This window comes from Trichosurus vulpecula, chromosome 7, assembly GCF_011100635.1.
Source record: "Trichosurus vulpecula isolate mTriVul1 chromosome 7, mTriVul1.pri, whole genome shotgun sequence".
Lineage (NCBI taxonomy): Eukaryota > Metazoa > Chordata > Mammalia > Diprotodontia > Phalangeridae > Trichosurus > Trichosurus vulpecula.
This window is the reverse complement of record NC_050579.1, coordinates 274876362-274948450: the sequence shown is the minus strand read 5'-3', so window position 1 is coordinate 274948450 and position 72089 is coordinate 274876362. Positions and strand designations below refer to the sequence as shown.

Sequence of the window (72089 nt, the reverse complement as noted above, 5' to 3'; positions counted from 1 at the left end):
CAAAATATAGTCTTTCACAACATGAGTATTGTGGAAGGGTTATACATAATGATACACATGTGGCCCATGTTGAATTGCTTGACTTCTTAGGGAGGGTGGGTGGGAAGGGAAGAGGGGAGAGAATCTGGAACTCAAAGTTTTAAAAACAGATGTTCAAAAACAAAAAAAAAAAGTTTTTGCATGCAACTAGGAAATAAGATACATAGGCAATGGGGTGTAGAAATTTATCTTGCCCTACAAGAAAGGAAGGGAAAAGGGGATGGGAGGGGAGTGGGGTGACAGAAGGGAGGACCAAATGGGGAACAGGGCAAAAAAAAAAAAAAAAAGAAAAAGAAAAATCAATTCCACCTACTTCCCTGAAAGGAGAAAGGAGGAAAGTGCTTCTGAGACAAACTGCCCTCTGGAATGACATTTAATGAGCAGCAATATATTAGCAAGTCGTAAGCAGAGTTCTGCCAGACAATTAACTATGTATCTTTATTATCTGCACACGTATCTTTTGTCTTAGTAAAGACAGCTAGGTGGTGCGCTGGATCTAGAACCTGGAAGTTGTTGTTCAGTCGTGCCTGACTCTTCCTGACCCCATTTGGGATTTTCTTGGCAAAGATACTGGAGCGTTTTGCCATTTCCTTCTCCAGCTCATTTTACAGATGAGAAATCTGGGGCAAACAGGGTGAAGTGACTTGCCCAAGGTCACATAGCTCGTAAGTGTCTGAGGCCAGATTCAGACTCCAGAAGATGGGTCTTCCTGACTCCAGACCCAGCACTCTATCCACCAAGCCAGTTAGAATCAGGAAGACTTACGTGCAAATACGGACTCAGACATTTACTAGCTGTTTGACCCTGGGCAACTCATTTTGCCTCAGTCTCCTCGACTGTGAAATGGAGATAATAAATAGCACCTGCCTCCTAAGATTAAATGAGATAATAACTGAAAGGCACTTAGGGCAGTAACTGCTGTTTCCTTCTTTCCTATAATACCTCCTTTTCGTGACGTGCCCTTCTCTCTCTTTCTACTTCATTATAAGTTCCTTGAAGATAAGGTTTCTTTCTTATCTAAACTACATCTCTCCCAGATCTAGCGCAATGATTTGGATATTTCAGACCTTTTTCAATCGTGTCTAACTTTTCATGACCCCATTTGGGATTTTCTTGGCAAAGATACTGGAGTGATTAGCCATTTTCTTCTCCAGCTCACTTTACAGAAGAGAAACCTGAGGCAAACAGGGTCAAGTGACTTGCCCAGGGTCACACAGCTAGTAAGTATCTGAAGTCAGATTTGCACTCATCTTCCTGACTCTAGGCCTGGCATTCTCCACACTGTACCACCTAGCTGCCCTGATTTGGACATAGTAGGGACTTACAGTTTGTTGACTTTAACTGGCATAGGTTACCTATCCTGGGTTTGAAATATATTATAAACTTCCTTACTAGATTGCAGATTCCTTGAGGGTAGGGACGGTGCCTTACTTCTCCTTGTATTTGCTTATTAAATGATGGTTGAATAAATGTATCCTAAGGCTAAGTAATCTCAAAGGACAGCCGGGAAATGTTTGAATTGTGTTGGGTTTTGTTTTGTTTTGTTTTTTGAGCTAACAGTAGTGGGTCCTGACTTCTCAGATCTCTGTGAAACGTTGCCACACCCACACATCCTGACCAGAAATTTACTGCAGTAAGTTTGTACTCTCTCCTTTTTGTAAGATTTCCCAGTGGAGCCGTTACGATAAGTGACAGCTGCTCAGGGTTGGCCTTACGTGTGGATGAAAAAAATAGCTTCCGACTTGATATGACCTGAGAGATGCCAAGATGGCCTGTGTTCCCCAGATCTTACTTTCAAACTATGTTACTTGAAAAATTACACTTGAGATATTTCTTTTTAAAAGATAAATTTTGATTAATCTTTTTTATATAACCTAAATTTCTTAATGCCTCTCTCTTTAGGCAGCAAGGTGGCACAATGGATGGAGCGCTGGGCCTAGAATTAGGAAGATTCATCTTCCTGAGTTCAAAATCTTGTCTCAGACAGTGATTTGGCTATATGACCCTGGGTGAGTCACTTAACTACTACCTGCCTCAGTTTCCCCATCTGTAAAATGGAGATGATAATAGCACCTACCTCCCAGGGTTGTTGTGAGGATCCAATGAGATAATATTTGTAAAGCCCTGAGCTCAGTCCCTGGAACATAGTAGATGCTTCTTAAATAAATGCTTCTTCCCTCCCTCCGTCTTCCCTCTCTTCTCATTTCTCTTCTAGAAAGCCTTCTCTTATAACAAAAAAATTAAAAAGGAGAAAAACAGTTCAGCAAAACCAAAATATTGAATGATTCCACATCCATGAACCCTTTCCTCCATGAAGTGGGAGAGGTGGCTTTTCTAAGATCAAATATGAAACCCTCAGTTTGGTTTTTAAAACCTTCCACACCCTGGCCCCTTCCCAATCTTCTTATTCCACGTTCCTTTCCACTTACCCTGAAATCCATTGACACTGACCCCCTTGATGTTTCCCATACAAGAAACTCCAACACCAGACTCCAGACATTTTCACTGGCAATCCACCAAGTCTATAATTCCCTCCCTCCTTATTGCTAAGACTCCCTCCTGGCTTCCTTCAAGTCCAACTCAAAATCCTTATTTTCTGCAAGAAGCCTTTCCTGTTCCCCCTTAATTTTAGTGCCTTCCCCAAGTTGACTGTCTCCAATTTATCCTGTATGTCCAGTTGTTTTTCAGTCATGTCTCACTCTTTGAGACCCCATTTGCGGATTTCTTGCAAAGATACTGGACTGGTTTACCATTTCCTTCTCCAGCTCATTTTACAGGTGAGAAACTGAGGCAAAGAAGGGGAAGTGACTTGCCCAGGGTCACACAGCTAGCCAGAGAGGAGTAAGTGAATTGTCCTGGGTTATAAAGCTATTGAATGGCAGGGCTGGGATTCTTTTGACAAAAGACGCACAGCTGGGTCTTTTGACTCCGTAGTCAGTATTGTCAATTTCACTGAAGGGGTCAGAGTTCCATTGTGGAATTAACTAGAGGCCAGGACCTTTGGATGTCTATTTCTTAATCGCTCCCAAAAAGACAGACTCTAAGACAGAGTCTGGATATTCAATGCCTGTCTGGATTTGATCCATTCTGGTATGAAAGTGAAATCCTTGGTCATTGGTGGGGCTAGACAGCCTATTGAAGTAGGATTTCTGAGTGGGTATGAGATACTGCAAGACACCTACACAAAACCTGGACCACTGGTATTTCCCTTTAGGTCTAGCAGCCAGACGAGCTTTGTTAGCAAGGAGTCACAAGGACCAACAGTGAGTATTTGCCAGTAAAGTGACTTAATGTGACCTTGCACCCTGAGCTAATCTCTTTCCTAAATTAGGTCTATGGCTTCTAAAAAAAGTCTCCATCCAGGTTTACATGGGGACAGATCTTTAGCCTCTTTAGGGGATTTTCTTTTCCTATTATCTGTGATTTTTCATTTTTCTTTTTTACTGTATATTTTAGGTTATTGTATTTGATATATTTTTCTAATAAATTCAGAGAAAATTCTGGAAAAAAATCCAACTGTTTGTGGATATTAAGAGACAATCTAAGTAGAAAATGCAGATAATTAATGGTTAGCTGAATTTAGATGCAGTGTAGGCCTAATTTAAATATGCTATCACCTTGACAACTACATTATAATAGAAAATTTACATCTCCCTCTCCCCCCAAATATAACATTGCAGATGAAATTCTACATGCTTGACTACCAGAGATGATAGGATTTTGCCATTGAGCTGCTCTTGTATCATTTCCTTCAGCAGGTTTCAAGACACTTCAAAATGCTGGTGGCCCAGAGATCTCTGAAGACTGTGGTATTTCTAGTTATCTTTTTCTGTGCTTGTTTGGGAATACCTCATGAAACTCAAAAGTAAGAAAAAATTTTGTTGATTAATAATTTAAGTTATAAATGGGGAGATTCTCTGTCAAGTTCATTCTTTGTTCTTTGAGTTATTAGCTTTTATACTGCCTATTAGATTATTTTTATTATTATTTGTATGAGACCTGTGAATTTATTGGTGCAGGGAATTTCCAGCGTGGAAAGCCCCCTCCCCCTCCCCACTGGGTGCATAGCAGCAACTTGTCTGAATCTTATACATTTAGAAAGCTATTTAGGGTCCCTGAGAGGTTGTGACTTGCCCATGTGTCAGAGGCAAGATTTTGGTTTCTGATTGGCCTGACTCCAGGGTTGCTTTCTGTCTACTGTGCTATATAGCAAGTCATTTAGGCAGATCAGTGCTATCTGAGAAAGGGACACTGGCAAGATCATGAAGTCTGAGGAAAGAATGCTGAGACCTCAACATTGTGTGTGTGTGTGAGAGTGTGTATGTGTGTGTGTGTGTGTGTTTGTGTGTGTGTGTGTGTATGTGTGTGTGTTTGGGGCAAGGAAGAATAGAAGAATATTGATTCTTGGAAACAGAATGCTAGAACTGGTAGAGGCCTAAGACTAAAGTATAGTAGCAAAGAAGGTAGGTTTGGCGACTGAGGACCAGACTTGAATTCAAATCCTGCCTCTTCTAGTTCATACCTGTGTTCCCTCAGGGAAAGTCCTTTAGCTTCTCTGCATTTCAGTTTCCTCATCTATAAAACCAGAGGGTGGGATCAGATGACCTTGAAGGTTACTTTCATCACTAAACCTGGGGCGCCATGATTCGTTTTTTAGTAGATGGGGAGAAAGGCAGGGCTCGTGTAGAGTCAAAGCAGTTTGCTAAGGGCATCCAAGCAGAGAGGGATCAAGGAGTCTAGAACATCTCACACAACTCGCAGTTTTCTACCTTTCCAATGCACTTTTCTAATATATTCGTGTGTTTTCTAACGGTCTATTGTGCCCGCAGCGGTGTGAATATATGGTGAAGTAATTGACACAGAAAGACAAAGACATGGGGCTAGGCGAGTCATATAGTCAGGCTATAGACTGATTTTAATGGAGTTACTGACAGCATTTTATACTGGTTAATTGCTGAGCCATCCAGACGTCAAAGAAGAGTACAAGAAAGCATTGATGAAGTTTTTTATCTCCTTGTTCCTAGGAGTGAGACACTATTTTTCCTCAAGGCTAGCCAAATTGAAACATTTACATTCTCTCGCATATAGGTAACCAGACTGAAACATTTCTGTCATCTCCCATATAGATAATCAGCTACAAAGGCAGGTTGTCTTTGCCAAGTCTTCTTATCCTAAAACTGGCCTTGCCGTGCATAGACCCATTCTCAATTGACCCTGCCTTGCAGAGGTCTAAGAGGTCTAAACAGGTTATAGCTGGCTCCTCACATCTCCCCCCTTTATATTCTGTAATTTTAAGTGGCTTAAACATAGCGTTCATTACCCTAAGGACACAAGGTAGACAAAAAATGACCATGACCAAACAAAGAATATAAGGTAGTGTATGGAAAATAGTCAAAAATACATTATTAAATGGGTTAAATTTTTTGAAAATATCAATAATTGTTTTTGCTACCCCCTCTGGATCAATACCAGGAAGAAGGGAGTTTCACTATTTCAGCATTCCAGTCAGTCCCCCACTTTCTCTTTTGTAGACACTTCACCATTATAGATACATGTAAATTCTTCCCCTGGGAAGGACTGATGGGAAGGACTGATCAACGTATTGACAAATCAAAAAGAGCAGTCCCCTTGATGAATACAGATACATAGACTCAAAAAAAAAATAAAAAATGCAATTGTCGTTTTAAGATTCAAAAAGTCTTTTCTTACGCAGCTGTCTGGCAGGGAACATCGTCAATGCAATCTTTTGGTCCTCGGTATTTGTTCCAGCCATCTCCAGCACAGCATCTTCTTATTCTTGTCTTCTTATAGGAATAAACTTTCTGTCCATTCTCCTACAAGAGTGATCTTAGCACAATTTTAAATTACCATTTCTAATCCTTATAACTGATCATTTTTACAAACTCAGAATTTGAACCATGGCCAATTGTCACATTTAAGAAATTCACATCAGAAGCCAGCATCTTACACTTTACATTCATCCATTATTAATTTCCTCACTAGGAGGATGAGATGTCACCTAAGCAATTCATAACAGGCTTTAGTACATACATAAAAACATTAAATTGTCAATTTTTAACACAACGCATATAGAATCTTAACCTTTTAGTCATGCCATGTTTCTTTGATGGCATTTACAAAACAAACCACAAAACATTCTTCTTTTTAGCATCATAAATTGTAACAAAACTTTAGACAAGCACGATATTAATCAAATAACAAAATAACATTCTCACATTGCTTAAGGAACATTTACAAAGCGAGCCCTAAGTGGCTCGCATCTATTTCTACCCTTGTTGACAAAACTTTGCTAAGTTGGTGAAAAAGTCCTTAAGTAACACTAATTCCAGAGTATATAACAAACAAAGTTTCTAGTTATTGCAGAATTCTTAGATACCGCAAAGTTTCTTAGTCAAAAAGATGTGGTATACTGCTCTTAGAATCATTTTAAACTAAGGGAACATCTTAAGGTGAGTCTTCTACACATGTTCTAGTTCTAGATAAAAATAAGATTAGATTGCCTAGTAAGATAACACAAAAGAGCTTATATCTTATACTAACGACTTGTTCTGATCACAGAAATTTGCTATAGAAGGAAAAAGCAGGGACATGTGACATACCCAATATGATAGGATAAAACATCCTTGCTTTATTTAAACTCAGATATAGTTACAGATCTTCAATGCAGATAACTATACCCAAATTCGAACTCAAAACAAAATTAGTTATGGGCCCAAGTGCCTTTTGCCTTAAACAGCAAGTTTCACCAATCACAGCTTAGAGCCACATACAGAGCTTCAATAAGCAACAAAGATTTATCAGGACTCACATGCATAAGGGATTTCATTTAATATCTTTCCTTCTCAAATTTAAACTTGTCCTGGCGTAAAAGCCAATTGCTAGAATCTTTTCTATGTATTGTACATAAACTTGCAGCTTCTCAGCAAGCTCAGTTCATTGTTTAGGACCTACATAAATCAAACGAGTTCTTTTTTGGGGCTGATGAACTAGCCCATAGACATGGTTTAAGGGATCTTGGCAATTTTACAAAACAAGGAGAGGTAACATGGATGTCAGGAAGGGGTTAATAGAAAAACCTTGGGCCTGTCTGCTATCTTTTGCCTTTTCTCTGAGCACACTTATTCAAGCTCAAGGCTTTCTGAAAATCATGCAAAGGATTTTACAAACCTTTTCTTCATAAAAACATTTCCCTTTCTCAGAAACAGCTTACAATTTATCCTGATATTATTATTAATTTCTAAGTACTAAACAATTCTTAAATTTGATCACCAAACCTTTTCCACATAATTGAAGGGGAAAGAAAAGGAAACTAAACATACTTTTGTAAATACTAGATTGAAGCAATAACCTCAATAGCGTAGTTAACAATCTCACAAATTTCCAAATGATAGCAAAACAATTAAAGACAAAATTTGGTAATTTATGCTTTCTTAAATTACAACACTACAAAATATTATAAGACATGGTCATTTAGAATGATTAAGAGTTTTCTAACTCAGTACAATTCTTAGTCTAACAACATCTAGATTATAAAAGAAATTGCTTTTCTGACAACACAGTCTCAAATTTTACACACATATATTACTAGTGTTTACATTAATGATAATAGTGATGGTCTCAATTAGTAAATCTCAATAGTTCTGTCACAGTCAGTAAGTCTCAACAGGTATGTCACAGTCGGTAAGTCTCAATAGTTATCCAATATTCCCACAATAGAATTGTCTTGGAGCTCTATAGTTAATAAATTCCTCAATGCCAAATAACAATATGCACCCCTTTTTAATTATTCAAATATACATTTCTAAGTTCCATTCACATTTTTCTTGGGAAAGTTTTACAAACAGTTTGGAATCACCTATTCTAATTAGGTCAGTTTAAAATGTGCCCACTACTTCTTTCCACCCAGGTAAAAAGGGAGCCTAAAGAATTTGAATCATTGCTGACTGACGAGGTCTAGTCAGTTTCCCCTCCGGGCAGAGGAGTTTGACAATGAACTGAATAGTCATAATAATAACTCACAGTAATCGACATCTTTACCCTAATCAATATCCATATAAGATTTAATAGAATCCACCCACGAATCCAGCCCCAAAGGTGGGAGGACATAATTCCTTCTATCTGTCTAGAACTTCGTTGGTTTTTAACATGAAAAGAGTAATCCCCAAAAGCCTAGTTAACAATCTTTCGAATTTCCTAAGTGCTGGCCAAGCTGTTTTAGCTGCGACCTTCTACTAACTGCAGGCGAAGGTGGGGAATACCTGATTTTGTAAATGGCAGTTATAAAACATAAGAAGACAGGGTTAGCAGGGCTGAGAAAGTAACGTAACCAGTTTGACACAATTGTTTGCATTTTTTAGTTTCAACAAAATTCAGATTAAAAATTTCTTTGTCTAACACTGTTTTTAGCTCACAGCAGTCACTCAAGTTTTACTACACAGGAGAATTTTACTACAATTTAGAAGTACAATAATAGTACAAACAGAAAAATTTCAGCTGACATTAATTGCATTATTATATTGGGTTTACCAGAGGCTTTTCTTCTCTCCCCACAGTTGCAGAGCTTGGCTGTGGACTGGGGGTGGTCGAGCCAGGGATTTGGGAAAGGGGAGAGGGACTAAGGACCAGGGAGTGCTGGGAGTCCAGCACCTGAATTAAAGGTCTGAGGAGTCATTGAGGAGGGTCCCTGAGGAACCTTTGCTTCCTAATAGGGGTTGCTGGGCTTTGGGAAACTGGGAGCAAAAATTCCAGGTTCCAGTGGTGTGGGAGCAAGGACTTGGGGGCTTGAGAGGAGAGGTTCCTCGGCTTGCCTACAAGTGTGGCTGTCAGGGCCTCCTGGGGTCCAGGGCTGTTGTCAGTGGGGTATGAGAGGGCAACAAAGTAGCAAAGCAGAGAACAGGGAGCAGAGCTTTTGTTGCAAAATGTATTTTAGCTTTTGCAGTTTCAATGTTATTATAATTTAATTTACGTGGAGACTTTAGGTGGAAAAACATCAAAATAAAGGGCCTAAATAAGAAAAAGCAGCTAATAAACAGGGCAATTATTTTGAAAAGGAGCCAGCTCTCTATTGTGTATTCACAGCTGAACCACTTTTTAAACTTTCCAAGTAGCAAACTTAGGAAGATCACAGCAAGCTATATATATATATATATATATATATATATATATATATATATATATATATATATATATATATATACAGAGAGAGAGAGAGAGAGAGAGAGAGAGAGAGAGAGAGAGAGAGAGAGATAATTCCTATTCTAAAAAATATTTTTGTTTCTCAGGAATATAGTAACAGTCTTTTGGGTAAGATATGTTCAAATTGGCTCTCATTCTCTGCTTTTACTTCTCTATTTTGGAAGCGTTAAGCCACTTTTTTCAACCTCAAATAGGAAATGAGGGTCACTAAATTGCACATAAGGATCTCTGTAGTTGTATACAAAAAAACTACTTATTAATTCTATTTATTTATTTAATACCTTTATGTTATTAAGTATTTTCCAATTCTATTTATAGGATCATTACTTGAAGTTCTTAATTCTAAAAACTGGGAAAGCACATTCTAAATTTTTTTAAAGTCCTTTTTCCAGTTTTTTATTTATACTAGTCTCATGGTGATTCTTATTAACCACACATGAATTAAAACATCTTTGTATATACTTCTAACACTGAGCTGGAATTCTTAACCCCCCCAAGGAATCTATAGATAGATTGGATGGGGATATAGTCATTTAAACTGATTTTTTTTCACATTCATAAGTGTATTATTATTTTGAAAAAGGTTTCATATGCTTCACCAGATTATCTATGGTTAGCAGAATCTCCTAAAGAATTTTTAACTGCTCTAACATTTATTGGAGCCCCGAAAAGATCTTAATAGTTCTAATTTTAACTCGAGTAACTTTTACTTCTGTGTTCACTCCTTAAAAACTTTTTTGAAAGTGAGAACCCTGAATCCTCCAGCCAAGGTAAGTGGGACTCTGGAAAAGATCCAGTGGTGCCTTGTCCCTTCTCCCCCGTGCTGGGAAACTTAAAATGTCTTTTTTTCAGATCTGTACATTTTCTGAATTTGCCTAGTGCCAGATAGCATAATAAATTCTAACTTATCTTAAACATCAAATTTAGGAGTAACACATTTCACTTAAATTTAAGGGGAAAAGATTCTCATTTTCTTTCTTATCTCTCTTCACATTCCAAATTTGGCCAGAATTGGAATGAAGGGAGAAAGAAAGAGCATTTTCTTATTTCAACAACTTTTAACAGCAAAGAGTCAGATAACACACTCTCTTCACACAGAGACACATAACACAAAACAGATACAGACAGAAAATGACAGGACACACAAAAAGGATTTCTAGAAATCCGGCATTTTTCTTTTCCCTTTCTGCTTTGGTAACTCCCAATTGGCTAGTCTACCCCCAGTGAGTTATTGTCATCCATCCCTGGGCTGCAGCTCACAAGATCTGGCCCAACCCCAACATCATGCTTAATTATTCTTTATACCATAGGAACTTTTCCCTCTGAAGTAAGACATACTTTTAAAATGTTCCATATGGAAAAGGCTGACATTGGGAAGTGTTCTGGTCCATCTTTCCTTAATCTTTTACTCATTTGTTTTCTGATAATCTCCCATCTTTCTAAATCAATTGTACCTTCTTGTTTTTGCTCTTCTGTTATACAAAAACCTCTTTCTGTTACCATTTTTCTTAATACTTGCAGATACAGATCCCTATCTTTAAATTATATCTCTCCCATAGTTACATTTTCTAAATCTACTTTTCTAACTCTCTAAATCTCTAAAATTTCTACAATCCCCCAGTAAGGGTAGTGGAGTAATCCTCTTACCTCTTATTTGAATATGCTCCAGAGCCTGTATTGGTAAGACATTACTTCATCTCTCTCTCTCAAGTCCTCGACTTGTCCCTTTTCGGGCATCAACTGTGCCAGCAGTGGCGTGAATATATGATGAAGTAATTGACACAAAAAGACAAAGACATGGGGCTAGGTGAGTCATATAGTCAAGCTATAGACTGATTTTAATGGAGTTACTGACAGTTATCCTGACTTCAAAGAAGAGTACAATAAAGCATTGATTAAGTTTTTTATCTCCTTGTTCCTGGGAGTGAGACACTATTTTTCCTCAAGGCTAACCAAATTGAAACATTTATGTTCTCTCGCATATAGATAACCAGACTGAAACATTTCTGTCATCTCCCATGTGGGCAGTCAGCTACAAAGGCGAGTTTTCTTTGCCAAGTCTTCTTATGCTAAAACTGGCCTTGCCATGCATAGACCCATTCTCAATTGACCCTGCCCTGCAGATGTCTGAGAGGCCTAAACAGGATATAGCTGGCTCCCCACAGTCTGTTAGGATTTCCTCTGCCCACCAAACTGGCAGCTCCATGAAGGCAGGAACTGTGTCGTATCCTACCTTTGTACCTCTAGTACAGTGTAGCAAGCACTTTGATTAAATCGAACAGAATAGAATCTAGGCCTCCTGACTTGCAGTCTAGGGCTTAAAAAGTAGAAAAGTGATAGAAAGAAAATAAAAACAAACAAGCAAATTAGAAGGTAGCTAATTCAAGTTTAAAAACATTATAGAGGACAGGGCAGTTGTGTACAAGGTATTAACTTACAAAATGGCGACATTTTCCAGTGGTTTAATCATCATAAGACTCTTAAGGTAGGAGGGAAATCCTGACTCTCGCTGTACGTATTGTGACATCTTCGGGGTACATATCCTTTGACCCAACCATACTACAAGTATGCCTATAACCCAAGGAGGTCAAAGACAGAAAGAAAGGTTCCATATATACGATGCTTGTAGTAGCAGAAAAATTGGAAGGAGAGTGCTATTCACTGATTGGAGAATGTTTGAACACACAGCATAAGAATAAATGGTACTCTATTACAAAATAAGCAACATAAAGTATCCTGAGAAACTTGGGAAGAGTTTTGTAAACTGATGGTAGGTAGAACAAAGAGAAGAATTTTACATTATAATCACAATAATGCAAAGGAAAACAACTTGGAAAGGCTTCAGAATTTTGCTCAATGAAGTGGCAAGTTGTGACTTCAGAGCAGGCCTCCCACCTGTCAGCAAAGGGATGATGAGTAACAGGGTCAGAATGATGCATACATTTTCAGACATGACTGTGGTTGATTTATATTGCTTAACTCTCCACCTTTGTTACAAGAAGGGGTTCTATAGGGAGGGTTGGAGGGGGGAGAAGTCATTACAAAGTGACCATGATAAAAAATAATGTTTCAAAGAAAGCAATCTGAGACTTAGAAGATGAAGTGATTTGCCTAAGATCTGCTATTACAGACCTTCAAAAAAAAAGTATAGCTAATTTTAATTGCTTTGTGGTTTGGGGGAAAAGACATATTAAACCCTTCTGACCTTAGGAAAGAACTGGGAATAAAAGAGCCAACTGGAGTTTAAAAATGAACAAGGTTAATTTTAATGGAACTTGAAACAATTTGAGATTCATCTGGCAGGACTGGGAGAAGAGAACACATGCTCTATCTGTTTGGCATGAATCTTTCCTCCCACCATGCACTGCAATACAAAACAAACTGTCTGCATGTACCTTTGCTTTATATAATGGTTCTTTAAAAATTGTGAGTAAATTAAATTTGGGAGAAATGCAGTAGTGGAGCTTACTCTTTCTTTAAAGGAGCTCCTTGGTGAATTTTTTTTTTTGTAAAACAAATACTTATTTGGTAACACAGTCATTTCCAAAGTTATTTGTTTTGTAAATTCCAATGTGCGTGCGTGCGTGCGTGCGTGCGTGCGTGCGTGCGTGCGTGCGTGCGTGCGTGCGTGTGTGTGTGTGTGTGTGTGTGTGTGTGTGTGTTTCTTAAACAAAGACACACCCGTATTTGTGGCTTCTGATTTTGGGAGGAACCAAAAAACCAGCCATGTCACACTAATTCATTGCTGGCAGAGTTGTAAATTGGTTCCACTGTTTTGGAAAACAATTTGGAATTGTACAAGAAAGGTTACCAAATTGTGAATGCCCCATGACCCAGGATTTGTACTTGTGAGACTATATCCCTCCAAGGAGATTACTGAGAGCAAGAAAATACATACATGCAGGGATGTGCTGGAGCTAATTCTTACCAGCTCACAAGAGGTGATTGTTAAATTTTCAGTGTGAGCATTTATCCTTGGAATATTGGTAAATGCTACAAATGAAGGCTTGATTTATCGTTCTGATTGTCTACACTTAAGAAAATGATGGAGGAAATGTTAATGCAGACTAAACTTAAAAGTATGGCCTGTGCACAATTTTTTTTTCCAGAAAGCCAGTTGTTAAACATTGACCAGCACAATGCTGCACACATACATATATTTTATTGTTGTTCAGTCATTTAAGTCATGTCTGACTCTTCGTGACCCTATTTTAGGGTTTTCTTGGCAAAGATACTGGGGTGGTTTGCCATTTCCTTCCCCAAATCATTTTACATATGAGGAAACTGAGGCAAACAGGGTTAAGTGATTTGCCCAGAGTCACACAACTAATAAATATCTGAGGCCAGATCTGAAATCACAATGAATCTTCCTGACTCCAGGCCTGGTGCTTTATCCGCTGCACCACCTTGCTGCCCACATATATACATACATGTATCTATAAATATGCAAACATATATCCACACTTAAATGTTGGTAGAATTATTTGTGATAATGAAAGCTGGAAATAAAATGTGCCAAGCAAATGGGGAATAAATCATAATATATGAATATAATGGAATATTACTAAATAATAAGAAAAAACAAATATGAAAAATTCAGAAAAACATGGGAAGACTTGTACGGAATGACTCAGAGTAAAAAAGCAGAGCGAAAAGAACACCAGACACAAAGACTACAATTGTGCAAATAAACAATATGGAGAAACAAGAAAATTCATGTTAGATAAAATGCTCAGTGCTGGCACTGAAGTTAAAGCATATTTCTCCTTTATGTTAATAATTGATCATCTATTTCCTCACCCCTCCACCCTCCTTCCCCACCAGGGAATGTACTATAGAAAGGATTGTTTGACTGTTTATTGGGAAGTAATTGTTGTGTCAAAAGATAGGGTTTAGGGAACAGCGTGTGATGACTGACTTCAATAGACTTAGCCCTTCTCAGCAGCGCAAGGACCTAAAACAATTCCAAGAGACTCATGATGGAAAATGCCATCCACATCCAGAGAAAGACCTGTGGGGTCTGAATGCAGAGCGAAGCCAACTATTTTCTTTTTTTGTTTTGTTTTATGCTGTTCTTTCTCATGGTTACTCTCATGCATTCTAATTCTTCTATATGACATGACTAATGTGGAAATACATTTAAAAGGAATGTATATGTAGAGCCTATATTGGATTTCAGTCCATCTTGGGGAAGGGAGGAGGGGAGAAGGAGAGAAAATTTAAAACTTATGGAAGTGAATGTTGAAAACTAAAAATAAATAAATGAACTTATTAAAAAATTAAAAAATAAAACATGCACAATAGGAACTCCCAAGTGAAAAAAATTCTTTATCGATGCAGGTAGACACCTTTTCTGCAAAATCCTAGAGTTGCCTAAAGAATTGAAAATTTCAGTGACTTGACCAGGTTCACAAAAACAATGCGTACTGACTTTTTGACAGTACGACTTTTGAACACAAGGCTTTTGGAAAAAGTCCTGAGGCCAGATCTCTATCCCCTATACTGTCTTGCCTCTTGGTTAATTAAGCAATCAACAAACAATTCTTAAGTGCCTACTATGTGCCAGGCACTTTGCTAGGTACTAGAGATGCAAATACAATGAGTGAGACAATCCTCCCATGTAAGGGAATGTATTAATGATAATAATAAGTTTTAAAAAAAATAATGATGGCTGTGAAAGTGGCATCACAGCTAGGTGGTGCAGTGGATAGAGCTCTGGGCTTGGACTCAGGAAGCCTTGAGTTCAAATCCTACCTCAGACAACTGGGCTATGTGACTCTGAGCAAGTCACTTCACTTGTGTTTGCCTCAGTTTCCTCATCTGTAAAATGGGCATGGATAATCATAGCATCTACTCCCCAGGATTATTGTGAGGATCAAATGAGACATTTTGCGAAGCACTTAGTACAGTGTCTGGCACATAGTAGGCATTATAAAAATATTTATTCCCTTTCCTCTCTTTCCCTCTTCCACCACCATTTTTGTGATGTCAAACAAGTCACTTAATCCCTATGGGCTTCAATTTCATCACCTACCAGATGGGGATATTAAGGTTTTTTCCCCCTATGTCTACAAGCATATGTTTCAATCTCTACCTGTAGTTCATCAACCGTCTGCCAAGCAATGGTATGCATGTCTCGTCACCAGCCTTCTGTAGTCAAGATGGGTCACTGCTTTGATCAGAGTTCTTAAATCTTTCAAAGCTGTGGGACATTGATAATTTCACTGATTATCTCAGGGAGTTGTTATGAGTTTCAGATGAGAGAAAGCAAGTAAAAGTGCACATAAAATATAATATAATGTGTTTTAGAAATTGATATGATTATGTAACATATAATATTAAATTATATAGTATAATTTTAAAAAAGAGACATCACCACTCCAAATGTGCCCAAATGTGGTAAAGCATTTTGAACTTGTGTTGGCCTGATCAGCCACAGTCAGACACAGTGTACCCTGGCTCCAACATGGTGATGTCATTTTGGTCCTCATCAAGAATGAAGCACGACAACCAACTGCACGCATGTGCTTTATAGATCATTATTTAGTCTCGAGGGAACATGGTATAATAAATAGAGGGCCAGACTTTGGAGCCAGGAGGACCTGCGTTCAAGAAGTCTCACTTCTGAGGTATACTGTAATTGTGTGACCGTGAGCAAATCATTTAACCTCTCAATATTCCAGGAATTCTCTAGAGCTAGGAGTTAGAGAGAATAATTAATCTTCTGTCTAATCTTTCTGAGCAAAACCAATTAGAAAAGAAAAGTACCACCACCAAACATCCAAAATCATTAAGCAAAACAATTTAGAAACAACGGTGGTGAGTGATTGTATATCTACCCACACCCTTCTGTTATTTACCAAGCGCCAGAAGAAATGAATGCCACCTGCATTAAGTTTATCAAAGTGGCATTAACATGATCCATTGTGTTTTCCATGAGTTTTGTTGCTTTTTGCATTAGGACTATATTTATTTCAAAGTAAAAATTTAGTACCTCCCTTACCTATTTGTGAAAACCATTTATGTAGCATAAAGATTATTTCTTTTTAAAATGTTTTGTAAAATGTTTCAATCTGTCTGGTTTTGGAGCTTTCTGCTCTACAACATTTCCTTTAAAGTGTATCAGCTATTCAACTTCTCTTTCCGAGATTGAATTATTTTAGGTTTTCTTTTTCTTGTTTCGGAAATTTTTTTGGTAAGTATTCATCTAGTTTATTTAAAGTACCAACCTTGTTGGCATACTGCCATTTATGAGTTGTGACCATTTCCCCCCTCTATTCATTGTGACTTTCTCTTTACTTTTGATTTTTGGTAATTTTGCATTCATTCTCTTCTTAAATCATATTAAATAGACCAAGAGTTTATCACTTTTATTATCTTTAGAAAACAGCTCTTTTATTCTATTTAAATTTTTGTTTTGTTTTCAATTACATTTATTTTATGTGTAAAGCTTTGCTAGGTGGTGTAGTGGATAGAGCATCTTACCTGAAGTCAGGAAGACTCATCCTCCTAAGTTCAAATCTGGCCTCAGACACTTATTAGTTGTGTGACCCTAGGCAAGTCACTGGTTAAGTCTGCCTCAGTTCCTCACCTATAAAATGAGCTTGAGAAGGAAATGACAAACCACTCCATTATCTTTGCCAAGAAAACTCCAAATGGGGTCGTGAAGAGTCAGAAATGACTGAAAAACGAGTGAACAGCACTCTTTCCTCTCTTACAAGTATAAGATTTGGAAGGTTTATGAACTTGTTTCTGTTTCTAAATTTTTAAGAAGTTGTACGTTTAGCTCATTAGAAAGCTCGTTCAATGACGGGCATTCACTTTCTAAGCACTATGTAGCTGCGCCTTGTACGTTTGGTCTGTTGTATTGTTGCTATCGCCATTTTTATGTTATCTCTCGGCTTCGTCCTTTGATCCAATCATAACTTAGCAAATAGGCCTAATTCTTTCGCTCAAGCAAGCCCTCATCACCTCAGGCCTGGACCATTGCAACCACTTGAGCCTCCATTCTGGTGTTTCTACTTTCTACCCCCCATATCAATCACCAGTCATGGCTGTCCCAGTCTGATCACCCATTGATATTTCCTCAACATCATTTAGCCAATTAACGTCAATTAGGCTTTAGAAAGAGATAATTACAGAAAAGTTATAAGCCGCAAAGCACACAAATGCACAGTCTCCCCTCTATAACTTGGTTCCTGGGACGATCAAAACTCATAGCAGTAGCTATAAACGTTCTCGCAATTGAGTTTACTTCTGAGTGTGACAGAGGGTGTGTGGTGACCCTTGTATCTCGGCTGCAAGGTTGGTCCGCTGCTGAACTGGGTCCGGTGTGTCACTCTACAGAACTGGCTCCTTCTCAGATTCAGCCACTACACTCTCACAGAACCTTTTCCCAAAGGAAAGAAGGCACCAACAGGAGGTGGCCACAGACACAGGCTTGCCTAGGCCCATATGCTCCCTGGCCCTCAAGGGCTCCAAGAATCATCCTTCCCACCAAATTGTGGGCAATCCTCAAGGGCAGGAACTATCTTTTGCCTCTGTATCCCCAGAGCTTAGTACAGTGCCTGGCCCACAGTAGACACTTAATGAATGCTTATTTACTGATTGACTTCTACCTCTGCCAAAAGGAAGGAAAGAGCTCAAGTTTCTCCATTGGAGCCTATTGTATACACTTTCAGTACTGGCTCAGCAACCAGGGCCCTTCTTCTCCATGTGGCAGGCCTGCATCACATTTGACCCTAGAAAAATACAGAGGATGTAACTACAGTTCAGGTGATCCTCAGGCCCCAAGGCTGTTCTCAGATCGAGCTAATAGGGCTCACTGGCCCTTTAGGAAGTGATTGAGTGGCCCCAGGCCGTATGTTGGGCAGGTCTGCCGCGTAGTGAGCAGACAAGAAATATTCATAGAATACCTATGCATGGTCTGAACCAGGGAGCAAGGACCTTCCGTTATGTGTCATCACACATTTCCAAGAGCTGGCCCACCAACCCTTCCACACGCATTGGTGACAGGCTAGTGTTAGCAGGGCTGGACCCTCATTGACCAATTCCACTTATCTCTGCTTGGTCTCTCTCTGTTTCTCTCTATGCTTTATCTCATTAAAGTTCTTCTTTGTACACTGTTTACATGGTAAAGGCTTACATGGTAAATCTAGCCTCTTTCTTAAAAACATCTGGAAGGCCTGGAGTACATTAATAGGTTTAGTTCTGCTAGGTAGACAATGTAGGGTGTCAGCCAAATTGCCCTCACTTTTCAATATATTGTACTCCATATCCTTTCAACTCTTGTCTGTATTAAAATTTAAGTGTAATTCAAATAGATGGGGGGGGTGACTTGTTTTTGTTTGTGGGGTTTTTTTGCTATTTGGTTTCCCCCAGGCTGCTTGCAAAATCCTCTACGTTTCTCAGTTAGTTGAATTTGAGGCTCATTTCTATTGGAATCCTGTATTTTCTGTTAGTCTTCCTCTGGTCCTCTGGGAAATCTTATTGTGTATTTCCTTGAAATGTGACTTTCAAATTCTTTGTTTGTTTCATGTGACTTTAACCTGGACTATTGCAATAAATAACCTTCCGGTGGATCCGTCCACCTCAAGTCTCCCCCCACTCTAATCCATCTTCCATTCAACCACTAACGTCATTTTCCTAAAGGGTATGTCTGACCATTGTCACTCCCCTACTCAGTAAACTCCAGTGGCTCCTTACTAGCTCCAGAGTCAAATACAAAATGTCTTGTTTGGCATTTAAAGTCCTTTATAATCTGGTTTCCTCCTACCTCTGCAGTCTGATACCTTATTCCCTGCCACTGACTTCTTTCCAGTGAAACTCCCTCCTGACTGTTCCAAGAACAAGACATTCCTGTCTCTCAGCTCTGGGCATTTCTTTGGCTGTCCCCCATGCCTGGAAAGTTCTCCCTCCTCATCTCTGCCTCCTGGCTTCTCTGGCTTCCTTTAAGTCCCAACTAAAATCCTATCTTCTACAGGAAAACTTTACCAACCTCTCTTAATTCTAGTGCCTTCCCTCTTTTAGTTATCTCCTATTTATCCTAGATATAGCTTTTTTGTACATTTTGCTTTGCAGTCTCCCCCATTAGATTGTAAGCTCCTTGAGGGGAGGGACTGTCTTTTGCTTCTTTTTGTATCCCCAGAGCTTAATAAATTGCCTGGAAAATAGTAGGCACTTAATAAATGTTTGTTAACTCACTTTTTTCAAGGAAAGCAGTTATTATCAAGTCACCTCTGAGCTCTATCCTCCAACTCCATTATTTTCATTTGTAAGAATCTCAAGTATTCTTTCAGTTGTGCTGTTCTTTATTTTATTTCATTAACTGTTCTGTCACCTTTTGTTTCTCCCAAAAAGATCATTCTATTATTCATAATTTCTCTTGTCAAAGATCACTGCTGAATTTTCCAAACTGTTGAGTCTCCTATTCATGTATCTTTGCTCTTCATTCACTGATTTAAATTCCATTCTTTTTTTTTCATTTTTACATCTTTTTATTTGGAAATGCTCATATTAGAGACACAAGATATCCATTTATTATAAAACAAGAGACATGGAAATTATTTACATGATGAAACAAAAGATTTCAGAACTTCAGTGGAATGGGCAACTTTCATGATGCCACTTCATTAGTGATTTCAGTCCACATATTTCCCCATAATGTCACTATCTCTAAATAAGAAATAGTCCTTGTCTTCCATAACTACTTTGGTTCCACCATATTCTGGAAGAAGAACTTTATCTCCCACTTTCACACCAACTGGTTGAATTTCTCCACTCTTTCCTTTAGATCCTGATCCAACAGCTACTGCTGTTGCATGTAATACTTTTCCTTGAGATTTTCATGGAAGCATAATACCTCCTTTGGTAACAGTCTCAGTTGCACTCCTTTCAACCAAAACTCGGTCCAGGAGGGGAAGAAACTTTCTAAAAGCTTGCCCTGCCATGGATCCCGCAGTGCCCTGCAGCTGTTGCTCAAGCTCAGTCCGTTCCCTCCGGCCCTCCCCGGGCGCCAGTAGACTAGCCAAATTCCATTCTTAAAGATGTCAAAAATTCCCGAATTTCTCCTATTGAAGCTATTAGCCACTCTGAAAGGTCCTATAGTCAGATCCATTTTGGCTTTTGGGGCATTTTTTCTTTCTGGTTTGTTCTCCAGTTTCTTTTACCCCACGTTGTTGTTCTGTTGTGCCTGACATTTCATGACTCCATATGAGGTTTTCTTGGCAAAGATACTGGAATGGTTTGTCATTTCCTTCTCCAGCTCATTTTCCAGATGAGGAAACTGAGGCAAAGAGTTAAGTGATTTGTCCAGGGTCACATGGCTATTAAGTGACTGAGGCCAGATTTGAACTCAAGAAGAGGAGTCTTCCTAACTCCAGGTCTGGTGCTCTATCCACTGTGCCACCTCGATGCCTGATATTTACCCTATAATATTTATGGATTGTTTTAGAACTTCTTTTTGCTTTCTCATATCTTTAGGTTATCAGCTTTCCTTCTCCATGAGATACTTTTCCTTTTGTGTGTGTTTGTGTGGGGGTGTTATTCTTTTACCTTAGTGCCTTTCTTGCTATTCCTAAATTGAGGGAAGGGAACCAGACTCAAACATGACAGCTCATTTTGTCACCTTGCCTCTCCTCCTCCAATGATATTAAATGTTGCTTGAAATAACCTGGGGCTGGGAAATCTTTTTTACTATACAGAAGTTTTGGTTGAAATGTAGCTGCCCCTCATAAAAGGTCTTGCCAGCCCATGGGCTCAGTTATAAAGAGGATGAAACCAGAGGGTTTTATGAGCTGGAAGCAACATTAAGGGATTATTGAGTCTAACTCCATCGTTTAAAAGGAGAGAAAACTGAAGCTGAGTGAAAGAAATAGATTTGCCTAGAGTCATACAGCTGATTAGCAGCAAAGCCAGCACTGGAACCCTGATGACCTGATGTTTCGACAATTCGGCTAGCAGCTGCTGTGGGGGATGCAAAATTAACAACAAGCACTCTACCAGCACACTGCAAAAGCCCAGGTTCTTTTGTTCTGCTTTACTAAGGAAAGCAGCGTTAAGGGGTTAACAAGCTTACTTTAATGTGGCGTACAAATGCCATTCACTTAGTTCAGGGGAAAAAAACCAGCACCCTGAACTTCAGAGCAAATACAAACAAATTGCAAACATCGACAGACAGGCCAAATACAATTCATAGTTACCAACATCTAAGTTCAGTCCGGGAGCTCATAACAACAACTGGCCCAGAGTCACCCCTGCCACCATGGCTGTGGGTCAGAGCTCTGAAAAAGAGAAAGCCAACCCCTGGTTTTATATCTTTTTCAGGGTCAAGGGTGAGTCATGTGACTCACCCATGTGACCTAAAATCATCACAAAGAGGCGACTGAAACCCACGTGGTCTAAGAGTCTCTGATGTCACAAACATGTCACTCAAACCCATGTAAACTAGGCTTTCCCTTGAGGCAAGGAGGTCACCAAGGACTCCTAATTTAATCAAGGAAATAAAGGCCAAACTCTTCAAGCATATTTGGTTGAACTTAGTACTAAGAGCCCATTTTGATTGCCAACACACCTGACTCCTACACTAAAGGTCTTTCTATTATACTGCCAAATCATAACCATCTCACCCCCATTCAGAACGATATATTGTCTTCTCTCGCTGTAACTTCAAAAGCCTAAAAAGATAGGCTTGTACCCTTGAAAGAATTGCTCTAAAAGGATCTACTGTATTTGGTATAAGGGGATATTATCTTGAATGGTTGGACACAACACTCAGTATCTTCCTGGAATTATAAGGAAATGTGGTAGGTGAGTAATCGCTAATAGCCCTCAAGTTATTATTGAGGTCTCTGAATACTTGTGTGGGGGGATGCCTCAGAAAGTCCTGGGGGAACTGCAGGGAGGCCTTATGATTCATCCTGAGTTCCTTACCCTTTCTCCGCCTCCCTCTCCCTAACCCAGGAAACCAAATAACATTCCTAAGACTAACAGAGAGGCTCAGCATGTTGCTCCTCCTGAAAGACGGCTCTCTTCCAAACAGGGTGATGTAAGCGGGCAATTTCTCCTGTTTTCTTCTGGCTCTTAAGTTAATTTTTATTTTTTGTTCTTTGGCTTACTTTCCCTGAGAAATTATAGTTCCATCTCTGTCTCTTCCCAATGCACACTATAATTACTTGCCAAACTTCCTTCCTTTTCCATTCTGATACTTTAGAACAAGTGGGGTAGGTAGGTAGGAAGAATTTATTCAAGCTCCTAGGACCCTGTCTTCCTTCACCCTCATTGACTAAAGAATGGAGATTAAGAGTTACACCGCAATTAGTGGCTATGTTGACTTCTAGCCAGATCTCCAAAGTTTATTCATTTCTTTGCTCCTCAACTTAGGGTTGAGTTCCTAAGAAGGGTTACCTACAGTGAAAGTGCTCTGAGCAAGGAATTTCAAAGGAGAATCTGAGGGTAAAAGTGTCATTATACAAGTTATATGCCCAAGTGTGTATAATACATTTGTGAAACAGTAACAGGTAGATGGGAAGATGATTTGCAAAGTGGTTTTTAAAAAAATTAAGTTAAATTTATTTTTCAGTTACGTTTTAAGTCCCAAACTATCTCCCTTTCTCCCTCCTTACCCTTTGGCCATTTGACACAGATATATATATATATATATATATATATATATATATATATATATATATATATATATATATATATATATATATATATGTGTGTGTGTGTGTGTGTGTGTGTCACCATTTGACACAGATATATATGTATATGTATGTGTGGACACATGTAAAATCATACTGTGCATACTTCTATTTTTCAGTTCTTTCTCTGGAACTAGATAGCAAGCATCTTCCTTCATAGGTCCTTTTGTAATTGATCTGAGTATTCAGAATAACTTAGTTGTTCATACTTGTTCTTCAAATAATGTTGATGTTACTGTATACAACGTTCTCTTGGTTCTGTGCATCTCAGTCTTCATTGTCTCATGCAAGTCTTTCCATGTTTTTCTAAAATTAACCTGCTCATTATTTCTTACAGCACAGTAGCATTCCATCATAACCATGTACCACAACTTGTTTATTCATTCCCCATTTGATGGGCATCCCATTAATTTCTGGTTCTTTGCCATGAAAAGTGATTTAAAAGTGACGTTTACTATTAAGCATATACCTCTCCCCACCACCCCAATGTCAAAGACAGAAAGAAAGGCCCAACACATACCTGGTTTTGTAGCCAAGACTGGTGCACTTTGTATGAGACTCTCTTAAATGATGGAGAGAATACTGACTCAATGCTGTGTGCCTTGGTAGAGACAGAGTTTGGTGAGAAAACGGGCAGCAGACTTCTTTGAAAGAGACACTCATGGTTGCAGATACTCTAGGAGACAGACTCCAGATGCATAGAGAGAGGCAGGCAGACAGACAGACTTCGGAAGCTGCAGAGATGTAGAGGAAACAAGATCCTCGATATATCTCTGATTTCCAGCCTGCCTCCCTAGAGACTTGCCTCCCTTGGGTAAAGTAGGGGGCCTCTTTCTTGGTTGAGCTGGGATATCATCCCATTACCATCTAAAGAGTTCATTTGCTCTTGTGTGTTTTCTGGCATATTCTAATCTAGTCTGTATAACTTCTCTGATTTCTGTTTCCTATTTGCTTAGATAAACGGGTTTTCTCACTATTTTATGTGTGACGATTTTTTGTGTAACCTGCGTTTGGCAGAAAACCTACAGGTATAAGCTTAAGGCAATCCTCCGCCCATTAGGTGTGATGGGAAAAGTGGCTTTTTGGTTTAAACCAATGGTGCTCCCAGACTACTGATAGTTAGTGGGGATCAAAGATGATTCTAGCTTGATGCACCCTCAGAAGTCAAAGAAAGAGAACCTAGTCTATTGTCCTCTGGGGACTTGCTTGTTTCTCCTTCCTTATTGTTCTGGTTCTCCTCTTTTTCAAGAGTCCAGACCTCAGATCATATCTATCAGTGCCTCCCATGAGAAGCATTTAGACAACCCAGGTGAACGTACCTACCTTACACATACCTTACAATGCCAAAGTATTCACAGCAGCATTTTGGAGAGGAGCAATGAACTAGATTCCAAGTGCGTACTCAGCATTTGGAAAAACAATATTCCATTCCATTCACACGTTCATCTTTTCAACCACTGTATACTGTGTATAGTGTGCTTCATAGAACTTTTTATAAATCCACCCATTTTGGGGCAGCTAGGTAGTGCAGTAGAAAGAGCACTGGCCCTGGATTCAGGAGGCCCTGAGTTCAAATTTGGCCTGATACTTCCTGGCTGTGTGACACTGGGTAAGTCACTTAACCCCACTTGCCTCTCCCCCAAAATAAATAAATAAATCCACCGGGGCCTGGAATCCATCCATTTTCATATCATTAAAATTCTAGTCTGCATGGAATGTTGGTATTTCTTTTATAAGTCTCATGTTTTATAGCAAAACCTGGAAGCCTGGGTGGACAGCAATGCAGGTCCTGAGTATGTAGTGACAGATGAAAAACAGCTCAGAGGTGGAACTAGGGATAGGCAAGTTCAACTCAAGCTGAAATCAGATCTGTTCTGTCAAATTTGGATTCAGTCAAAGGGCCACACTTGAGGACCTAGAGGGCTGCACATGGCCTCTAGGCTGCAGGTTCCCCACCCCTGGTCCAGACTATCCCCAAACTGGCATTTATTTAGCACCTTAAGTGATCATTCATTCCTCTCCAGCTTGTACTTAGGACTCTCCCAGACTTTTTCTAAAATGCCCCGATACCTATTCCCTCTCACCCTAGACTGCACCTCTAGGCTCCACACATTGGCTCTGCCTCTGTGGCTTCTCCCTGATTGGTTCCATTTTCAGTGTCATTTGTAGCTCAAAGCTCATTTGTGTAAGATTCTCCTCACTGGTGGAGACCGATTACTCAATAGTCCAAGCCTGTGTGAGGGGCACAGCTGGTGACAGTTTTGGAGAAGAGAGATCTTGGTGTCCTGGGTCTTAGTACCAGAGAGAAGACGTGATTCTAGATGCTCTTCAGGTTCCTGAAGGCAGAGAAAGATTCTGGAAAAAGCTTTATGTGTAGAAGAACCAGCACCTCAATCTAGTCCCTATCTCCTAGAGATTTTGAGGAATTTCCATTTGGGTGAGATCTGTGACTTTCTTGGTTGAACTGAGATGTTTTGCTGCTAATGGGAAAGTTCATTCACTCTGTGTATCATCTGGTATAGATTTTCATCTGAACTTCTCCAGCCAGCCTTCCTGTGTGTGTGTGTGTGTGTGTGTGTGTGTGTGTGTGTGTGAGAGAGAGAGAGAGAGAGAGAGAGACAGAGAGAGACAGAGAGACAGAGATAGAGACACAGAGAGAGACAGAGACAGAGAGACAGGGACAGAGGAGGAGAGAGAGGAGGGCGGAGAGAAAAAGGAGGGGGAGAGACAGAGACAGAGGAGGAGAGAGGGAGGAGGGGGCAGAGAAAGAGGAGGGGGAGAAGAGGAGAGGGGGAGAGAGAGAGAGCACAGTTCAGTAACAACCGACATGCACACTATCAGATACAGTCAGTGTAACATTCCACACCCATAGTTCCCCACCTTTCCAGTGGCAGGGGGTAGATCCATTTTCTCTAGCTCCAGTTTGGCCATGATAATTATATAAGGTTCAATTTTACTTTATTTTGCTATCTCTTTACATTGTTATAGCCCTTGTGTGTATTGTTGTTCTGGGTCTTTTTCCTTCACTTTGCATCCGTTTCTATAAGTCTTCCCATGTTTCTCTAAATTCTTCATGTTAATAATTTCTTATGGTGCTGTTATATTCCACCATATTCATATGTCATAATTTGTTAATCCCTTCCCCAATACAGGGGATCCCTATTTTGTTTTCAGTTCTTTGCTACTACAAACATGTTATCACAAATACTTCCTTGGGGTATATGAAGACCACTCAGTAGGATCTCTGGGCCAAGGGGTATGGACGATTTAGCTACTTCCATAGCATAATTCCACTCTGCCTTGAACAACGGTTGGGCTGATTCAGAGTTCTGCCACAGCTCCTGCCACAGTGATTCTTCCCAGTCTTTGTCATCTTTGCCAATTTGCGAGCTGTGGTATAACCTAAGATTTGTTTTGATTTGCATTTCTCTTCTTACAGGTGATCTGGAGCATTGTCTTATAATTTGCATTTTTTTTTTGAAAATGCCATATCCTTTGACCACTTATCTACTGGGGAATGATTCTTGGCCATAGATATTTGCCTCATACGATGCTTTGTTTGGTAATTCTCTAATACAGCTATCATGGAATATCAGGTGGTATAGTTTCCAACATATTCACACTAGACCGGAAACTCCACGAATGTAGGAGCTGAGTTTTATTTAAAATATGTACCTCCTTTAGCATATAAAAACAACAGGCTCTTCATGCTTTTAGAATGAATGAAGCACTTTATAATCTTTAAAGCATCGTATTGATCAGAGGCAGCTAGATGGTACAGTGGATAGGGTGCTGGGCCTGATGTCAGAAAAATTTGAGTTCAAAGCTAGTTGTGTGACTTTGGGCAAGTCATTTAACTTCTTCCTGCCTTAATTTCCTCAACTGTAAAATGTGGGTGTGCACCAACCTCCCAGGGTTGTCGAAAGGATCAAATGAGAAAATAATTGTAGAGAGCACTTCGTACAGGGCCTGGCACAAATAAATGCTTGTTATCTCTAGATCTGAATTACTATTTATCTTCTATAACATTTAATCTAATGAACTTTTCATTCGTTTGTTATTATCAATAGTAATAACCAAACAACACCATCCAACTACCTGGTATGATTCTACCCACATCCAACAACTCTTCATGTTTCTTTCCCTACAGGAAAAGGACAGTGTCTGAGTACCAGTTCATGCATGATAAAGGGAAGACCATGCAGTCCCTGAAAAGGCTGATGTGGTTATACAATGCCATGGGTAGGGTGCACTCTGCCAGCAGCAGAGCTCCTTCCTACTCATACAGTCTGTGGAAACTGCAGAAGCGCCTGCCCCATCCTAGTCTGTACAGAGATGCGCGTGGGGTGAATGCTCACAACCTGGTGAAGCAAAGGCTGATTAGTCTGATGGTTGATACCCATCCTGCTAGACTTTAAAATCCATCAGGATGGAAGCCATTTGTTATCCAAGTTTTGTGCCTGGAATAGTACTCTGTATAAAGGAGTTGATTAATAAATGCTGGTTGAATGAATGCAATTGAATGACGACGGAGCAGGTGTTTTCTATGTTAATGAAGAATAATGCAGGGCATCTAGGTATGATGGAAATATCTCCATCAGTTAAAATTGATGGGAATAGTAGCAAGAAAAAATTGTTATGCTCAGAAAATTAATCCTTTTCCTATACCAAGAGTACCTAATCTTTTTTGTTTGTTTGTTTCATGGACCCCTTTGGCAGTCTGGGGAAGCCTTCTCAGAATAAATGTTTTTTTTTTAATGCATTCATTCACTCTGTGTATCATATGGTATATATTTTATCTGAACTTCTCCATCATTCCCCTGCTGCCCTACCCAGCCAGCCATCCCTTGCAATAAAGCTAGAAAAAAGAAAGATCAGGTCAGTAAAAAACCAACTGATACATATGCTATAAAACACACAGGATTGCAAAGGAAGCCAATTATATTGAAATATACTTATCAGAATATTAAAAATACAAGTTCAACAAATCATGTTATATGATTGTAAGGGAATGTGATTGCACTGTAAGTTTAAGAAAAACCTTGTGAGACTTATATAAGCTAATGCAAAGTGAAATGAGCAGAATCAGAACACTGTAATACAGTAATAGTGATACTGTAACAATGATCAACTGTGGAAAACTTAGCTAATCAATACAGTGATTCGCCACAATCCCAAATGACCCATGGTGAAAAATGCTATATATCCACTTTTAGAGACAGAACTGATAAACTGAGTGCAGACTGAAGCATATTTTTTTAACTTTCTTTTTCTTGCTTTTTTTTTTTTTGCAACACAGCTAATATGGAAATATGTTTGCATGACTCCACATGTATAATAGGTATCATATAGCTTGCCTTCTCAATGGATGGGGTAAGGGCAAGAAGGAGGGAGGAAATTTGGAACTCAAAATAAAAATGAACATCAAAAAATACAAGATTAACATTAAAAAATACATAGACCTTATGTTCAAAAAAATAATGTCCTATGCTTGAAATAAGCACAGCTTCTTGTGATTTTGATCTTCCCAGGTCACCTAAATGTCTGTTAAATATAGTGTAATAATTTAAAACCACTGTTGTGTTCAAGGAGCTGTACCCTCTCCCTCTCCATTAAATTTGTGGTCTGTCTTGGGTTGAGTCCAAGAGGAGTCTGACTATCTAGAAGAGGGGTAATACTCCTTTTTCTCCCCATCTTTGTCTAGATATAACCCCACTATGGTGCCCTGGGGGAAATTCCTTAAAATTTAGGTTTTCCTCACATCTAAGTTTTCTCCAAATGGGAGTGGAAAATGGTACTAGTACACCATAAATCTCACATGGGACAGGCATTTATTTCCTCCATACAAAAGAACTGTTAAACACAAAAGGCATTCACAAGTACACATTGACAGAAACTTAAACATGCAGCAAGTAATAACTGTTATACTAGGAGGTTGAGACTTCACTACCAGAACATGAAGCAGTTTGTGGAATTGCTGAATAAGCAATGTTACATTTCACTCCAGTTTTGTCCAAGCCACTCTTTCTAGGTTGATGTCTTCAGGCAAGTCAGACCAGAACTTGAGTTCCTCCTCTTACTGGGGCTATCTGCTTTGATATAGAACTCCCCCTGCAGCTAGTCGGCTCTGACTGAGGACTTGGGATCTTTGAAGATCTCAAACTTACAAGGTTGCTTCTAAGACTGGACATTTCTATCTTGGGATTGCTGTTCAGTGATCTAAACTCAGGAAAGGAAACACAAGAGGAAAAACTCATGGAAGCATTGCTTTTCAGGTAGAAGGTCAAAGGAAGAAGAGAAACAAGGGTGTGGGCACGCCCTTTTAAAAGTTAAATCCTTACCTAAATTAATGCAAGATGAAATGGCAGAAGCAGAAGAGCAATGTCCATAGTAACGACAATGTTGTAGGACGATCTACTAGGAATAACTTAGCTATTCTCAACAATACAACGACCCAAGACAATTCTGAAGGACTATAAGGAAAGGTGCTGTCCATCTCCAGAGAAAGAACTGGCAGAGCTTGAATACAGATCAAAGAACACTTTTTCTTTATTTTTCTTGGGGTTTTTTGTCTGTGTTCTTTCACAGCATGACTTACATGGAAATGTGTTTTGCATGCCTACACATACATAACCTATGTCAAACTGCTTGCCTTCTAAATGAGGATGGAGGGAGAGAGTTTGGAACTCAAAGTCTGAAAAAGAATGTTAAAATTGTTTTTACATATAACTGGGAAAAAATTAAATATTGCATTAAAAGTTAAGTCCTTGTTGGTGGCTAATAAGGATATTACTTTCCTATCCTCAGAGTGCCTTTGTCTTTCAATACTAAGTCACACTGCTCAGGCCAGAATCAACCAGGAATTTCATCATCCTCAAAGCACCCAAGTGCTGAGCTAACAGGCAGGGTAGTTCTGTAATATCCTAAGCACCTTTTTCAAACCTTGCTGCCTCCACCTGACCTTCATCTTCATTTCCATGCCCCTCCTCTAGACCTCTAGACCCCCTCGAACTTTGGAATCTGCCCCCAAAATGTCTGGCTCTGATGGGTGAGTTTTTGCCATTTCTTGCCTAGAATTAGGTCCCTGTGTAATTTCCTGGCCACCACTTCCAAACTTTTATGCCTCACGCCCTTTATAGGTCCCCTTTATAGGTTGTCTTCCTCTATTAAGACATAAGCTCCCTAAGGATCAGGACATTCTTACTGGCTTGTATTTGGATCCCTAGCACTTGGCACAGTGCCTGACACATAGTAAATGCTTTATCTATCTATGACAGTACATAGTAGGGGCTTAATAAAATACTTGTTCTTTATTGGTACCCAAAGCTTGGATTAGATAAAGGAATATTGTTGTTGGATAAAGGGAGAACCAAAGTGGGGTAATATGAAAAACAGTGAGATTGGGCAAAATGTTTTGTCACGAACAGAACTGCAATAGGATAGGATGGTGGGAACTATATTCCAAGGTGCTTCTACTTATGCATGTTATGTTGGTTTTTCCTCAAAAGGTATTGAAACTGTTCTTAAGATCTAACTGTGGCTCAGGTGACTGAGATTTTTGGTAATTAACATAGCATCCTGGTCACTTGGGTACAAAACAGCAAGGATATGAAGGGCTGGAGATCCTCTAGACCCCTGACAGCAGACTAGCCTGATGACCATCACCAGGATGGGAGAGCTGTGCTCAGGTGGATCAAGGCTATATCCTGCATCGGCAGTTAACAGACATTTATTAAGCGCTTCTATGTGCCAAATAATGTGCTAAGCCCTGGGGACATAAAGCAAGGTAAAAGATAGTTCCCTGTACTATGAATCACTATGGCCACTTTGGAGAGCAGTTTGGAGTTACGTAAAGCAAGTGACTAAAACGTTCATACCTATTGACCCAGAGATTCCATTTCTAGGCTTATACCCCAAGGAGACCATAGATAAGAAGAAAGTCCCCACATACCCCAAAATATTTATAGCAGCCCTTTTTGTAATGGCAAAGAATTGGAAACAACTCAGATGGCCATAGAAGGGGGAATGGCTAAACAAGTTGTGTACATGGATAGAATGGAATATGACTGTGCTGTAAGAAATGACGTGATGAATACAGAAACAGACAGATCTATAGGAACTGATGCACAGCAAAGTTAAGCAGAGACAAGAAAACAATATATACGATAACTTTTGTTACTGTTCAGCCATTTTTCAGTTGTGTCCGACTCTTCATGACCCCATTTGGGGTTTTCTTGGCAGAGATGCTGGAGAGGTTTGCCATTTCCTTCTCCAGCTCATTTTCCAGATGAGGAAACTGAGGCCAACAGCGTGAAGTGACTTGCCCAGGGTGACTGAGCCAGTAAGTGCTTGGGGCCAGATTTGAACTCAGGAAGTTGAGTCTTCCTAACTCCAGGCCTGGCGCTCTACTCACTAAAGTAACTTCAGCCACATAAGTAGAACAACCACATACACACCATCAAAAGTGAATGTTGCAAAATTGCAAAGAATAAGCATGACTCCAAAGAAGAGGAGAGGACACCTCCCTCCTACTCCTTTGCAGAGGTAGGAGATCTGTGAGTGTGACACATTGCATATATTTTCAGATTTTTTTGCTGATTTTTTTTTCTTTAAAAAAAACATTATTTGTTATACTGGGTCCCTCCCTGGGAGGGGAAGGGGGAAGGATACTGGGGAAATTTTCAGTGATACAAAAAAAAAATTCAGTAATGTAAAAAAACAACAACCCTTATTTAAAAAAAAATCTAGACCTGAAATTTCATTGGTATAGGGAACTCCCTGTGAGGAACCTCTTTTACTCATGTACATCAGCAACTCCTCCACAACTTGGTCTTAGAGTCGCTTGGGGGAGCACTAAGAGGACAAATGAAGAGTCAAGCTGCTTCATCAACCTAATGAAAAAGATTTAGGTCCCTGCTAGGTCCCCTCCAGCTAAGAGATCATGATCTTATGATGTCTCAAGACCATCTAAGCAGAAAGAAAAGTGTCCAATGAGTTTCATTTGTTATAGACAAATACTGATATAAGGATGTGCGGCCAACCCCACTTCACACCACCTCGAGCGTCCAATTCTGACCAAAATTAAGAGATGCTGAAATCTGATTTAGGGAAAGAATCTTGGAGTCATTGGTTTAAGAGGTCAGACTGATATCCTGCTGACAAGAACCATAAAAAGTGGAAGGATAAACAAAACAACAAACGTTATTATCTCCTTAAGCAAAGCCCCATGCTTTTTGGTTGTTGCTCCTCCAGAAAGGCCTAACAGAAAGCAGGAGGGAATCCAGGGCCAAATCGTCAGAATCACCGAAGATGTGATGTGAATTACCCTCAAGTTAGGAGGATCAGGAAAGAGGAAGGCTGTGAAAAGAGGATGGAAGATGACAAAATCCCTGAGGTCTCAAGGGAGACTGTAATTCTGGAACTAACCCGCTCTCTTCCTTGCCCCTCCCCCAAAACTTGTAGGCTAACAAAAGGAAGTCTTTATCTCTTCTAGCAGGTGGCAAATTCAGGCAACTGCCCAGGAGAGGTCATGCAGGTTAAGCCTAACGGTGCATGGGAAAAGCCTTAGCTATAAAACGGGTCACTTAAGAGCTGAAAGGGCCTTTTGGACCATCTAGTTCCTTACTTTCCTATTCAGCCCTAACTTGTGATTTCAGTGGTAAGCCACAAGGCCTGAAATACTCCAGTTGTGCTGAACCAAATTAAAATGCAATTGGGGAGTATTTTACAAAATAAATAAAAATACAATACAGTGTAGATAATATGAATACGTGGTTTTCTGAACCAACATACTGCCAGTAGGGATCTTTATGTATGGTTGCTATTTGAGTTCAACACCTCTGGTGTAGGGAATTTGTCTTGTGTAAAAAGCCTCTCACCAGGGCAGATGCAACAGTTTCGCAGCTTATCACCTTAACCATGAGTGAATGGGGGCACAGAGAGATTAAGTGACTTCCCCAACATCACACAGCTAGTATGGGGCAGAGGTGGGACTAAAACCCTGGTCTCCCTGACTATGAGGTCAGCTGTTCATCTACTGGGCCATGCTGTCCCTCATATTACAGAAAAGTGAGGTGCAGAGAAGGGTATCTTTCCTATGTGAGGATAGCTAGGTGGTAAGGTAGAGTGACGGGCCAGAATCAGGAAGATCCGAGTTTAAATCTTGCCTCATTTTTTAGCTGAATGATCCTGGGCAAGTCACCAAACTTCTGTTTGCCTCAGTTTCCTCAACCATAAAAACAAGGGGGGTTGTGATGATCAAATGAGACAATATTCGTGAGGTGTTTAGGACAGTAGCTGGCACATAAGCTATTTTCCTCACGCCCCCCTTCTCTGCTGTGACACTGCGGACACCCTGGTACAGGGCCTGATCGCCTCATGCTCGGATCATGGCTGTTTGGTTTCCCTGCCTCAGACCTTCCTTTCCTAGGTTTCCCCATTAGAATGTAAGCTACCGGAGGGGAGGGACTGTCTTTTCCTCTTTATTTGTATTCTCGGCACTCAGTATGGTGCTTGGCGCTATGTGACTTGATTTTGGTTGTTCAGTCTTGTTCCACTCTGTGACCCAATGGACCACAGGCCCTTCTAACCTCCACTACCTGTTGAAGTCTGTCCAAGCTCACGGTCCTTGCTTCCAGACACGATCTATCCCTCTCATCCTCTGCCTCCCGCTTCTCCTTTTGCCTTCAATCTTTCCCAACATCAGGGTCTTTCCAAGTGAGTCGTGTCTTCTCACTATGTGACACATGTTGCTGCCATTAGGCTGTTTCAGTCATTTCTGACTCTCAGTGACCCCCACCTGGGGATTTCTCCGCAGAGATACTGGAGTGGTTTGGCCATTTCATTTTCCAGCTCACTTTACAGATGAGAAAACGGAGGCAAACAGGGGCATTACCTTAATAATTATTAGCTTTATTAATAAATAATAATCAGTTTAATATTTTTCTTTTCCCCTCTCCCCACACCAATCATCTCAATTGTCAAATTAATCTTCCTAACGTGCAGGTCTGATCATCACCGCCCCCCCCCCCGCCCCCACCTCCAAACATTCAATAGACACCAGGGGTTCCCTGTTGCCTCTAGGAATAAATATGAAATACTCTGCATTTCGCCTTTCATAACCTGGCTCCTCATACCTTCCACCCTCCTCTCCTCCTAAACGCTTTCTCTTTGCTCCAGTGACACCCGCCTTCTCGCCCCGAGCATTTCCACTAGCCGTCTCCCATGCCTGGAATGCTGTCCCTGCTCGCCTCCACCTCCCGGCTCCTCTCGAGCCTCAACCCCAGCCCCACTGTACGCCCCCGCCTTGCGTCTGTGCTAATCTCCCATCACCCTGGCTACACCGTGCAGTACACAGTTGTTGGCACGGTGTCTCCTCCCACTTGGGAACGTAAGCTTGGGGGCGGGCCCGGTGCTTTTGCTTCACTTTCAATCTCCAATGGTTTGGCCCAATGCTGGGCACCTAGTAGGTGCTTTAACAAATGCTCCTCTTGAAGGGCGGGGCCGGGGCTTGAAATCAAGTTTCCTGTTTCCGCAGCCCTGAGCGGCCTGGGGAGGGGCGGGGAGCGGAGAGAGAGCAGCTTCATGAAGAAAGGGAACTCTTTAAACGTATGGATGCAGTTGAGTAACTGAACACGGCTCGCTCCGACCCTAGGCACCAGGCACCAGGCACCAGGAGCGGCCGCAGGACGCAAGCTAACAAACACGCGCAGACCTGCGGCTCTTGCCCCATCTTCTCCCGGGGAACGTTCCATCGCCGCGCCTGCGCCGGGAAGGCAAGCTCGCGGAGGCGGAGGCGGAGTCGCGCATGCGCGCCCCTCCTCGCCCCTCGCCCCTCCCCTCCGCCTCCGGCCTGTTCTCCGAGTCTGAGGCACAGCCGCCGCCGCCGCCGCCGCCGCCGCCCCCCCTCCCCCCCCCCCGGGAAGGAGTCTTGGACCTTCTCCGCCGCCGTCTTTTTCCGGCAGTTAGGGGCGCTTCCTGTTGTTCTCGCCCTCCCAATAGCCTCCTTCCCTTCCCCTGAGAAGCACCCCAACAGCCGTCGAGAGGCTCCTCCCCTCTTCCGGCAGGCTGGCTGCTGCCGGGGGTCCTGGCCTGACGACCAAGCCAGCTGGGAGGGACCGGCGCCGGGGCTCGATCCTGCGGCCCGGGGGGCTCTGGTGAGCGGTCTCCTGTTCGTCACCCCCGCCTCGCGTCCCAGACCTCCCCTTCTCCCGCCTCCGCGCTCCCTCTCCTCACTGTCCTGTGACCCTTCCACACATGCCCCGCCCCCTCCCGCTCCCCACCTCTCTGCCCCTTTTCAAGCCCACCCCGACTCTCCCCTTCCCCTCCCCTCTTCAAGCCTTGCTCTGCTCCCTCTACTTCCACCCCACCCCCAAACCTTCCCTCCTCTGGACCCTGCTCCCGCTTTCCGAACCTTCCTCTCTGCCCTTCCAGCTCTGGTTTCTCCCAGCTCCCTCCCCCCTCTTCAGACCTTTCTCTGCTCCCTCCCCGAACTGCTCCCCCCTGGTCAAGACTTCTCCTCTTCACTGCTGTGCCCCACCCCAAAGCTCTCTTCTCGGTCCGCCTTTTCTTGCCTTCCTTCACCAGCTGACCCCCCCACCCCGATCCCTCCCCACCTAGCAGATCCCTCCCATTACCAGCTTTCTTTTTTTCCAAGTCCTTCTCAAACTTGCCTCTGTTACCTCTCCCAAAACTGATTCCCTTGGGCAAGGACCTCCCGGAACTGCCCATTCTGAGCCCCTCTCCTGATACCCGGCCGAACCCAGAACCGTACCACTTCCCAGAATGTCTCCCACCCACCCTCCCTAGCAACGGCTCCCACCTCTGAGAGCACCCCTTCCCAATCTTCCCTTCTTCGAGCTCCTTCTCTTTCTTCCCCAGTTCCAACCCCCCCTTCTCCCACCGCTTCTCCAAATCTTTCCCTTCTGATCTTCCCCTCACTTATTATCCTAGAATTCCTGCCACTTCCTAGGGACCTCGCCCTCCCACCTTTCGTTCACACTCTATCTCTTAACCCGAGGTTTCCATTTAGAATTTCTCCCTCCCAGTCTTCCTCTTCTGAACAACTCCAGATTTCTCTTGAATTCTCCTTTCTCTTCCTCCAGTCCCCCTATCGGATCAACTCTTGTGATCCTTCCTCTTTGCCCTGTCCCTGACCCCACCTTCCCTTCTGTTTCCCGACAAACGCTCCAACTGCTTCCTGTTCCAGTGCCCTCCTTTCAGAATGACTGCTTTGTTGCCATCTCAACAACCCAAGGCCCTCTTCACCCCTAGCCCATCTGTGAAATCCCCTTTATACTACCCCCTCATTCTCCAAATCCTCATTTCTTCTGTATTCCCCAGCCTCCCCACCCCCTCACATCCTTGATTGCTATGGAAGGGAGTAAATCCCCAGACTGTTACTTGGTTTTTTTTTTCTTCTCTCTGTTCTAAACTCATTGTGGTAGCTCCTTTCACCACCTCCAAGTCTTCTTATACTGCCTCCAATCCCTTTCCCTTTCCCAGGGTGACATGAGCATTTTTCTGGAAAAGGAGTGTTTCAAACCCCCTCTTCCCCAAAGCCTTGGTATTTTGGGGACTGCCTACTTCTTCCCAAGTGTCTTGTTAATTTTTACGATACCAGACTTTGGGTTAGAGGAGAAGGGGAGGTAGGAATGATTATAACAAAATAATACAGAAAACAGTACAGTAAGGGACAATGCTTTACAGCTATAGGGAATATAACAGTGCAGGTGATTTTGTTAAGGAGGTGAAGAAAATAGATTAATAGCTGATCTTTATTAGGTTGTTAACATACATTATTAGAAACTCTGTGAGGTAGGAAGTACAGGTATAATTCCTGTTTTTTAGATGTGGAGACAGGCACAGAAAGGTTTATAGGACATAGATTTAGAGCAGAAAGGGATCTTAAAGGTCATGTAATCCAATTCTCATATTTTACAGATGAAGAAAACGAGGCTTGGAGAGGTTAGATGACCTGCTCAAAGTCACACAGGTAGTAAGTGGCAGAAACTGATTTGAACTTAGGTCTTCTGACTACAATCAGTGTTGCTTCCATTCTACCATGTTGTCTTCTCAGTCGTTATGTGCCTTGTCCAAGACCATACAGCTACTAAGTGCCAGCCCGGGGATTTGAATCTCTGAGCAGAGGAGGGAATGCAGATAAAATACTGAGGGAAGGTAGGTATCAGAGGGTATATAGCAAGGGTAGTCCTGACCCTCTAGTAAGTAATGAGACGCAAGGGATTTTTAAAAGCTGAAGAACTAGGGTGGGGAGAGGAGTATCCAATTCTCACATGCTAAAGAGGGTGACAGTTGGGTTGCATGTTTTGATCTCATAGATTGGGGTTGCAATTTTTTGAAATTATTTGTTTTAACTGAATTTTGTTTTCACTTACCTGTTTACTTGCCGCTTCTTCCTTGCCTAGGTAAGCATTTTGAGGACAGGGGTTCTTATTTTTTTGTCTCTGGATTTCTATCTCCTAGCATTGTGTCTAGCACGGAGAGTAGGAGCTTAAAAAATGATCATTGAATGAATGAAAGAAACCCTTCTTGTTATTCAGAATATGAAGGCAGAGAAGTCAAGGTTAGAATGAAGGAAATGCTCCATCTCCTTGTTCATTATTGTACCTCTCCCAAGGAAGGATGGGTTGGGGGAAAGGTCACCTAGGCCCTGAATCTACATAGGAAAAAAAAAATTCTCTAAATCTAAAAAAAAGTACATAAACTTAAATCAGCTAGATATTAGCTTATTTTTCACTTGTGTGATTGCAAGTATTCTGTCCTCTAGCTCTCTTCCCCATCCCGCCCACACAAACACAAGGATCTTAACATAAGAGAACCGGAAATCAACAATTATGTTTCAGCAGGTGTTTGAGTGCTTATTCTGTGTAGCAGTTCACCGTTTAGCAGAAGAGAATAAGTAAGTGTACACACATGAAACATTTAAGTGACAGATTAACCTTTGATGAACATTATTAGCCTCAGATGCAAAGCAGTATTCTAAGGGAGGTATATTCAAGATTTCAGTGGAACTGTGTGGGTACTCTGGCCAACAGTGCAGATCCCTGCTCATCCACGTTTTCTCATTCTTTAAATCTTGGCCATGTCATACCGTGAATCTGACACGAGGGACTCACCCAGTATGCTGGGGGTCTTCTTCTAAAGGTTTCTTAATATAAAATAGGCGCCAGTGCAGCTTTGTGTTGTCTATTTGCTATTCCTCACACTTGGCACGTGACTGACCTTTTCTCTCTCCCAGTTGTTCATCTCTTTTATATCATTTACATCATTCCTTTTGCACAGTTTCTTGGTAATATACTGCAGCTTATTTACCAGGCTATTAAAAAAATAATAGCTGACATACAACACTTTGAGGTTTTCAAAGCACTTGACACACAGTTATTGCTGTTTTACAGATGCCAAAATTGAGGCTCAGGTCAATCGACTTAACTATGATTGAACCTATGATTGCCAATAAAAAGTTTGAGACAGGATCAAACTAAAACCTTTGCTGACTTAAGATCTAGCCCTCTTTCCACTATACCACACACTGCTTCTTAAAACTCCCAGGGCTATACAAGGCATTGGTGGGGGGAAATGTTTAGAGTAAGTTTAATATACTGACCGTCTCTGCTGACGTGACAGTGCCAACCAACTTGATTTTTGGAGTTTTTGACCTCCTTTGGAGCTTGAGTTTTCTCCCTCAGTATTTTCCTGAGAGTTTCATCTAAATGTTTAGAATTGAAGGATTTGTATTTGTCTTTGTCAGTGATTAACAAGTTTTTTTGAAGTTGTTACTAATTATTGTTAGTGGTTTTCCTCTAAATGGAAAAAAAATATATTGAAAATCCCCGAAAACATCTCGTTTGCTTCTGGCTTTCTTTCTCAAAAGAAAGAGAAAAAAAATACCATCATATCAAAAAAATGCTGGATTTTTTTTTTCAGAGTAAAAGTGTGTGTAAAGATTTCTCTTCTTAAGAAATTTGAATTTTAATTGAAAAAAACAAACCCCTTAATGTATTCATGAGCTTAATTAATCTCAGGAAGACTCCTTCCAATGGTGCATATTGAAACCCTTCCAAGTTCTCTAATCCTGTGTCATTCTTTTCCATGTCTTTCTATAAACCCTCCATGGAGGATTTACCCAAGTACCAAAGGCCATTCTCTGATTCTCTTTAATATTTTGTGAATACTAATGCAGCTGTATCCGGTGCTCTTCCGTCTTGATACATGACCAGCCTACCTCCTTTGTGGTCTCACAGAACCTTAATGATGCTCTTTAGACTATTTTTCCTGTACAGGTTATCATTGCCAATATGCATCAGCCTTCTTACATCCACTTTCTGTTTTCCTCTGAGTCAATTGCAATGTGATTCTTCCAGTATTCCATGATTCACAGCTATATAAAATGAGTATTTATGTTCCAATGTTGGTGATAAAAAGATGAGTTTTAGTGAAAGGAACAGCTTGGGATAGATGTGTGCTGTGCATCTTCCCATATGTGATCCAGCTCTAGCTCCTTTTCCTGTTTAGGTCCCATCAGAATTCCTTGTTTATTTGTAGCCTCTAAGATTTATGTGCCTGATGGACTGAGTGAATTGGTCGCTTTTCAAAACTCCCTGTCGTAATGTCAGCAATCCACTTTATTATTCTCATCTGAATGGCAAAGCTAACTTCTTTTGAACGACCATGGCTTTAAAAAATTCATTCAACTTAGTTGATTTTAAGAAGTTTGTGATACCCTTTTTAAAAAACCGAAGAAAAATCCTTGGGGGCTCCAAGATTGGGAATTACTCATATATACTATGTTATGTTTTGTGTGTTCCTGTATAAACTGCAGTAGCTTCTCAAGCTATTTTCAAAATAAAATTTTACTGCTACGTTCTTATCACTTAATATAGTTAATTTCTTGATTTCTCTTTTCCTTCTCAGTGACCATGTCACCTACATCAGAGGTATTCTGCCTAGCCTGAGGAGACCTAGAACAGAAAAGGTCAAAGGCTACCAATGGCCTGCAGGTTGGAACATGAGGAAATTTTAAGTGAAAGCATTTAGTCCATAAAAGCAAGAGGAAATGCATCGGCATAAAATCAGAGCAGTTTTCTTGGTTTTGGGGAGACCACAGGGGGTGGGGGTGGGGGTGGCAAATAGCTACTCACTGAATATGTGAAATTGCTACTGAGCAGTAGTATCTTTTTACTAAAGATTATGAGGATTGGGCTTAAACCTTGTTACAGCTGTAGAAAGAGGAAGTTTGAAGAAAGGTCAAAGGGAGTGATAATGTAGCCTTTGAAGTTGTAAGAAACCTGTGTTTGAGAGTTGCAAACTATTTCACTGAAGGATTCATAGTGCTTAGAACAGTTTAACCTCTTTTCTTACATAACCACCTGCTGGCTTTGAAATATTTAGAAAATAATGTTGAAGAGCTGATTGTGGTGAGAGCACTAGACTTGGAATTATAAAGACTCGGCTCCGCCACTTACTGCCTGTACAACCTTGGGCAAGTCATTGCCCTTCTCTGGGCCTCAGATTCCTCCTCTGAAAGATGAGGGGGGTTGGATTTGATGATTTCTAGGTTCCCTTCCATCTCTAAATTCTGTGAGCCTATAGCTGTTTCATACCTTTTCCTTTTTTTTTTTCCTTTCTTGGAGTTAACATTTTGCTGTTTTTGTTTGTTTTTCTTTTTGTCGTGGACCTCACCCTTAAATAGAAGGGTGTATGCCACCAATGAAAATAACATCTTTGTTCTTTAACTGTGATATCTGAAGTAATGAGAAAAATCTGGCCTGACAGTAAAATGATGTCACTTAATTTTGTGATTTTTTTCTTTCAAAACCATTTCAGTTGTTAACATGCAAACAAAGGCACACAGGGCCTAAAATTTCTTCTCATCCTCAGAAGAGTCCCCACACGAAGGTACAAACAAACACAGTTCTCACATCTGAATTTTTAAAAAGAGAGAAGGAAGACTGAGTTAAAATTTTCCTCAAAAATGTATTTAGTTTTACATGTGGTTTTCATTGTGGGTGGAGAGGGCATAAGAGTGACAAATAAGGAACCACACCCAAGCTTCACAAACCGAGTCGAGGTTTCTAAATTCTTTCTTCTAGTGTAGGTCTCTGAAAAACATTTGAATTTGCTTCCCTTCCGTAAAAATGTAAGTTGGTATATTATGATGAAGTAGGTCTGTAGTGAATATTTTGGAGCCTGCATGTATTGTTTATCTTGGCACATTAGGAATGAAAGTGGGGGGAGTTTTTGAGCCTGGGTTTTGAATTTTTTTTCCTCTTGTGGGATTAGCCTTTGTTCATTGCCTGAGTGTGTTTTAAAAAATTGGTGAATTTTAACATTTTATTTCCTAGGTATAAGTACATGTTCATGCATGACTTTCTAGGATTCCTCCTTTTAAATCTTAATCTAAAAAGCAAACCGTCTTTAAAGATAGCTAAATTATTGGGGGCAGAGGAGAATCTAGTAAGCTTTTCATTGAATCATTGACTGCTCCTTAATCTATCCATTAGTCTCTCTTGGTTTTCAAATTAGCTTTGTGTTAGGTGAAACGATGTTGATTGAGAGGAAGCTTGGGGGAGAGAGAAGTAAAGTGCTGAAACATGTTGCTAGGGATGGGACAGGTTGGACTCTAAGCCATCTGGCCAAGAATGAGAATACGAGTTGGCAAAACTGTCTGGAAAAAACATGGCTTTCATTTTAGAAGAAAAATATCCCTGATTTCTTGCTTGTGAAAGCTAAACATCTTCCTTGCAAAATTATGATAAGAAGAAGTATGATGTGGAGACGGTGGGGGGCAGATAGAGAGCCAGGAGAACTGGGTATATTGTGGCCCCTACCCTGCCACTGAGAAGCTGCAGAACTCTGTCTGATTCATTTTGCTTTTCCACACTCCGGCTTCCTCAGCGGCAAAATGAAATGTTTGGTCCTGGTTGTCTCTGATGGTTCCTTCCAGCTCTGAAGTTTTATGAATCTTTTTATGTATATTGCAGATTCTGGGGTAGACCCCTTGCATCCCTCATTGTCTGTGATAATAGTTGAACTTGTACATAAACTTAGAAGCCACTTAAGTTTGAAGCTTTAAGGATTCTTATCCTAGGATTATTTTCATGGTAAGAAATGGTAAAACCAATTGAATAACCAACATCTCCGTTTTCCTTGCTTTCCAGCAGCCATGGCAATGACAGGCTCAACACCTTGTTCTTCCATGAGTAATCATACGAAGGAACGGGTTACTATGACAAAAGTGACATTGGAGAATTTTTACAGCAACCTTATTGCACAGCATGAAGAACGGGAAATGAGGTAAAATGTGTACTTGGAGACATCACATGTTATAGGCGTGAAGTGAAAGTTAGCATAGTAAAAACCCATTGGAACCATCATTTGTAGTTCTCCCTAATAGCGGTGAGATACCGACTTACAACAAAAAGGTTTCTGCACCTTCGCCCATGACATGCTTATTTCAACATTAATCATCAGGCAAACATTCTAATACAGTTGAGCAACTGGAACAATTTCCTGGAGTTCACTATAGTGAAATCGTGTGTGTGTGTGTGTACACAGGTAAATATGAGGTAAATTGAAGATGAAAAAGAATTGAATAGTTAGGAGTGGGGTGGGTCAGGAATCCAAGAAAATTTTATGGAGAACTTGAGTCTTGATTTTGAGAGGTGGAGATGAGAGGGAAGTACACACTAGGCATGAGGTACTGCGTTGCCAAATGTATTGAAGTTGGACATGAAATGCTGAGTTTGGGGAATGGCTAGCAGTCTAGCTTAACTGGGACATAGGTGCTATATGAGCTAAGGTTGAAAGGGTTACAGCTGGTTTTAAGTGACATACTGAAGAATTTGTACTTCATCATCAAGGCATTAGGGAGTCCTTGAAGATTTTGGAGTAGGGCAGTGCCCTAGGCACCTAGACATGTGCCTTGGGAGTAGAGATCATTTTGGCAACTGAGTGGAGGATGGTTTGGAGAAGGAAGAGACTGGAAGCAGGAAGACAGTTAAGTGCCTGTTACAGTAGTCCAGGTAAGAGGTGATAAAAGCCAGAAGTGAAAAGAAGTTTTGTGAATTCATAGAAGGGGACAGATGTGTGAAATGCTCCAGAGGTGGAATTGATGAGATTTGGCAACTAATTGGATAATGGGGAGTGAGGGAGAAGGGAGACTCAAGATAGCTGATAGCACTCTCACCTGGTGTTATTTTCCTCATATACCATGACCTTGGCTTTGGTGCAAAGCCAGCCTGCTACAGTACTTTTAAGAAGTAACTATAGGCACAATTTGCTATATGAGCAAAATTCCATCATTTTGGTTATCTGTAACTAGGCTAGTTTTATGTCGTTTATTCACTTATTTTTTAAAGTTAAGTTAAATTCATTTTGTTACATTTTAAGTTCCAAATTGTCTCCCTACCTCCCTCCCCACCCCATATTAGAGAAGGCCACTATTTGACAAAGATTGATAAATATATGTAAAACCATACTATGCATAATTCTATTTATCAGTTTCTTCTCTGGAGGTAGATAGCATCTTCCTTCATAGGTCTTTTGTAATTGATTACTCAGAATAACTTAGTTGTTCTCAATTCTTCTTCAAACAATATTGCTGTTACTGTATACAGCATTGTTTTGGTTCTGCTCATTTCACTTTTCCTGCAAATCTTTCACTGTTTTTCTAAAATCACCCTGCTCACCATTTTTCACAGCACAGTAGTGTTCCATCATAATCACATACCACTGTTTGTTCAACCATTCCCCAAACAATGGGCTACAATTTTCTCAATTCCCAGTTCTTTGCCACCACAAAGAGAACTGCTATAAATGTTTTAGAACATTTAGTTCTTTTTTCCCTGATCTTCTTGGGAAACAGATCTATTTATTCACTTATCCAACGAATGCTTATTAAAATATGACTTGCGTGCAGAGACGATGCTAAGGTCTGAAGAAGAGAAATTTCGTTAAGTCCGCATCTTACCGTCATGGAGTTTATGGTCTAGTAGTGGAGAATACGCATCAGAAGAGCCCATAGAAGCAGTCCTTGGTTCCCCTAGTTATACTGGAAGCTTTATAGGGAATACTTTTTTAAACAGGTATGTTCTTGACTTTGGTCTCTCTTTATAAAAGAACCTGATTACTTTGACAGAAGTCCTCCCCTAATCCCTTAATGTAGCATAGCAATATGACTTTGGAAACTGGAGGACTTTTCTAGCTGAGCATAAACTCTAGAATGTCTCAGCCAAATGGAAAGAAAGGCATTGAGTGTGTAGGTTCATTGACAGATTGTCTGTCCTCCAAGGACCAACCTCGCTAAGTTCAGAGACAGAGTTGGTCACAGTTCTCGTGAAGACCATTCATGAACATATTTTGTGCATATGGGATCTGTACTAATGAACAAGAGTACCCACACCAATTAAATCCTGAATCCTTGAAGTACTGAAGAGGTAATTCTGAAAAATACACTATCACATCAGCTTTATACTGAGTAAGTGAGCGAATGAAGCATTTATTAAAGTTGGAAATACAAATAAAAAATCCAGACAGTGCCTGCTTTCAGGGTGCTCGCTTTCTGACAGGAAAGACAACACATAGGTGGTTTCAGCTTCAAGTCTGATGGAAAGGTCCTGTAATCCTTAGGGGCCAGCACCAAAGCAGACAGTAGTGTTTCTTTGTCATTTCCACTGACAAAACCATATCTTTTTCTGATGTGGGACTTTTTGTTGGTGACAACTTTTCCTCACAAATGAACAAATAAAAGTAAGTAAGAGTATAGGCAGCTATCAGTAATATGCTCTGAAACCTAGATTATATGTGTGTATATATATGTATGTATGTATGTTTGTGTGTGTGTGTATGTATATATGTGTATATACACACACACATATACACAATCCTGCAAATATATACACACTCACATATTCATATATATGTGTCTATATATTTAGCTTTGAAGTGCATCAGCATGTATGATAGAATGCAGAATTTTTTAATAGAGAAAAAAACTAAACTATTCATAGGTAGCTTGTAGTTCTTTGTTTCTTGTTGTCCCTTCAGTCATCCACTCCTAAATCACCTACTAAAAAAAATCCAGACAAAAAGATATTCAAGAGTTAGGAAAAGAAAGTGGGGAGTTCTAGGAAACATATCGGTGCTTTTATCCTTCCCCTACAAAGAGGGAGAATAGGAGCATACAATTTGCATTTGCCAGAGAGGAGAGGTACCTACTCTGTTGCATCTTCTGATCCTACAGATTGAGAGTGCAGTTTCCAGAAGTGGATTTATGTCATTTTGTTTTCAGAAAAAATTTTTATTGATAGCTTTTGTCCTTATATTACCTTTGTTTCCAAGAATGAAAAAAAGAAAGAAAAAAAGCAGTTCAGCAAGACTGACCAATGTGTCAGCCAACATGCAGGGTTCCACACCCAGTCTTCGTCTCTTCAGGGCCAAACTTGGTCTTCGTGCTTATGGTGTTTAGTTTTGATTTTTGTTCTTATTTCCCTTTTCGTTTTTGTAGTTATTATGTATATTGTTTTCCTGATTTGACTTACTTTACTTTGCCTCAGTTCATATAAGTCTACTCCATGTTTCTTTATATTAAATGTATTCATTTAAACTAGATCTTGTGTTGACTTATGCCTCTGTTATCTACACAGTGTTTTTTCTCAAAGAATGTAAGCTCCTTGAGGTCAGGGACTATGATTTTTGTCTTTCTATCCCCGGAGCCTAGCATAACACTTGGCACATAGTGGATATTGAATTAATGAATGAATTACATTACCTCAAAAGCTATGCAGGTCAATATTATGGCAGTTGATTTTAATTCACTTACATAGGACCTAATTAATATCAACCTGTAGATCAGAAATGTACTTGGCTACAGGTTTCCAAATTCCCTTCATTCATCATGGGAACACTTTAACCTCAAATTCTGGCAGTGCTGTCAAACTGTTACGTTTTGATGCCCAAGTAACTGGGTTCCAATGCCTTAAATAGTTGTTGTTTACCATTCTCTTTGCTCAGGTAATGATGTGGCAGTGAAGAGAAGGAAGATGTGAAAATAAAGGAAGTTGATTTCATTTTATGAGAGAGAGAGTATATGTGTGTATGTTGTGTGTATGCCTGTTATGAAAGGTTATCAAATGCCAGCTGTTTCGTGGTTTGGTGAAGAGGAAATTCTGCAATACACACACACACTTTCATGTTGAGCAGGATTTTCTGTTAAATTAGTGTCTTTCAGTACAATGCAAAATTAACAAGCATTAATTTTCCCTTTTTTTGACAGCAGATATATTTTTGAGTGAAAAATTGGACCTCTGCCTGTAATTAGTTTTATGGACTTTTGAAAGAATATCATCTAAAGGTTGTTTCAATCTTATGTGGGTTTTTTTTTTGTGTGTGTGTAATGTGTGTCTAGACAAAAGAAGCTAGAGAAAGTGATGGAAGAAGAAGGCTTAAAAGATGAAGAGGTAACTAATGACTAAAACTGCATTTTTTGAAAACATCATAACAGATCATATTGTATTAAACAAGTTCTTAAAGTGGAATTTACAGGGACAGTGTTCTCATTCAGAGATAGAAGAATTTATTGAACCATCAGACTTTTTTTAGCTTTAGTACTTTATATATGGGATCCTCAAGTTAATTGAGGATCCAAGGGCAGAAAATGACTTTAGTAAAAGGATGATAAATTGTTAGATTTCAGGATGCCAAGAAGAGGAAGGACTGAAATTAGTAAAATGGAGTCATATGTTGCAAAAGCAGTTATTCCCAGGCATATGAAATTTGTTGAAAGAGCCTTGTGTCAGAAGTCAGAGTTCTGGGTAGAAAACTGGATGTTCCTTAGGCACACAATATTGAAGGCACAATTAAACTCTTTTGCCTTGTTTCCTACTGCCTAAAAACATGGAAGAGATAAAGAAGTCCAGTTGATTAATCAAATGACAGCATTGAGAGCTGAAGCAAAATTGAAAGTGTCACAAAGAGGACACATGGAGACAAATGATATTGAATAATTGTAAAGAAATAGTGTTTGTGAGAATGAGTAGAAGGAAATATTGAAGCAGGAAATGAAACACAAAGACCAAAAGAGCATTTAATTTGGAATCAGAGGACCTGGGTTCAAATCCTACCTCTGATCTTAAAACCTGTGTAACCTTGGGGAAGTCATGTACCCTCAATTTCCTCATGTGTAAAATAGGGAGTTGGACTCTATGGCATCCAAGGACCCTCACAGCTCTAGATTTATAAGCCTATGATTAATAGCTTGCTTTTCTGTCTTCAAGATTTACAAAGTGCTTTCTTTATAACAATGCTAGTTATTAGCAGGATGGTGCAAGGAGAGAGCTCTGGATTTACAGTCAGATGACCTGGGTTCAGACCCCAGCTTTTCTGCTTGCCACCTGTGTGTCAGTGGGCAAGTCACGTCCCCTTTCTGGGCTTGAGTTTGCTCCTCTGCCAAGTCTGTTCCAACTCTACAGAAGAGGCAACTGAGGGAGAGTGATCTGCCCAGGGCCAGAAGATCCTAGACTTAGAAACATCTGAGATCACTTGGTCCTGCCACCCTGTGAATGTGAAACCTGGCTACCTACCTTGTGAGCAACGCACTTGGGAAGGGAGTATAAAATAATAACTAGGAGTCACACATAGCACTTTAAGGTTGGTCAAACACTTTGCTTACAACGTCCTCTGAGACAGGACAGGTTGTACACTTGTCCTCATCACATAGACAGAGGGCAGCTCCTGGAGAGCCAATGTCACATAGGTAGGAAGTGTCAGGACTGGTGTAGGGACCCCAATTTTCATTTACCTCCCAGTGAGGTAAATAAAATGTTTGTCATTGGTCATTGTTTGCTTACTCTTTAATTAGAAAACTAGTAAGCTTGGATATGAGGGATGGACCCCATACATCTCAAGGAAAGAGGAATTTAGTACTGAAAGAGGTTGTCTAATAATCTTTGGAGATACGTTAAAAGTGTTAAGTCTAGTCTCCTCTAAACTTGTTTTCCTTTGTGTTTTGTTACAAACTCGTTGCTCTTGAGTGTTATTGAGGACTTCTCTCAGACTTGCTAGGTAGCATAGAATAAGAGGAAATGTTGCTTGCAACTTCAGTTCCTCCTCTGTAAAATGAGGAAGATGGATGATAAGATTTGTAAGGTGTCTCACAGCTCTTTGCTGTTGTAAGGCTCTATGAGATGTCCTTCTGTGGGATGCTGTCGTTTTACTGAAAGACAGGAGGGGGAGGGATGATTGAAAATGATAATGAACAACAGTAACCCTTGGTACATTTTTCCAGATAGGTCAGGTATAAATGGTAATTTTGCTGAAGTTTCAGAATTCTAATTTTACTCCCTTAATTTAACCATTTAGAAGCGACTCAGGAGATCAGCACATGCTCGGAAGGAAACAGAGTTTCTTCGATTAAAAAGAACAAGACTTGGACTGGAAGACTTTGAGTCCTTAAAAGTAATAGGCAGAGGAGCATTTGGTGAGGTAAAAACATGCACCCATTCAACAAAGTACAGTAGTGGTTGTGTACCAGGTCTTCAAAGCTGTTAACAGTATAAGATCAGGGGTGGGGGAAAGCATGGTATAAATCAGGAGGTAGAAATGCTGCGTGTGTCACCCCTGGTAATGTTGTTGTTCAGTCGTGTCTGACTCCATGGACCATAGCACACCAGACTCGACTCTTGTTTTCCACCATCTCTTGGAAGTCTGTCCAAGTTCATGTTCGTTGTTTCCATGACCATCTATCCATCTCATCTGCTGTCCCCTTTTCCTTTTGCCTCAATCTTTTCCAACCTCAAGGTCTTTTTCAATGAGTTCTGTCTTCTCATTATGTGGACAGAATATTTAAGCTTGCTGTCCAAGGAACTCTGAAAAGTCTTTTCCAGTACTACAGTTCGAAAGCATCGATTCTGTGGTGCTCAACTTTTCTCCTAGTCCACCTCTCATAGCCAGACCTCTGCTAAGCAGCTGGCTTTTTGCTTTTGCCCACATCAGCATCCTGCCTACTCTGTTTTCTCTTGTGCTTCTGTTTTCTTCGACTGCCGCAGGCCCCCAGAAACTCATTCTCATTTGTCACAGTGGCCATTTGTGTTGAGTCAAAGCTGTCCATGGTAGCAGTGCTACATTTCCCTGTTTCTACCCCTACCCCCAACCTAGTAGACTAGCATTTAATCAATAAGATTCCCACACATAATAGACTCTATGGAAGAGAACTACATATGGTCATAGCAGAGAAATGAAATCATTTGTTATTTAACCCATAGGAAAGAGAAGAAACCATCCTTACTTTCAGTGCCTGAAGGCCATATGGAAGGCCATAGTTTGGTGGAGGGGAGAAGGAAGGGGGAGAGAAGATATTGCAGGTAGGCAGAATAGCATTTAGGATAGCCCAGAGTGGTGAGAATCATTTACAAGGCCTGTCAAGTAGTTTTCTTGACTGGAATGAAGAATGTGAACTAGTGTGTAGTCAGTGATAAGAACTGTTAAGTAAGTTGGTCTAGGGGGTGTGAAGATTCTATCACTTGTTTGACGTCTTTAAAACCCATGTGGAGTTTAAATTAGATTTTAGACAGATATATGAAAGCTGATTGAAATTAATGTTATTTGTCAGTATTCCTCTGTGTTGGATTTTGTATCTTATAAGTAGATTTTATTATCAAGCAGGCAGTACTGGGGAAGAAAAAACTTAGATAAATCAAGGTCCTTGTTTACATTTTGGTAAGGAGATAAAACACCAATAATAATGCACATGATATGTCCATTAAAGCTGGATAAAACACAGTACCATGCCAGATCAGGGGGAAGGTTGTTACTGGCTGGGGTTAGGGAGAAGAGGGGATCAGGGAATATTTCAAGGCGTGCAGCATTTTTTTGGACTTTAAATGATTGGGAAGAATTTTAAATAAATGTAGCAGTTCTGGTCTGCTGATTTAAGACAAATATTTTCTCTTTAAATATCAAAGTTACTTCTTATAATATTTTTTTTAATTGCCATTGTGGTTTGTTGGGACTTTCTGACTTTGTGTTTCCTTTACAATTTTTTAGGTGAGGCTTGTTCAGAAGAAAGATACAGGCCACGTGTATGCAATGAAAATACTTCGCAAAGCAGATATGCTTGAAAAAGAGCAGGTAAGAATAAACTGCGGCTGTTATTATTCTGGTTATGTGAGTATCTATTAGGAGCTTCTCAGCTTGATTGCAAATTCAAATGCATTTTTCCTCTGACATTTTTATTACAGTGTGTACAGTTTTTAACGAATGAACATTCCTGTATGCAGGTTTTTAAAGGAAAGAGTTCTTAGGATCTATTGTTTCAGTATTTTAAAAGTTAAAGTATAAGCACCAGTGATTTTGGTGTAGTATATTTATTAATTGTGAGATATCAACACTTGTCATTTGGAACTAAAAGCTGAATATGAGACGTGGTTTGGGAGAGGAGTAGCAGCAAGAAGCATATTGTTCTCCAGCTGCTGAATGTTTGAACTTGTTTGCATGTAGTTTTTGGAAATGAGAGCAAAGAGTTAGGATTTGGGATTTTGAATCTATCCATCCCATTTTACTTCCTTCAGTACACACAGACAAAGTTTGGGGCTTAAGTTTGTCAGTGGAGTTGAGAAGTATAATAAATTTGAACACATCCTGGAGTAACCATGTTAATCTTTCTTTCATGGTGGACTTTCTTTGTATCCAAAGTCAAGCTCCATCTTGAAAACTGATCAATAAAGAGTGTAACTGTAACTATGAGAACAAACTTGAAGTGGAGGGCCATTTAAAAAAGACTCAAATTTGAATGAGAACTTAATTAAATCAGACCTCTAGGTTTTTATGAAGTATGTCAGAGGAAGAAGTTGACTATGTGAGGTTAGACTTGGGTAACTCATTATACCCGTCTGCATATTGGAAGGTCATACGGCAAAGTCGGAGCAGAGAGATGGCTGACAGTCATAACTTCACGGAAGGGCTCTTGGAGAAGGGACAAGGACTCTTCCTCACTTAGTCTTTTGTGATTCCAGAGAGGATGTGTGTAAGGAGGGCGAAGGATTCAATCCAACTTGCTCTTAACATTTTGTTAAGCTCTAGGTTATTGAGGATTTTCTAGAAATGTAAGCTTTCCCTCTCAATTCCATAAGCCATCAGCTCCCTGAAATGTCTTTTGAGGATTCCAGATATGTCAGCAGTCATTTTTAGGTTCTGCCAACACAGAGCTTGACTCATCCTTATGGGCTATATTTAAATTAGTCTGTAACTTACTACTTGTGTAGTGGGAGTATCCAGTAGCCGACAGAGAAATGTAAAATGAAACACTGCAGTAAAAATGACTGGAATGATAAAATTAGCACAATGCTCATAGATGCCATAAAAATGCTTTGAGAGATTTATGTAACTACTTCTTATTGTCCAAAAAAATCCTACCAAATTAATGAATTAAATTTTCATTTCTGAACTTCGGAGAGTTTTTGCCTTGATTATTAGATGAAAGTATATTTGTATCTCACAAATATGTATTAGTTTCACATTCACATTTCCTCTCTGAGACATATTTTCACGTACTAACGACTTTTTCAAATCAGAAGACACTAGTTCACCAAATAGTTTTAAAAATAAATATGTAAAGAAGACCATCTTATTCATTTCTTCATTCTTGTTGTAAATCGTAACGCAGCTAGCATAGTTAAATGTGTCTTTACCCAAATGTTTATCTTCTTTGGGTACAGTAATTCAGTCCAATACAATGAGTGTTTACCAAGTATCTGTTAAGTATAAAGACGAGAGTAACATATAACAACCCCTAAAACAGTAGGCTCATTACAGTCCTAATATTTCACATTTATAGAGCTCTTTTCTGTTTCCCACATGCTCCCCTCATAACATGAGGTAAACAGGGCAAGTGATATTAGTCCCTTTTTACAAATAAGGAAGCCAGGAGAGGTCAGCGTCTTACTCATGGCCATGGCTCTAGTGAGTAATCGTCCTGGCATTTGAAGGCAGGTATTTCACTTGCAGGTACAATGTTCTCCTTCCATTGCACTGTATTGGCCCCTTTTCCTCTTGGTGTTGTCATGCTGGTTAATGGAAGTACCTATTAGAATTACAAGAGATGCATTTGTGCCTCCTTGTTGTTTAGAACCCGGTGCTAATGGGGCCCAGATCAAGACTTTCACATCTGCATGAACCAGGCATCATTGCTGTCTTCTGGGCCACAGACTTTACCACTCACCTTGGCCAGTTGTCTTGCAGGTGCTTTAACGTTAGAGACTCAGGATTTTTTAGAGCTAGAAGGAACATCCAGTTCCTTTAGTTTCTGACTAAACTAGCATGTAATTGGATTAGTAGAAAGCTTTCTCTTCTGCTGGAAAAACCATTGGAATATGGCATTGGGTTAGTAGAACCATCTCTGCATACAAAAGATAACATTTTAAATTTACCTGTAAGGTAACTATGAAGAAAACTGAACATTTTATTTCCTGCTTCTCCATTTACAATAATGTTTTGACCCATAGAGACTTGTTTGTTAGAGTCATGGGTAGTACTTCATGTAAGGGGATGATGAGTCTAGTTTTTATTCAGCTGGTAAGAGTAGATGTGTCCTCTGTGGTTTAGAGTTGTCCTGTTGTATTGCTAACTAGAAAGCAAACTAGGTAAAGTGTCAGCACAATTTCTTTGTGTTTTCTTTTCCATTTTAAGAGGAAAAGCTATATGTGGTGAGATACCAGTATATTGCAGATAAAGTAACATAAAAACCCCATAGCTTTACCTGTTTTTATGCTATATTCAGAGACTGACCTCTTGTTCTCCATTTCATTCATATTCCACCTTCACCTCTTGAGGTGCTGACAACTGCTTTAGCCACCGAGCAGGATGAGAAGGTAGCAGTGACGACCTTACTTAACTAGCGCATTAACTAACCCTGTCTTAACTAGCAGGATTTCTGTAGCTTCCAGTTGGTGTTTCAGATATCGAAATGGCTAGGAATTGCAGGTATTTCCCAGGAGGCATTCAGGGAACCAGAGAGAGGGGACAAAAGCCCTCACCACTCTTTCTATTCTGCTTCACAGCAGTAAGTAGGACCCCCAGAGATACAAAAGAAAGTATCCAATACCTGTGGAGATAGGGTGACTTTCAGTCAAGAAAAGACGTGATTGCTTCCACGTCACATTCTAAAAAGTGACTCTGTAATGGGATTCTCTGAGGTCTATGTAGGATTGCTCAAGCCTTAAGACAGAACTGAAGTCAAGTGGACATGGGATAGAGTTGGGAAGGAAAGAAATCCAGTCCCTCTTGGTGGTGCCCTTTCCTTCTTCATTCTTCCTCTTTCTATCTTTCCTAGTCAAGGAGTAGGTATTTCACATTTCTGAAAATTTTGAAACATTGAGGAAAAGAAAAAAGCTAAAAATGAAAATGTGTGTACATGTTTAAGATAACTTAGTTTGGGAGCACAGAAATATATGTTCACTTTGCTCATAAATTAGCAAGTTTGATATATTTAAAGGTGTAAAGGGCAAGGGGAAAAAATTTCAGAAAATAAGCAGTTTTTCCTCCGTCCATCCTTCCCTATTATCCCTGTTTTGAATCTTCCCATATTTTTACTATGATCCTCTAAAGTTTCCTGCCCCAGCCATCACACTTCTATCAGAAAACATGTTGTGTAACTTAAGCGATCAGAGATAGTGTGTTGAGATGAAAAGACTTATATTCTGAGCTAGAATATAGAGAATTCTACTGTCTCTGGGCCTAGCTCAGATCTTTCGCTTCAATTCGGTCAGCATTTGTCGAGTCCCCTCTGTACCCATAGAATCAAACTCGTCAAGCACTAGTCCTTGAAGACTCACAGAGGGCTGACCCGCAATCATATTTTTAAGGAGGGGTTTCTCATTTGGTTTCTTTGTGTTGTGGTGGGAGTTTGTCCAGAGAGCCCCAATTTCTGTCTTATTGCCATTGCTAAGGGTTGTTTCGGGGGAAGTCTGTGGAAAAGGATAGTGGCAATCATTGGACAGTTCTAACTATGAAAAGCCCTCATTGGAGCCGTGGGTTCCTTTGTGAGTTGTGATTTGCTTAAAAACCACCTGTGTGGCCGTTGTTTTTTTTTTCCTCCTTTTCATCACTGAGGACCTTCAGGCCGGTATCTCGGTGTTTCCAGTCGGGGGTTGGGAGGTTTGAGTGCTTTCAGCAGAAGTCCATTCTTTCTTGCATCATTCCCAATTGAATCTTCAAACGGTGCTTGAATTGTTTGAACAAAAATGCATCTAATAAAGCAGAGCAAGGCTTGTCATTAATCAAATGCATATACCTCCAGGTTGGCCACATTCGTGCGGAGCGTGACATTCTAGTGGAGGCAGACAGTTTGTGGGTTGTGAAAATGTTCTATAGTTTTCAGGATAAGCTAAACCTCTACCTAATCATGGAGTTCCTGCCCGGAGGTAATTACCTGACGATGAAAAGGTCGTTTTTCCTTTTTGTTCTGTGGCTGTTTTCTCTCTCACCGATTAACCCTCCTTCCTCCTCCTCATTGTGCTCGCTGAAGGTACTCTCTGTATCTTTTCTTTAGGTTTATAAAGGAGGACACTAGCCTGTCCAGTTGGGTTGAGTTGCTACCTATAGCCTTAGTGCCATAAAAGTCACTTTCTCATTCATTCTCATGATTTCAGATGGACATTCCATTGTTTTTACATAGGTGTATACTGGGGGGCCCTTTCCGTATGCTTTCCTGCCAGTGACAGTGCCAATGCTACACAATTATTTGACATAACACCTTTTAAAAAACAACCTAATTAATGACTTACATTTCATCCACACCCAGCTTTACTGTATTGAGCGTGTGCATCTTCTAGACAAATCAGAAGCAAAGCTCAGTGACTGGAGGCCAGTAACGTCTGTTCTCATGAACATGAGTTACTCCCCAGTGGCTTTTGGTGGGTGAAATAACAAAAGAAATAATTGCTAATAGTAATTTTTACTTAAGATTCCCATCTTGTCCTAAACAGTGTTATTGTCTGTCATTTAGTAACAGCCTGGGAAAATTAAGAAAGTGGATTGGCACCTGGTGAGGTAGAGACGTTCCTAAAATTGGATGTGAGTGCTCAGGTGTTTGAACAGGTCTAGCTTGATCATTGGCACTCACCATTAGGCCACAGTTCTGCTCTTCCCACTCCCTTCACTCTCAAGCCCTCAGTTCCCCTATGCTTTTCCTGCTCCCCCTCCCATGGCTTTCTTCATATTCTTTGGACTCTGCATCTGGCATTGTCTGAGTGGACTTGAGCTGTATGTACTGAGCCCCCTGCTTGAGTCCTCCGGTCACCTGAGAATATGGCTAGCTTCAATCCTTGGTGATGCCAAGTATACCCAGATGTGTTTGAGGGAATGTCACCTACCAGATGGGCGGCTCACAGTGTTGACTAGAGGGGGAAGTCAGATTTTTCAAGATCTGTTCAGAAAAAAAGGAAGGACTTGGATTATTTAATAATAGTTTTTAATCTGCTTTGCTACAAAATAACTTTCCCTTCCTTCTAAATTATGGGTGAGATAAAATGTAGAAAACAGCATTATACTGAATTCAAATCCACGGTTTTTTCCCTCTTGATTATTGCCTCCTTTGCTATAATCACATATAAATTCTGTACTGTGTATTTCATCTCTTACTCTTAGCTTTAAATGTACTTTCTGTGCATATTTTCCTAATTTTCGCTTTGTTCTAACTCCTGATTTGGGGTCAGAGTTTTCTTTTTGCCCTTTTGTTTGTTAAAAGAAAGAAATAACAAAACTTTGGCTTCTCAGAAACTTAAAGGAAATTAACTTTTGACTGGTAAAAATTTTATATTGTTTTCAAAATATTGTAGACAGTGTAACATTACGCACCTTTAAATGGCTTTTTCTGAAACTGAAAAATAAATGAACCTGACAAGTGTTAAGTGTGTGCTTATGGAACTGATTTTTTTTTAAAGATCCCAATATGCAGTTATTATTATCATCCATTTTTAATTTTGTCAACTAACATTTACGTGAGTGCCAACTTTGTGTTTTTTGTTTGGTGTCCCAATTCAGTATTGTGAACAAAAATGACAGAATGTCCTTAAAAATGAAGAATGTTCACATATTTGCCTAATAGCCCTTTAATAGCACACATGTGTACTTTGTGGAAGTGCTGTTTAATGATAAATGTGTATGTGTGTGTTTAAATAAACAGGAATAGCATTGTGGCCATTAGAATATGCCAAAAATAAAGCAGAGTAGATACTCTACTCTGCACCCTCATTCAAAAAAACCCCAAACAAGACGCCTCACAATAAACATGACACACATTTAACATCCCTTAACATCTCATTAAAGTCATAAGAAATTCCTTTGATACTCTAAAACAGAATTCTAGCCCTATGAACAAAATTAGTCAACTTGATTGCACAAGTTCTTTTGCATTTTGGGGCAGTTTCTTTTTTTTCTTTAAATCTGTTAAGCTGCTTACCATTTCCACCCTTAACTTGGAGTGCAAATCAGTATCAGAACACAGAAAAATGCTCATCATTCCAGCTGTGTGACTGTAGAGCAGAATAGCACACCGTCCACGTTCACTCAGCATTTGATGGTTTAGCCAGCATGTTGCCTGCAGTCTGCAATTCGATCCCCACAACAGTCCTCTGAGGTGGGGGAGGGCTTTATTGTTCCCGTTTTGCACATGAGGAAACTGATGTACAAAGAGATGAGTGCCTTGCTCAGACTCAGAGCTAGTGTGAAGCTAAGCCAAGATTTGACCCCTGAATTCCTGGCCCCACATCCACTAGAAGTAGCAGGAGCAAAGGTCAGATGACCAGGACTTACTCATTTTTTGTTGTTGTTTTTGTGTGTGTGTGTGTGGTTGCTTTGTGTCTTTTTCTAGGTGACATGATGACCTTATTGATGAAAAAGGACACTCTAACTGAAGAGGAGACTCAGTTCTATATAGCAGAAACGGTGTTAGCAATAGACTCAATTCATCAGCTTGGATTTATCCATAGAGACATCAAACCAGATAACCTCCTCCTGGATAGCAAGGTATCGAGAATAATGTCAGTTAGCTGTGCTTTAACACCAGTACTCCTGGGAGTAAAGATAAAGAAACTTGAAGAGAGCTTGCTCGCTCTTGCCACTCTTAAAAGGATACGTTTGTACACTTTACATACGTCAAAGGACATAGTTTGAATATGGTTTTAAAGGATAAAGGGCATTTCTAATTTTGACAAATGAATTTATGAGAGGTCCGAAAGATGGATGTCATATTGTACTGATGGGGTATTATTAACCCTTTGATAACATCTCGCGTTTTCAGAATGACCGTTAAGATAGGAAATAGATCTTAAAGCCCTCTGGGCTTCCAGAATAGATGGCAGAAACCCTGTGCATGAAAACCCAAGTACCTTCCCACCTCATAGCAAAGCCTTTGGGCACTCGCTCATATCCTGTTTGGTCTTAAGCTGTGTACAGTTCTAATAGGCTTAGGTTTTTGTCTCCAAAAACCCATAGCAATTGTGAAGAAGCAAATGCAAAAGGAGAAGGATTGCCACATCTAAACACATAGATAACAGTGAAAAGTGGCCACTAAAAGCTTGCCAGCAAGCGAAAGTGAAACTATAAAAAGAAACCCAAAAACTCACATAGAACAGTCTGGGGCCTTTTAGTGTAGGGACAAATGTCAGCAGCTCCTGAGGGTATGACTGAATTATGTTTTGGCGAAATAATTTAATATTCCTAATGATGACCAAGGATCATCAAAAAAAATGAAATTATGTTCTTTATGCTCTATTTAAGAAGCAGAAGTAAGGTTCACAATAAAAAAGTTTTGGTTAAAATAACGTTTTAGTTCTTATTAGGCTAAAGGAAGCTAAAAGTTTCCAGCTACCTAGAAAATTTGGCTATCAAAAATAACGCATTTTCTAAAGGTTCTAGAGATCTAAGATTTTATTGTAATGGTATTGACTATGTCCTGACACACTGAAAAATTTAGAGAGTAGGCTGAAAATATACTATCAGTTTGCTTGACATAGATTCATAATTAGGTTGTTTATATGAAAAACATAATTTTGCCATATGGGAAAATTATCGTGGTTTTTTTTTTAATTGACCTTGGCTTTCATAGTTAACAAAACTTACATGTAATTGTTTGAAGGCAATATTCTGAGAAAAATAGGGGGTTTTGACACTAATACTGCCTGTGGTATTCTGTTCCTAGCTCTGCCTTTAACTGGCTGGATGACTTTGGGCAAGTTATTTTGCTTTTCTGGGCCTCAGTTTCCTTCATCTGCTCTGTAGTCTCTAAGGTCCATTTCAGCTCTGAAATTCTTTGATTCTGTGAAATCCATTTTTAACTGAATGAATTTTTTATGAGTTTTTACTTGGCCTTTCCCTCGGCCTACTTTAAACCAGGCTGCTGTGCTGTTGGGCCTGAAGTACTCTAGAGCAGACAGGTTTGGAAGCAAGACAACTGGGGCTAAAATAATGGGGGGGTTAGGTGGGGGAAAGAGAGACATTAGGGGTAGATCTCGTCTTTATTTTGTACACAGTGACTCGGAAAGTCTAGGCTTTCAGTGCTTATTGCAGAATTCAAGTTGTAGGGTCAAGTAATATGATAAAGCTGGACTAGGGTAAAGTTCTGCATTCCAACATTTAATTTATGTGTTTAACTTGTATGGAAATGTAATCTCTCATGCTGAATTTTACATGTACTCACAATTCAAGGTTTGAAAACTATGCTCTCAAGGGACTGATTTAGTGGTCTCTGTGCATGGCCTTTAAAGGACCTGTTCTGCTGCTCATGGAGACACTCATCTTCATCCCAGAATGCTGAGAAGTGTCTGGTTCCTGCTACTTTGACATTTATAAATAGAATTCTTTTCTTTCACCTGTAGAACAGGCTAATTTATCAGTCTTAAGAAAAAAGAAAGAAAAAAAAAAGAAACAAAGATGCTAGATCAAAGCCTTGGCCCAGAGATGATCTATTTTATCTATTATTACCTCCGAACACTTCAAGCTGGTTTTTTGTGAAAAAAAAATTCTATAAGTTTGATAGCTTGCCCCAGGTGATCATTGCTCCTCAATTAACCAGACACGCTTTTCTGGCTCTGTGCCCTGGGAAGTTAGTTTTATATGAGTATTAGGCCACCCTGAAGAAGATATAGAGTTCTTCAAAAGTTAGATTCGTTTTTTAAAAATCACTTTAAGAGCTGTTATGGGCATCACAGGCATAGGTCATTTTCTGTTGCTTGTTATTATTTCTGGTCTTCATTCACCTTGTCGTTTTCTCCCCAGGGCCACGTGAAGCTTTCTGACTTCGGCCTCTGCACAGGACTAAAGAAAGCTCATAGGACAGAATTTTATAGGAACTTAAATCACAGTCTCCCCAGTGACTTCAGTAAGTTTCTAAAACCTCAGAAGAGCTGTTCCTGGTAGTTAAAATAAAGCAGATAAGTTGAGAAAGTCAGATTTGTTATCTTGGTATAGGTGTACTCATGACAGAAGCATTTTTTCTCAGGTTTCGCTTTCAGAATTATGCTGCTGTTTAGATTCTGGAAAATCAGTTTGATGTAGGTGGCCTGTGAGACAGCTGAGGGTGGGGTCATAGACTGTCATCTCTGATACTCCCTGTCTGACCTTGGCCAAGCCACTCAGCGTCCTTAGGCCCCCGTGTCTTCATCTGTACAGTAATGAGGTAGGGCTAGGTGACCTTCGGTCCTTTCCAAGTCTTAGCTGCATAATCTGTGAATGTACAAGACAGGCGGATCCTTAAGAATTATCTTTGCCTGGCCACTATTCAGATTAGTGGTGGTGACCATGGGAAAAAGCAAGGGGACTATAGGAAAAATCAGGTGACTGGCTCCTAGCATCACCCTAGATTGTTCAGCCCAAGCAGTAGACATTTTATCTTGATCAAGTCAAGTCAAAAAGCATTTACTGGCGGGGAGTGGGGTGACAGAAGGGAGGGCTGACAGGGGAACAGGGCAATGAGAATATATGCCATTTTGGAGTGGGTGGGGAGGGTAGAAATGGGGAGAAAATTTGTAATTTAAAAAGCATTTATTAAGCACATGCTACGAAGCAAGGCAAAAAGCAGTTGTTTTTTTCAAGGAGCTCAGAGGATAATGGGGAGACAGCATGCCAATAGCTATTATCGAAATACCTTTCCTTGGGCATCATATAAGTACTTAAAATACAGACCTCTCCTGTGAGTGTATATAATTTTCACACTTTATAATAAAACCTCACTAACTTACATAATAAGGGAAGGCTGGTACGGCGATTGAGTAATTTTGTAAAAATGTGGTTGTATTACTTTTAGATAAAATACAGTAATGAGTTCTGAATAGGTACTAATAAGTAAAAGGTAAGTTAATTTTTAAAATTTGCTTTTGCCACTAAAGTCTGTTCCCATCCTTCCCATGATGTGGATATGATCTCGGGGTTCTCTCGGGCCCTGGCAGTGCAGTGCAGATTGTGGCAGATCTGAGCAGGCTCCCAGTATGCATCGGGCGGGGGGGGGCCGTAAGCACTTTAGAATTATCATCTCATTTAATCTTCACAGCAACCCAAGGAGGTGGGTGCTGTGATTCCTTCCATTTTACAGATGAGAGAATTGAGGCAAACCCAGGGTAATGTGGTTGACAGATAAAAATTCTTGGATGGATCTTAAATGGAAAAAAGTTTTACCGCCTGCATTCAGAGGTTTTATTTGTTTTTTTTTAGTTTTCCTGTCTGTCCAAATTTAGCTAACTCACCCCTGCCTTTATGAAGCTTACAGCCTAGACTTCTGAAGATGTATTTTAATGTACCTTTAATTTCAGAGCCCTTGGCTTTTTTTTTTTTAACCAATTTAACCTAGGTTTTCCTTTCCTATAAGTGAAACCCTGAAAATTCTCAAAGGGGAATAATTACTTAAAAGTTTGTATTCATTTGATGACTGCTACATGCAGCTAGCTTTGTAACTCACATGGCAGGGCTGTTTAGTCCATATGAACTACATTAGTGCTTATGAAATCTTGTACATTTAGGAACTTTGATGGTATTAATATTAGATTATCTATAACTTGTTATAAATAGTTTTTTTTTTCATTAATTTACCTATTTACCCATGTTCTTCCCCTTGCCTGGATCATTGAAGGCAAATTGAGGAAAAGGTTAGATGACTTCTTGTAGAAGGGAGTCTTGCTTCCGGTTGGGGCTTGGACTAGGTGACCTCTAAGAAATAGGCCCTAGCAAATAAGAGTTTATTTCTTTCCATACTCTGGCATTCTGCATATCTGAATTATTTATTGCAAATTCTGAATTAAAGAATTTGCTTTTCAGAAAATCCTGATTATATAGTCTGCCACCAAAAAAACTGGCATTAGGTTTTGTCTACAGATGAGTCAAATTAGCAAAACCTTAGGGTGCCCCTTCAAGAATCTGAAAACTAAGAGGGAGACAAAGCTGTCTGGACCTTGATTCATGCTCATTTTCCTCCTACCTCTAGCTTTCCAGAACATGAATTCCAAAAGGAAAGCAGAAACCTGGAAAAGAAATAGACGCCAGCTAGTAAGTAATCTTTAGGACTTGTGATTTGATGAATGCCAAACAAGCATTGGGAACATCTTTACCTCAGCTGATGTTCAAAATGAAAAACATAAACAGGTTCAAGAAGGATTTTGACAAATAATTTATAGTTGGTAGATGTTTGGAACTTTGGAGTTTGCCATTGTCTTCCCTCTCCGCAGCCCCAAACTAGCTGAGAGCTGGGAATCCATATTCTAACTTTAATCTTTATTATGGTGGAAGGGCACATTATTTACTTTTACAAAGTTTAAATTACCTCCAAAATAAAAATGTTAGCTTAATGGCTCAAAGTTAAATCTGGGCCTCAAAAGCAAAGTTTTATAAAGGTCACTTATATATACTTTAAGAAACTCAGTGTCTGCTTGGACAGGACTGAATTGAAGTACATTTCTAATTTCTCTGAACATTGTTTTGGGAGTACTACAGCTTGATGTGGTACCTCTTCTTGTTCTAGGGAACTACAGATCCTCTTTAAATAGCTAAACTTTCTAACTGGCCCAAAATCTGTGATCCAGCTATGAATTTAAGGAGAATAAATGTCAGAATCTGCTAAGAAGTTCCTTTATTTCTCACCATAGAGTCTGCTGCTCAGACAGTGCAGGCCGGCTGGAAATTTATTATACCCAACAGGATGAGGAAGCCCCTCCTAACATCTTTTCTTTTAAAAAAAAAGTCTTTTGCTTTAATGTCATCTTCATTTCCAAATATTTGACTTTGTTTCCAAATATATGACTTCCCAGAGTGAGAGGGGAAAAAAAAGGTAGATGAGCAAAATTAACCAGCACATAACTGAATCTGACTATGTATGTTATGTTCTATACCTAGCAGCTCCTCCCCACCCCCACCATCTTTGCTGCCTCTGCTGAGAAGGAAAGACATGTTTCCTCATCTCTTTTTGGGGGCCAGGCTTGGTTGTTATAATTACACAGCCTTAAGTTTCTATTCTGTTCTTTATGCTATGATAGTTACTGCCTATATTGTTTTCTTGGTTCATCTTACTTCTCTTTGCATCAGTTCATATTAATCTTATGTGTATATTCTCAGTCATTGTTTTTTACATTTTAATTAAGGCCCCAATTTAACCTTATTCCACTGTGCGAATTTCTAAAATGTGTTCATTCTAAGTTTTGTGAAAGTAGGGACAATGTATTATTCAGTTTTCTATTTTCGCCCCCAAGCAGAGGCCTTTATACATAGTAAGCACTTGTTAAGTGCTTGAGTAATTAAGAACACATATCTTAAATTAGCCTTTAAGATCCATGAAGTATAGCTTGGGAGCCACTGCTGGCTTGCCCAGAAGATTTTTGCAATTTCCTAGTTAAAAGCCTTTTTTTACATGTGAACTGAATCCTTCATACTGTGATTTAAGGCTATTGCATTTTATTCCCTTCTGAATTGAAATAGAGAACAGGTGGCCAAGATCCTCATAATATCCTGTCCTAGAGCCGAAGCCTTGCCACCTGTTAGTTTTATCGTCTCCGAGGCAAAGAACTGCGTCCTTTGACCTTTCACAATAAATCCTATTAGGCTCCAAGCTAGGTATGGGCTTTAAGCTAATTATAACAAGAGCTAGTCTAGTGTTAACAGTGTAACTTCTTCAACTCCACTGTCATTTTCCCAGACTATCTTAAGCAGCTTTGAAGTGTCTCTGTGTGTGTGTGTTTTAAGTTATCGTTGAAAAATTGAGCATCTCAGGGTGTCTTTTCAGCCACTTGGAAATAGGCAGAGGTCTTTGCCTACGTACTTCATGATGTATATACTTTAGAGCTAAGAATGAAAATGGAAACTTTCCCAAGGTGATTCCAAAAGTCAAATGCATATGTGTCCATTGTTTTAAGTAAAATTATTTCTGTAGAATGTGTAGAAATGGTCAAGTAGAGAAATTCATTTGGACTGTATAAACTGAAGCCTTGATGTGAAATAACATGCATGCTAGCATGTAACATATGGTTTAGATGACCATAACAGGGGTCAAACTAAGACCTATTAATGAGTACTGAAAGAAAGAGGTGAGTAAAGTTCTGGAAATCGTGAATGTCAAGGCGAAGCAGATCTATGCATGAGAAAATTTCCAAGTATATTCTGAGGAAGTAGGATTAGTCAAAAATCTTATTGAGGGGAAAGATTCAAAGTTAGGAACATGACCTAAAGAAAAGTGAACTCTCAGGTGGTGAGTACAATTCTCAATACCAACATGCTGCTAACCAGCACTGTACCCCCATGTTCTACCAGTCCAGCCACCATCTTAATGCCTTCTTTACCAAGAATATTCAGTTTAGTCTGCTGAAGGGTTTTTATTTGCTAAAGTAATACTCTAATTATATGATATAAATCAGTGGGGAAAATAGAATTTCATTTACTGCCAACTTTGTCGAAACATATCTGTTCTTTGGAGCAGAGGATGTCTATCTCTAGCTTCCTTTATCTGCAGTTGGCATTGCAAGTACCTGCTTCTCTTGGGGAGTGCCTAATCTGTAAGTGTCAAACCTAAAACTTTAAGTGAACTTAAAAAAACCCCAAACAACTTTTACCTTAATACTCAGATATACTTCTTGCTAATACTTTACTCTGTGGTGGTTCACTGGTGCCCCCCAATCGGGATTTAGAAAACATGCCTTTCATATGGACATAGCATTTTAAATGCAGTGTTTAGATTTGCTAAATAAGTACTGGAGGACCCTGCGTAAAATGAAGCTTTCAGACATAACTCTTACTACCAAAGGCTGCACCTTTTGATTTCCTTAAATACAAGGAACTCATAATATCATAAGATCATAGATCTAGAGCCAGAAGGGACCTCCAAGGCCATCTAGTCCAATGTCATCATTTAGAGATAGGGAAACTGAGATCCAGGGAAGTCAAGTGAGTTGCCCAAGCTCACACAGGTACCACTAAGTGTTAGAAGTAGGAGTTGAGTTCAGGTCCTCCAACTCCAGGGCAGCTATTTTTCGCACTGTACTATATCCTCACATTTTCATCGAGATTCCTTTGGGCTCAATACATTACTGGGTTTTGGACATACTTGGGATACTTTCGTCTCAGTGACAAACTTGTGTTGATGATATTAAAAAAACTGACTGGTCAAATCAAAAACTTGACATGAAGGCATGTGGGGTCCTATGTTTAGGTTAGAATGACAATGGATATGTTTACCCTCTGCATTTTCCTCTGACATTTGGTAAATATTTCAGGCCTTCTCCACAGTGGGCACTCCAGATTACATTGCTCCCGAAGTGTTTATGCAAACCGGATACAATAAGCTCTGTGATTGGTGGTCTCTTGGGGTTATCATGTATGAAATGCTCATTGGTAAGTTACATACTATCTGAGGACCGATTCTGTCGAACTAAAGAAGATCCCTCAGTGACCCTAGAATCAGTTGTCTTTTGGAGAGGTCTTAGGGGTCCCTTTTGTATAGACTCCCTTGTTTTACTCCCCACAAGCAATATTTCCTTTGGTTCTAGTGGTAGATTCCTCCTACTGATTTCTCAAATTGAGACTTAAATCTGGGAGTAGTCACTTGTTCATGTGATTATTAGTATCTTATTGGTTGCTTTTGGACTTCATGTTATTTCTCAATCTCTTTTTTTCATTCATTCCATCCTCTGTTCTTTTTAGTCTCTGAAATTTAGAGAGCACTTGCTTTCCATAGAGGAATATTGTGGATATTGTCCCACTTATCCCTTACCTTCATTCATCTTTGTATTCATTCGCCCACCTGTTTTCATTTATAAAACTACCATATGTGTGTCTCTTCCTTACCAGTTTTGATTGAGTATTTGGGGTTGCATACGTCTGTGCAATTATTTGGGTATGGACTGTGTATGTATGTGTATGTACACAAACATATATGTACCTGGATGAAGGTGGAGGTCTTTTGAATGAGGGGTAGTACCTTTCTTTTAATAGGTCAGTGTCTGGGCGAGGGTATATGTATACAAGGTGAAAGTGTGAAGGAGCAGTAGGTGACGAATAAGAGCATGCTTGTGTGCACATCCTTGTCAGGAGTTTTCAAACTGAGAAATGAAAGCCATCTTAAACCCTGGGCTTTCTTCCCAGACCTACTTAAGTTCTTTGGTTCTATTTCCATGCAAGAATGGCTCTATCTGAAGGGTTTTCTTAGTAGTCTTTCATTTCTGCTTTAGTAGTTTTGGTTCCTCTGCCCTGGGCCAATTACTTCCCTCTTTCTTCTCTCACTCTAAGCTTTTGGCTGGCATCTCCCTAGCAGCGTCAAAGAGGACAACAACAGTCCTACTGGTTCAGGAACTCCGAGAAAATGAAATGGTAGCTCAGATTTTTCCAGCATCAATGGGAATCCTCTGTTTCATGGCAAGATACATTATTAAGTTTAGTGAGAGTTTGTGATTTTTAGCAGTTAAGGAAAGTAATCATAATTAGTTTGGAAATGTCAAACTCGAGGCAGGGATTCTCATATTCTTTTTCCTATTCCAGGTTACCCTCCTTTCTGTTCTGAGACTCCTCAGGAAACTTATAAGAAGGTGATGAATTGGAAAGAAACACTGACTTTTCCTCCAGAAGTTCCAATCTCAGAGAAAGCTAAGGATCTTATTTTAAGGTACCCATTAGAGAGAGCTCTGCAGAGTCTTTGGTGCTTAGGAATCAGATTTAACATTTAACCCTTTCTTTTAAAGAAGGAAATGTTTTTAAAAAACCATCTCTTTCTAATGATAAAGGCAGCGTGGTGTAGCAGATAGAGAGTTGTTTTCTGAGTCAGGAAGACCAGGGTTCAAGTCCTGCCTCTGACATGGACTGGATGTGTGACCCTAGGCAATTCACTTAACCCAGCAACTCTCTTAATTAAGACCAGAAGTTGCAGAGCAGTTGCTGATCTGCTTTGGTAGAGGGAGTTTATTCACTGGGAGTTCCTTATACCACTTAAATCACAGGTTTGATCTAGGCTCTGTGTGTGTGTACATACAGCCATACATATACAAATACATGTATGTATGTATATCTACATGTACACATCTATATATACACATATAGACGAGAAAGAGATTGCATACGGACCTTATTGTTTTCTAGATTCTGCTGTGAATGGGAACATAGGATTGGAGCACCTGGAGTTGAAGAAATTAAGAGTAATCCTTTTTTTGAAGGAGTTGACTGGGAACATATCAGGTAATACTATTGAAAACCAATTTATTCAGTGTGGCTTTTTAGAAAGTTCATTCGTACTTGGAAATTTAACCTGAATCATTGCCTAGTTAGGTACATGGAGATATCTGAAAATTTCTGGATTTACATCTTGCAGACTAGAAGCTAACCGTTCCTGATATCTGTATCCTGTGTGATTATGCTTAAGGGAGTAACTGTGGGTAGCCTTTGGTTTCCCAGACTAAAGGATCAGACTCAGAAAATAATTGTTCTTACTTAGAGCTAAGCAATCTCTATATTATACATGGTGCTCAACAAATGTTAAACTTACTTAGAAATTGAATTTGAAAATGGAGATCTGTGATTAGGACTGATTGATGCAGATGAACCCAATGCTGGGCCTAGGGCATACTTGGAGAAAAGGTAAAAAAGGGAGTGAGAGAGAGAAAAGAAGGAGCGAAGATGTATGTGGTTTGGAGTGGGGATAGAGTGCTGTCCGCAGTGACTTGAAGTGTCCAGGCCATCAGTGACTATTTAGCATTGAACACACATCAGCACATCGAGGAATCAGGCTTGCTCCAGCCCCCTGGCATTGAGGAATCAGTCCTCCAGGCAGAGCCTTGGGGTCTCTGCTGCAGGCAGCTCCTGAAGATTCCAAGGCAGATGTACCAGATCCATGGTCAGCATTTTCCTTCCCATAGCCTTCTTTTTAGATTTCTCACACCTAGAAGGTGGACAAGAGGAGAGGCAAGGTTAGGTACAGATTTGCGCATTATGTCCTTTTCTAGCTAACTTAGTAAAAAGGACAGGAGATTGAAATGTCTAGTGTGGTTTTGATTTTCATTTCTCCTTTCTCTCCTTGCCCTTCCCTATAACTATGAAAGATTAGGAATTATCTACATGTTTGTTTTACTTAGGTGGAGCCCATTCATTGCCCTGCCTCCATTAGCCTTCACAGGTCTAGTAGAGTAAATACATGCCACCTATCAGAAGCTGCCTTTCTTGTGGCCAGACTTTGGTTTCCTAATCCAAAGTATCAAATTGACAAGAAAATTTTCTTACTTAGACCTAAGCAACTCCTATAGTGTCTTTATCAAAGGAATGAAGCTCAATTTAATCAATATTCCCGGCCCCCCCCCCCCCCATTACAGTTATCTGTTCCATATTGCCAGGGTTTCGGTCGTAGCACCACCACAGTCTGGAAAATCTGTGTGAAGTTTTTGGCCCTCCCTTCCTACCAGAAAAGAAATCCGAATTTTTCTTTTTCTTTCATGGGGTGTTTACAGTACCTTACTGTAAAATTTGGGTTAAGTATTTGGTCATAAGCACTGTGTCATCTGCTGGCCTTCACGAGTCATCTTTGGCTTCTGCAAAACTCCCCCAAAATCCTCATTTAATTTCTCATGCTGATCTGCAACATATCAAAACCCTGATGGGGCTTTAAAGTAGTGATGTCAAGGGATATTAATTCTCGGCGTATCTCTTCTTGGCAGGGAGAGGCCCGCTGCGATATCAATTGAGATAAGAAGCATTGATGACACTTCAAACTTTGATGAGTTTCCTGAATCGGATATTCTCAAGCCAACAGGTAACGTTCTCTACTTTCCACTTAGTTTATTTTTTCCAACAGCTGCCATGGTTTCCCTCCAAGTTTGGAATAGTGATAACCAAACCATAAAGGTGCAGAGCATATGCATAAGCCAAAGCCCTTTTAATCCTTCCTATGTATTATTTCCTTTGGCATTAAGCTGCATCAGCCCCTAAGTGCAGTGATGGATTGAAGGATGTGGAAGGATGTGGAAGGATGAAGGCATGGTTTAGTCCAGAGATATCAAGCATATGACTGAACCCACTCCCAGGGCAACCAAACCAGATTAAAATGTCATTGGGAGATAGTTAATAACATAAATAAAAATGCAGTTGAACATAGATAATGTTAATATGTGGTTTTCTAAGTCATTATGCACCCACAGAGATTGTTATATACAGTTAGTGGCCCCTATTTCTATTTGAGTTTGATGCCACTGGTAACGGTAGAAAGAATACAGGACTAAAGCCTGGGGTTTGAAGACTGACTGGCTCTGCTGTCTGCAAGATCTTGGGGCCTCTTTTTCCTTATCTGTAAAATAAAGAGGTTAAAACAAATGATCTCAAAGGTCCCTTCCAGCTCTCAATCTTAGTATTTTTATGACAGGAAGTGAATAAAACTGCCATGTTCATACAGCTCATTCGGCTCCTTTAACGTCTGCCTTCTAGGCCTGCTTTGTTTGCTTAAAAACCTAATTGGCATGCCAGAAACTAAAAGCAAAAGCTTCCGACTTTTATCTTTCATTGGAGCATTTGTAGGAGGTTATATTTAGGTACTAAAAATTTAAACGAGCCAAATATGGTATCGAGGGACAACCAGGTAAGTTTTCCCCTTTAGAAACTGAAGTAAATTCTTGAGGATACAACATTGTGCAGAGTTGGATAGAGCATGCAGGCAGGGGACGAGTCAACCCCAATGTCTGTTTTGTTCCAGTGGCTACAAGTAACCACCCAGAGACGGACTACAAGAACAAAGACTGGGTCTTCATCAATTACACGTACAAACGTTTTGAGGGCCTGACAGCACGAGGAGCAATCCCATCCTATATGAAAGCAGGAAAATAGCCAGCAGTGAAGTGGGATCATTTGGGGGAACATGGTTCTGTGCACAGCCCTGGGGCCACCTTCTTTCACATTCGTGTGTAAGGGCTATGAGCTTCTGAAAGGTTTTACAGAACCTGCCCTGTCCTGGTGAACAGTGAACCTTCTGAAAGGTGATAGGTGGATTTTCTTCTTTTGTGGCATCTGAAGACTCCAACCAAACATTTCTGCTGCGTCAGCTGTAGACAACTGTCCTGCTTCTTCAGAAGCAGGATGGGCCAGTTTCACACGTACTCAAAAGTTCTTTAGAATGAAGAAGATTCTGTCATCCAACATGACTGAGCCTGTAGTTCATTCTTGTCCAATCCCAGCCAAGTCCTGTGTCTTTGTGATGTGTCTTTGCCAGTCCTCCTGGTTGTCCTCCCATCATGGCTAAATAGCCCTACAGTTCCCAGGAAATCAAGCAATAATAGAAATGGAGGACATAGTCTGGCTTCTCTGTCGAGTGACGTGATGGTAAGATTTTCCCAGACCTCATTAGATACCGCTCCCCAGTTGCTGTCTTTGATGGTATTCTCAGTTTTCTTCATGGCCTCCATTTGTGATGATGCACTTTACTTATGGTACTAGGAGAAAGACACATTTAGGCCTTGATTACTCACCCAGTCACCCTGTTCCCCCTCCCCGGAACTAAAATACTCATACTCCATTTCTGAATTGTTGATAGGGACTCCCAGTTGGGTCCATTAAGATGACCTGAAAAGCCATTATGCATTGCCAAGGAGTCCTGGATCATGTGGAAAAAAATAAGCCCCTGCTTCCTCTTCACTGTTGTATGTGAAAACCCTCGGGCAGGCAGGCCACTGGCTCATCTTGTCATGCTGCCAATAGGAACCCACTTTCCCTAAAGAAACCCAGCCCAGCTGCAAAACTACAGATTCACAAGAGCCATCCTGGGACTCAACAAGGGAATGGTGCATTAGCCACTGCCGTCTCTTGGCTGCTCTGCTTGTGCTGACTCCAAGCCTATTGCAAAGAGGCTAAGGAGTCGGCCTATTGGAATGGTGCAGAGATACCTTCATCTTTGTTTGTAGCTGTTTGCTCCTCACTTCCTCTGTATCTCTCCTTTCCCTGCTTTAGGTAGCCTTGTCACTTTGGTACCATGATTGAAAATTGTTTTTCTTTTCAGATGCCTTTTTAGGAGACCCTTCCTCCCTCAAAAAGGGTCTCATGTAGATTGGATGGAATGTGTCTAAAGGACACTGGGTCATGTCTATAAGCACATTCATCCATGTCTGCTATGGGGTACTCTCCATGAGAGACCCTGAAATTAGCACAAAGTGCCTTCTCTTTTACAGCTGCCACCTCTAGAGGAATATTGCTTGGTCAGAAAAATGTGGAGGCTCCATATTAATGCATTATTTTTTTTAAACTTTTGATAATTCTTAAAGCATTATTTTGCACCTGTTTGGTAAATTTGCCTGTGCAAGAGGGTCATGGCTGAGCTATAGCTGGGAGGCTCATTTCTGTCCATCTTAAAGCTGTTTAGATCAATTTTTAAAGGAAAGTGTGTCAATATAGCCATTCTCAAAAAGGAATACCCCTGCTCTGTTTGGGGAGCAAGATATAATAATGATAGCATATGAAACTGCCCCAGGTTTAGTGTTTGAAAGGAAAAAAGAAAATTAGGAAAGTCTCACCTCCAGATGGAGAAAATGTGTTTGGCACTAGGCTTAGTCGCTCAGTAATAGCTTATTTAGCAGAAAGGGATTCAAAGGGATTTTAACATGTACATTTGTAGTCCTTTGTATTATAAAGTAGTCACTGTCATGTCTTGGATCCATCTTGTTTTGCAGAGTGCTAAATGAAGAGAGAAATACAGGGTATGCATCCTGTGCGCTGGAGAGTAGGGGGTAGGGAGGTTGTGATTTGTTTAGGGAGAAGACATCCACATTTTAACCATTAAAAACTTCTGAATAAACGGTGTGGTAATTGTAGTGTGAATCTGTGATGTGGTTTTTGAGCAGGTTTGGCCTACTAGCCAAGGAAGCTTTGGGATGTTGATGCTTTCTTTAACTTCTTGCCTCTACACCATCACAATCCAGGGATCCATTCATTCCCATTCATTCAAGAACATTTTTGTGAACCTCTCATGTCCTTAAAGGCTGCTGGGTGGTGCAGTGGACAGAGTGCTGGGCCAGAGTCAAGGAGACTCATCTTCCTGAGTTCAAATCTGGCCTCAGACACTACCTGTGTGACCCTCAACAAGTCACTTCACCCTGTTTGCTTCAGTTTCCCCATCTATAAAATAAGCTGGAGAGAGAAATGGCAAACCACTCAAGTATCTTTGCCAAGAAAACCCCAAATGGGGTCACAAAGAATTGGACACAACCGAAAAATGACCTAATAACAACTCATGAGCTTCCTTTTAAGTGATGGGCTTGTCTTCCTATCTATTTGTGATCTCCGTGGCCACATCAAGACCAGCGTGAGGACTGCTATCAGCCACTAGCCCCTCTGTCTTTTCTTATTTACAGTATAGATATATTTTGGTAGCTTTGAGATCTGTCTGGCTGATGTAGCTTATACAAGAGAATTCTCTGGTCTGTTAGAGTAGAGTGTGCTGGAGAAATTCATGGGCCACTTTGCATACCTGATACTTCTGAGCCATCCTGCCCCAAATGAGGCGTCTCCAGATGGAGAGAAGGAGAGGGTAAGGGGGAAAGGAACCAGGAAAGAGAGGGAAAATCAGTCTTGCCTTTTGACCTGGGGTTCTGTCTGGTGAAGCCTATGGACCTCGTCTCAGAAAAATGTTACCTACAT

The 72089-nt window shown here is 40.2% G+C and overlaps 1 protein-coding gene, 1 long non-coding RNA gene and 1 pseudogene across 7 annotated transcripts; 2 read left to right on the top strand and 1 right to left on the bottom strand.

The window, feature by feature from the left end:
- Window positions 1-3253: 3253 nt before the first annotated feature.
- On the top strand, window positions 3254-27147 carry LOC118858452. The gene is made up of 3 exons (XR_005010939.1): window positions 3254-3302; window positions 3798-3904; window positions 27106-27147. It is a non-coding gene; the product is annotated as an uncharacterized LOC118858452 (long non-coding RNA).
- LOC118858451 lies at window positions 19896-20204 on the bottom strand (annotated as a pseudogene).
- A 7737-nt stretch (window positions 27148-34884) lies between the features above and the next one.
- On the top strand, window positions 34885-71270 carry STK38 (serine/threonine kinase 38). 6 transcript variants are annotated; one of them, XM_036767668.1, is made up of 15 exons: window positions 37003-37133; window positions 39888-39973; window positions 42137-42269; window positions 46381-46432; window positions 48333-48455; window positions 50016-50099; window positions 54265-54388; window positions 56839-56993; window positions 59244-59346; window positions 61441-61502; window positions 64712-64829; window positions 65973-66096; window positions 66567-66662; window positions 68132-68226; window positions 69160-71270. In XM_036767668.1, exons 3-15 carry the CDS (start codon window positions 42139-42141, stop codon window positions 69288-69290), a joined length of 1398 nt encoding a protein of 465 aa, XP_036623563.1. In that variant the 5' UTR covers window positions 37003-37133; window positions 39888-39973; window positions 42137-42138; the 3' UTR covers window positions 69291-71270. The 6 variants fall into 6 exon arrangements, with proteins under 6 accessions (XP_036623560.1, XP_036623561.1, XP_036623563.1 ...); XM_036767669.1 differs by having other exon boundaries at window positions 42134-42269; XM_036767665.1 differs by lacking the exons at window positions 37003-37133; window positions 39888-39973 and adding an exon at window positions 34885-35110.
- Window positions 71271-72089: the final 819 nt, after the last annotated feature.

What these genes read in the sequence shown, in the direction of transcription:
- STK38 (XM_036767665.1), top strand. Translation starts at nt 42,139, where the DNA reads ATGGCAATGACAGGCTCAACACCTTGTTCTTCCATGAGTAATCATACG. An exon ending in GTTGACTGGGAACATATCAG is followed by an intron (nt 66,663 to 68,131) that starts GTAATACTATTG and finishes TCTTCTTGGCAG; the next exon opens with GGAGAGGCCCGCTGCGATAT. An exon ending in GGATATTCTCAAGCCAACAG is followed by an intron (nt 68,227 to 69,159) that starts GTAACGTTCTCT and finishes GTTTTGTTCCAG; the next exon opens with TGGCTACAAGTAACCACCCA.